This window comes from Capra hircus, chromosome 18 (assembly GCF_001704415.2).
Source record: "Capra hircus breed San Clemente chromosome 18, ASM170441v1, whole genome shotgun sequence".
NCBI classification, from domain to species: domain Eukaryota; kingdom Metazoa; phylum Chordata; class Mammalia; order Artiodactyla; family Bovidae; genus Capra; species Capra hircus.
In genome coordinates this window covers 66,190,902-66,261,878 of record NC_030825.1, presented here as the reverse complement: position 1 = coordinate 66,261,878, position 70,977 = coordinate 66,190,902, and the positions used below count along the sequence as shown (strand labels likewise).

General features: G+C 45.1%; 4 protein-coding genes across 6 annotated transcripts in view; 3 read left to right on the top strand and 1 right to left on the bottom strand.

Moving 5' to 3' along the window:
- The window catches only part of ZNF550 (zinc finger protein 550), an 11,602-nt gene extending 4,520 nt beyond the window's left edge, over positions 1 to 7,082 (top strand). The window contains exon 4 of the mRNA XM_018063467.1: positions 4,813 to 7,082. Within this exon, the coding sequence (XP_017918956.1) occupies positions 4,813 to 5,819 (1,007 nt within the window). The 3' untranslated portion in view covers positions 5,820 to 7,082. The remainder of the gene's footprint in view (positions 1 to 4,812) is intronic.
- LOC102191455 (zinc finger protein 17-like) lies at positions 29,636 to 34,352 on the top strand. Its single transcript, XM_018063468.1, has 2 exons — positions 29,636 to 29,762; positions 31,764 to 34,352. The coding sequence occupies exons 1-2, from the start codon at positions 29,729 to 29,731 to the stop codon at positions 32,966 to 32,968; spliced, it is 1,239 nt and encodes a 412-aa protein (XP_017918957.1). The 5' UTR covers positions 29,636 to 29,728; the 3' UTR covers positions 32,969 to 34,352.
- LOC108638102 (zinc finger protein 805-like) lies at positions 39,932 to 49,499 on the top strand. Its single transcript, XM_018063256.1, has 3 exons — positions 39,932 to 39,967; positions 43,263 to 43,389; positions 48,808 to 49,499. Exons 1-3 carry the CDS (start codon positions 39,932 to 39,934, stop codon positions 49,497 to 49,499), a joined length of 855 nt encoding a protein of 284 aa, XP_017918745.1.
- On the bottom strand, positions 62,502 to 69,688 carry LOC102175793 (zinc finger protein 773). Of its 3 annotated transcripts, XM_013971727.2 has the most exons (5): positions 69,394 to 69,688; positions 67,590 to 67,628; positions 65,694 to 65,820; positions 65,129 to 65,227; positions 62,502 to 64,243 (listed from the first exon to the last, which is right to left on the bottom strand). In XM_013971727.2, exons 1-5 carry the CDS (start codon positions 69,481 to 69,483, stop codon positions 63,132 to 63,134), a joined length of 1,467 nt encoding a protein of 488 aa, XP_013827181.2. In that variant the 5' UTR covers positions 69,484 to 69,688; the 3' UTR covers positions 62,502 to 63,131. The 3 variants fall into 3 exon arrangements, with proteins under 3 accessions (XP_013827181.2, XP_017918940.1, XP_017918941.1); XM_018063451.1 differs by lacking the exons at positions 65,694 to 65,820; positions 67,590 to 67,628 and having other exon boundaries at positions 69,394 to 69,472; XM_018063452.1 differs by lacking the exons at positions 65,694 to 65,820; positions 69,394 to 69,688.

The following is a 70,977-nucleotide window of genomic DNA, read 5'->3' as shown; positions in this document are numbered from 1 at the left end:
CCCCTCATCACTACCCCACTTGACAACAACAAGTCTGTTCTCCACGTCTGTGAATCTGTTTCTGTTTCATAGACAAGTTCTTTTGTGTCGTATAGTTAGATTTCACATATAAGTGAGACCATATGGCATTTGTTTTTCTCTGTCTGACTTATTTCACTAAAGCATAATATCTTCTAGTTCCATCTGTGTTGCTGCAAATGGCATAATTTCATCCTTTTTATGGCTGAGTAATATTCCGCTGTATATAAGCGCCACAGCTTCATCCATTCATCAGTCGATGGACATTTAAGTTGCTTCCATGTCTTGGCTATTGTGAACAGTGCTGCTGTGAACACAGGGGTGCGTGTGTCTGACAGCCTGTGGTGAACGATGTCAGATTCATGATCTCTAAAGATTTAGCTTCAGGACTAGGGACCAGGCTTGATCACTCAAAAGCTTTTGTGTAGCAGAGTTTTATTAAAATGAAAAATGGACAGAGAAAGCTTCTGACATAGAGACATGAGAAGTGGGACAGTGAGTACCCCTCTTGCTAGTCTTAGCAAGAGAGCTATATACTTTTTAATTGGTTATTACAGTGAATCAAAAGAATGTCTCACCTCATTGGTGGAGAAATCAAAAGCTTTTCAGACAAGCAAAAGTTACAATTCAGTGCCACCAAACCAGCTTTACAACAAATATTAAAGGGACTTATATAGTAAGAAATACAAGAGAAGAAAAAGATCTGCAAAAGAATGTCTCAAGGTTGTAAACATCTTACTAGACCTGCTCCCACAACTTGCATTTTAAGATGACAGGATTAGAACTGACAATAGGAAGATCTTGAGTTCAGTCGCTCAGGCGTGTCTGACTCTTTGCGACCCCATGAATCGCAGCATGCCAGGCCTCCCTGTCCATCACCAACTCCCGGAGTTCACTCAAACTCACGTCCATCGAGTCGGTGATGCCATCCAGCCATCTCATCCTCTGTCGTCCCCTTCTCCTGCCCCCAATCCCTCCCAGCATCAGAGTCTTTTCCAATGAGTCAACTCTTCACATGAGGTGTCCAAAGTACTGGAGCTTCAGCTTTAGCATCATTCCTTCCAAAGAAATCCCAGGGCTGATCTCCTTCAGAATGGACTGGTTGGATCTCCTTGCAGTCCAAGGGACTCCCAAGTCTTCTCCAACACCACAGTTCAAAAGCATCAATTCTTCGGCACTCAGCTTTATTCACAGTCCAACTCTCACATCCATACATGACCACTGGAAAAACCATAGCCTTGACTAGACGGACCTTAGTCTGCAAAGTAATGTCTCTGCTTTTGAATATACTATCTAGGTTGGTCATAACTTTCCTTCCAAGGAGTAAGCGTCTTTTAATTTCATGGCTGCAGTCACCATCTGCAGTGATTTTGGAGCCCCAAAAAATAAAGTCTGACACTGTTTCCACTGTTTCTCCATCTATTCGCCATGAAGTGATGGGACCAGATGCCATGATCTTCGTTTTCTGAATGTTGAGCTATAAGCCAACTTTTTCACTCTCCTCTTTGACTTTCATCAAGAGGCTTTTTAGTTCCTCTTCACTTTCTGCCATAACCCATAATATACATTTTAAGATAACAGGATTAGTCAGAAGGTTTTCAAGAAGAAGAAACTGTCCTCAAGCAGAATACATTGTTGTTATGCAATCCTTAGTACAGAGTTGAAGCTCAGTTGTTTAGTTGTGTTAAAGAAAAAAACGTTTTATGTGACTAAGACTAAGGAATGTGGAAAAGAAGAGTTTGTCCTTTTCTCCTCCTTGAGAACGCCACACCCGCTATCTCCTCCTCAGGGACCCCAGAGTTCTTATCAGCCTGAAATTGACTTTCTCATGTCTTTTCAAATTAGAGTTTTGTCTGGATATATGCCCAGGAGTGGGATTTCAGCTTCACTTTTTTTTTCAGCTTTAGTTTTTAATATACATATAAACTGAAGTATCCTTTACCCCACCTAAAATTTAGAATATTTCCAGGACTGTGGCAGGTTCTGGCGCCCCATCCTTGTCAGTAGCTGCTCTTATAGCGATCCCCACAGTTGACACTCTGTCATTGTGGATAGATTTTCTTTGTTTCTTTCTGAGGATGGGAGTGGGTGCCTTGAACAGCAGTTTCAGTTCTCAAGGCTGGTATCACCAAGGTTCGTTTCTTCTGAGGCCTCTTTCTTTGGCATGTAGAACAAGATGGCTTGTCCTGGATGGTGGAGTTGCTGTTATCCTAACTGCCCCCAAAGCAATGAGGATACTGACGTTAGACTGCTTCAGAGAATCTGAGCCAAAAGAGATATGTGTCCATTGAGATCTATTCTATTGATCTGGCTTTGTATGATTGTGAGAGCTAAGAGATTTTGAAATTTGCAGGGCAGGCCAGTAAGCTGGGAGAGTAGATGCTTGCAGCCTTGAGTCTGGAGGCAGAATTCCTTCCCTCCCAGGGCATCTCAGTCTTTTCTCTCTCTCTCTTTTTTAAATTTATGTATTTTTAATTGGAGGATAACTGCTTTACAATGTTGTGTTGGTTTCTGCCATACATTAACATGTATCAGCCATTGGCATACATACCTCTTCTCCCTCTTGGCCTTCCCTCCCAACCCTGTCTTTGCTCTTAAGGCTACTAATTGATTGGATTTGGCCCAACATATGAAGGGGAACCTGCTTTTCTCAAAGTCTGAGAATTTCACTGTCAGTAGTACCTAAAAAGTACCTTTACAGCAGCATGGCAAATGGTATTTGGACAAAGAGCTCGGCACAACCACCAAGCCAACTTGATGTACAAAATTAACCACCATAAACGCTCACACGGCGCCAAGAACTGTGCCAAGAGCTTTGCAAGCATTTTCTCATTTAACCCTCATGTCAGCTGGAGAAATAGTCTTCTTGTCTCTCAGGTGAGAAAATTATGACTTAGAGAAGAGAGAAGGGACTTCCCTGGCGGGCCAGTGGTGAGAGCTGCATGCTTCCACTGCAGGAGGCGAGGGTTTGATCCCTGGTCAGGGAACTAAGATCCCACAAACCACGCCTGGAACTGAGGCATTCTGACTCCAGAGCCCTTCCTGCTGACACCACATTAATGCCCCTCAGCAGTGGAAAACGTGGCCGGGCGTGGCCCTCCGCCCCTTCTCTTCTGAGATGTTCACTGTCTCCTCCCTATAACCGCCCTTGTAGTATTGCCGTCACCAGGCTTCTCGTGCTGTTCTCTTTCTCTAACTCTTTTTTTCCTTTTCGGCCACATCACAAAGGCTTGCGGGATCTCCAGAGACTGAGCCCAGTCCTCAGCAGTGAGGATATGGAGTCATAATCACTGGACTGCCAGGGAATTCTTTCTCTTCTTTTAAGGCACTATTTTCAGGGTTTTGTGTATCAACCACTTGTTTTAGTTTTTGTTAACTCAGTAAGTCATGTCTGACTCTTTGTAACCCCAGGGACCCCATAGCCTGCTGGGCTCCTCTGTCCATGGGATTCTCCAGGCAAGAATACTGGAGTGGGTTTCCATTTCCTTCTCCAGGGGATCTTCCTGACCCAGGGATCGAACCCATTTCTCTTTCTTTACCACTGAGCCAGCCGGGAAGCATCAACTACTTAGATAACACTTATTACCTCCCAGGTCATCTTCTAGGCACCTTTTTTTAAAAATTGGAGTAGAGTGGATTTACATTGTTGTGTTAGTTTCAGATGTATGGCAAAGTGATTCAATTGTACACACATGTATATATTCTTTTGCAGATTCTTTTCCTTTATTGGTTATTGCAAGATATTGAGTATAATCCCTGTGTTATACAGGAGGTCTTTGTCGTTCATCTATTTCATATATAATAGTGTGTATCAAGTAATCCGAAACTCCTATTTGTCTTTCCCTCCTCACCCTTTCCCCTTTGGTAACCATAAGTTTGTTTTCTGTCTGTGGGTCTGTTTCTGTTTTGTAAATAAGTTGAGTTTGTATCTTTGGGGGCTTTTAGGTCCCACATGTAAGTGATGATATTTATCTTTCGCTGTCTGACTCACTTCACTTAGTATGACCCTCTCTAGGTTCATCCGTGTTGCTGTAAATGCTTTTATTCTTTTTTCATGGCTGAGTAACAGTCCGTTTTCTTATAATTCTTAAGCAGTCTCTAGGGGTAAATCTACTCACTCACATTTCAACCCAGTACCCCATGCTTCTTTCTGGCAACTCCCGTGTCAGCATTAGGACCCAGCTTATGGGCTTCCCAGGTGGCACAGTGGTAAAGAATCTGCCTGCCAACATAGGAGACACAGGAGATGTAGGTTCGATCCCTGAGTCCGGAAGATCCCCTAGAGAAGGAAATGGCAACTCACTTCAGTATTCTTGCCTGGGAAATCCCATGGACAGAGGAGCTTGGCGGCTACAGTCCATGGGGGTCATAAAGAGTCAGCCATGACCAAGCACACACGCACGCGCGCACACGCACACACACACACACAACACATCTCGGGGAAGATGGGCTATTTTTTCCCAGTGTCGCAAGGTGGCATATTCCTGCACTCTTATAGAACCAAGGCATCACTCCTCGGGGCAAATGCTCTCCAGGCAGTGTTATTGGAACTGTCCTCCCTTCCTCGCTCCAGGTCCTCTTTCTCCCGCCCAGCTTGCCCTCGGCTCACCCCTTTCGTGCTGTCAGGGTACAAGGATCATGAAAAGTAACTGGAAATCTAGGTTATGTTGGTGCGAAGCTACAGCAGGTGTCAGAGGTGCTGCTCTCGTCCTCATTTGTCCACTGAAGTGTCGCTTTAGTTGCTTCCCTGTTGCATCACTAAAAACCCTCCTTCATGTATCGGCTTCTTTCCAGGTGACAGACCAAAATGTCAGACCAGAGAGTCAAGCAATTCTCAACCAGTTTTATCTGAGGAAGCCTTGCTCCAGGGAAGCCTGACTCTGGGATCTTCCTGGGACTCCAGGCTGGGGCGAGCCGGGGCTGTACAAGGGCTCTTGGAAATGTGGAGCGTTCCAGAGAAGCCAGAGGTGGACGCTGGAAAGGAGGCCCATCCGGGGAAGATGAGCCTTGAGGATGACGGTTTAGGGGCAGGTAATGGTCTGCACTCGGGAGCGTTCCAGAAGAGAGTCTCTCAGGAGGATGTTCTCCACGAACGTGACGCACAGCGACCTGGAAAAGGCTCCCCCATTCATCGCCTCTACAAGTGCAAGCAGTGCGGGAAGGCTTTCAACAGGAAATGGTACCTCGTGCGCCACCAGCGGATTCACACCGGCATGAAGCCCTACGAGTGCAACGCGTGTGGGAAAGCCTTTAGCCAGAGCTCCACGCTGATCCGCCACTACCTCATCCACACCGGGGAGAAGCCGTACAAGTGCGCTGAGTGCGGCAAGGCCTTCAAGCGCAGGTCCTACCTCCTGCAGCACCAGCCGGTGCACACCGGGGAGAAGCCCTACGAGTGCAGCCAGTGTCGCAAGGCCTTCACCCACCGCTCCACCTTCATCCGCCACCATCGGACCCACTCGGGCGAAAAACCCTTCGAATGCAAAGAGTGTGAGAAGTCGTTCAGCAACCGAGCGCACCTCATCCAGCACTACGTCATCCACACCGGGGAGAAGCCCTACGAGTGCGCGGAGTGTGCCAAGGCCTTCCGCTGCAGCTCGGAGCTGCTGCAGCACCAGCGGGTCCACACCGGCGAGAAGCCTTACACCTGCACCCAGTGCGGGAAGGCCTTCCACCGGAGCACCTACCTCCTGCAGCACTCGGTCATCCACACCGCGGAGACGCCGTTCAAGTGCTCCCAGTGCGGCAAGGCCTTCAAGCGCAGGTCACACCTCCTGCAGCACCAGCGGGTTCACACTTGAGAAGGCGGCCTTTACCCGCTGCTCGCCCTTGGTCTTTAAGGAGGAGATCCAGGCTGGAGGGGAAAAGTTCTTCCCAGCAAAGAACACTGGAGAAGGCTTTTTTGGTCCCCTCTTCAAACCCACAGGCGGTCACATGGGAGAGACGCCTGGGAATGCAGTAAATATCCGGAGCCTTCAGCTCCCCATCATGGGAGGATTCAGGCTGTAGAGAAACTCAGCCAGAAGGCTTGTCACCCGTGGGTCCACCTCTGTCAACTTCAGAGCACACACTGGGAAGAGACAGCCTGCAGATAACCTGAGCTAAAAGAGAAAGGTCTTCCTGCCACCTGAGATGGTGTAGTGAAGAGGAACCACCTAATTGTCGCCTTGAGAAAAGTTCTGTGGCAGGTCATCCACCACTTGTGACACTGGAGCCACATCAGAACCTCATGGAGCTCGGGCTTTTCCTGTGAGGAAGCACAGAGGGGACAAACTCAGGGGCGTTTGCACTTACAGCAACCTCCGGCCCTGGGGTTCCCTTGGGTTTGCACTTAAGAGGCCATCTCAGCATTATGTTGAAAAGGAAAATAACAAGGGAACTCCCATATGGTCCAGGGTTAGGATTCTGTGCTCTCACTGCTCAGGGCCTGGATTCAGTCCCTGGTCAGGGAACTAAGATCCTGCAAGCCCCACAGTGTGGCCAAAAAGAAAAATGGCAAGGAGGTGGAGGGGATGCAGAGGAAGATTATAAACATGAAAAGTGAAAGTGTTCATCACTTAGTCATGTCAGACTCTTTGTGACCTCCTGGGCCTTAGCCCGCCAGGCTTCCCTGTCCATAGAATTCTCCAGACAAGAATACTGGCGTAGATAGCCATGCCCTTCTCCAGGGGATCTTCCTGACCCAGGGCTTGAACCCAGATCTCCTGCATTGCAGGCAGATTCTTTCCCGTCTGAGCCACTAGGGAAGCACAAACAAACAACGGAAGTGCTTTTGCAAGCTCTTCTGGACTTTCCTGCCAAGGCTGCTGCTGTTTTTGATCAGTTCTATTTTTGAGGGGCAGTATTTGAGAGAGGAAAAGGGTGCAGCCCTTTATTTTTATATGTTCACTGCTGTCCCCAGCCATTAGGCGCTTAATTATTTGTGAGAAATATGAAGGCTTGAGTCATGAGTAACTTGAAGTACTAAGAAATTGGAATACTAAAAATATCATTCAGGTCAGTTCAATCTCTCAGTCGTGTCTGACTCTTTGCGACCCCATGAATTGCAGCACGTCAGACCTCCCTGTCCATCACCAACTCCCGGAGTTCACTCAAACTCACATCCATCGAGTCAGCAATGCCATCCGGCCATCTCATCCTCTGTCATCCCCTTCTCCTCCTGCCCCCAATCCCTCCCAGCATTGGAGTCGTTTCCAATGAGTCAACTCTTCACATGAGGTGGCCAGAGTACTGGAGTTTCAGCATTAGCATCATTCCTTCCAAAGAACACCAAGGACTGATCTCCTTTACAATGGACTAGTAGGATCTCCTTGTAGTCCCAGCGACTCACAAGAGTCTTATCCAACACCACAGTTCAAAACCATCAATTCTTTGGTGCTCAGCTTTCTTCACAGTCCAACTCTCACATGCATACATGACCATTGTAAAAACCATAGCCTTGACTAGGTGGACCTTTGTTGGCAAAGTAATGTCTCTGCTTTTCAATATGCTATCTAGTTTGGTCATAATTTTACATCCAAGGAGTAAGCATCTTTTAATTTCACAGCTGCAGTCACCATCTGCAGTGATTTTGGAGCCCCCCAAAATAAGACTGTTTCCACTGTTTCTCTAACTATTTGCCATGAAGTGATGGGACCAGATGCCATGATCTTCATTTTATGAATGTTCAGCTTTAAGCCAACTTTTTCACTCTCCTCTTTCACTTTCACAAGAGGCTTTTTAGTTCCTCTTCACTTTCTGCCATAAGGGTGGTGTCATCTGCATATCTGAGGTTATTGATATTTCTCCTGCCAATCTTGATTCCAGCTTGTGCTTCTTCCAGCCCAACGTTTCTCATGATGTACTCTGCATAGAAGTTAAATAAGCAGGGTGACAATATACAGCCTTGACGTACTCCTTTTCCTATTTGGAACCAGTCTGTTGTTCCATGTCCAGTTCTAACAGTTGCTTCCTGATCTGCATATAGGTTTCTCCAGAGGCAGGTCAGGTGGTCTGGTATTCCCATCTCTTTCAGAATTTTGCACAGTTTATTGTGATCCCCACAGTCAAAGGCTTTGGCATAGTCAATAAAGCAGAAATAGATGTTTTTCTGGAACTCTCTTGCTTTTTCCGTGATCCCCTGGATGTTGGCAATTTGATCTCTGATTCTTCTGCCTTTTCTAAAACCAGCTTAAACATCTGGAACTTCACGGTTCACGTATTGCTGAAGCCTGGCTTGGAGAATTTTGAGCATTACTTTACTAACCTGTGAGATGAGTGCAATTGTGTGGTAGTTTGAGCATTTTTTTGGCTTTACCTTTCTTTAGGATTGAAATGAAAACTGACCTTTTCCAGTCCTGTTGCCACTGCTGAGTTTTCCAAATTTGCTGGCATATTGAGTGCAGCGCTTTGACAGCATCATCTTTCAAGATTTGAAACAGCTCGACTGGAATGCCATCACCTCCACTAGCTTTGTTCATAGTGATGCTTTCTAAGGTCCACTTGACTTCACATTCCAGGATGTCTGGCTCTAAATGAGTGATCACACCATCGTAATTACCTGGGTCGTGAAGATCTTTTTTGTACAGTTCTGTGTATTCTTGCCACCTCTTCTTCAATATCTTCTGCTTCTGTTAGGTCCATACCGTTTCTGTCCTTTATCGAGCCCATCTTTGCATGAAATGTTCCCTTGGTATCTCTAATGTTCTTGAAGAGATCTCTAGTCTTTCCCATTCTGTTCTTTTCCTTTATTTCTTTGCATTGATTGCTGAAGAAGACTTTCTTATCTCTTCTTGCTATTCTTTGGAACTCTGCATTCAGATGCTTATATCTTTCCTTTTCTCCTTTGCTTTTTCCCTCTCTTCTTTTCAGAGCTATTTGTAAATCCTCCTCAGACAGCCATTTTGCTTTTTTGCATCTCTTTTCCATGGGGATGGTCTTGACCCCTGTCTCCTGTACAATGTCACGAACCTCATTCCATAGTTCATCAGGCACTCTATCTATCAGATCTAGACCCTTAAATCTATTTCTGATTTCCACTGTATAATCATAAGGGATTTGATTTAGGTCATACCTGAATGGTCTAGCGGTTTTCCCTACTTTCTTCAATTTGAGTCTGAATTTGGCAATAAGGAGTTCATGATCTGAGCCCCAGTCAGCTCCCGGTCTTGTTTTTGTTGACTGTTTAGAGCTTCTCCATCTTTGGCTGCGAAGAATATAATCAATCTGATTTCAGTGTTGACCATCTGGTGATGTCAGTGTTTATATTTAGGGAGAGAATGGTTCACATAAGGATCACCAAATTAAATATACACCCCAAAGGCTGTTGAAATTTTTTTTTTTAATAAGTAAACTTGTTTGTGTGGTTCTAAATGTTCAATACTCTCACTCTTCTTATGTTTTTAAGTTTAAAAAGAAGTACATGTATTAACATATGTACATATTTTGCAAAAATGGCAACAGTTAGTATATTTAGGAAAATTGACTCCAAAATTCATCAAACCTCAGTGAAAAGAAGTTCCATGCAAATCAATTACTCAAGGCTATTAATACACTGCATTTTCAGTCTTCACCAGGGTCTTTTTAAAGATATTTAGCAATGTGGAAGATAAATCGATCCACATCACTTAGGTGCTTTATTTTTATTGGAATATATTTGATTTTCAATGTTGTGTTTCAGATGTACAGCAAAGTGATTTAGTTATTCAGATACATACATTCATTCTTTTTCCGATTATTTTTCCTTGCAGGTTAATACGAAATATTGAGTATAGCTCCTTGTGCTATACAATAGGTTGTTCTTGGTGATCTATTTTATATATAGTAGTTTGTGTATCTTAATCCTAATCTCCCAATTTATTTCCCTCCCCCAACTCTCTTTTTTTAAAAAAAGATTGTATTTATTTATTTCTTTATTTTTAATTGGAGGATAATTGCTTTACAATATTGTGTTTGTTTCTGCCGTAGACCAGCATGAATTAGCCAGAGGTATACGTATGTCCCCTCCCTCTTGAACCTCTCTCCCACTTCCTGCTGCATCACTCTTTCTTGATTCCATTCTTAGGTGGGTTTTTTTTTTAATCATTCATTTTTCACTTAGATGCCTGAATCACTGTTCTGGGCACTTGAAAGTCAGCACTGAACAAAAAAAGTTGAAAAAAATAATCTTTCCCTGCAGAGTCAATATAAACAGCGTAATAAATAAACTATAAAAAACCAGATGATCATAAGTATTACTGAAGGAAAAACTGGAGCAGGGTAAGTTGAATCATACACACCAAGCTATGAGGGGATAAGGACAGGTCATAAGTATCAAATAAAGTTGGGACATCTTCAAGAAGGTGGCTTTTATACAGAGACTTGGAAGAGAAGGCACAGGCTCTGTGGGTATCAGGAGAAATTTTCTCCTCTTAGAGGGAATGTCCAGTTCAAGGGCTTTATGGCTGGAATATATCCTGGAATATTTGAGGCATATCAAGGAGGTCATAGAGCTGAATCGGTGATGAGGAGGGAATAACAGGAGATTATTTCAGAGAGGATTGGGGTTCTGTTTGCAGGCAAACACTGCATAACACTGTGAGGGTCTTAGCTTTGATCCTAAATGAAGCAGAGAGACGTTGCAGGATTCGAAACAGAAACGGCTTCATCTGCAGCGTTGAAGGGCCACACTGGCTGATGGAGTGAGTGTGGCTTGCCGGCGTGTTTGTTTTCTTTATTGTCTCTTGGCAGCAAGGTGATTGTCCTGTACACATGTGGCCTTGTGAGGTGAGTACGAGCTCTCTAATCCTGGGGACAGGGCCAGACATTTCCAAGACCCCTCTCTGCAGCTTTCTAGGAAAGAGTGAAAGAGTTAGCCTTGGTCGTGTCTGACTCTCTGCGACCGCATGGACTGTAGTCCATCAGACGCCTCTGTCCATGGGATTCTCCAGGCAAGAACACTGGAGTGGGTAGCCATTCCCTTTTCCAGGGGAATCTTCCTGACGCAGGGATCAAATCCAGGTCTCCCTGCACTGCAGGCAGATTCTATACCATCTGAGCCATTCAGTAAAATAAAACACATCTGAGTTAAGGTGACTGTAAAGGGGAAGGAGTCTCCTTGTCCAGTCTTGTTTGTGTGAAGTTTTTGTTTTCTTTTGTTTTTTAATAGAATACAGTGCCAAGGATGTTGGGTGAGTCCAGATGTAAACATGTAGGTTTGTTTATGTGGGTTTCACAGTTGCAAACATGGACTTACTTCTTTGCTCCGGCATTGGATGTGAGTGCTTAAAATTTGTCCTGAAGGTTTTTTCAGTCAGTACTAACTTTAAAAATGAGCCATACAGGGACTTCTTGGCAGTGCAGTGGTTAAGGTTCTGCACTTCTACTGCAGGGGCACAGACAGCTTCCAACATCCGTAGATTCTTCACATTAGGACTAAGATGGATGGTAACATTCCAGCACATATTTCAAGGTGAGAGAAGACAGTTTATGTCTTCCTTTCTAATGCAAATACGTATATGCATATATATTTTTTCCTCATATAGAATTAAGTAGTTTCCATGGAGTACTGCTGAAGGACAGAGAAGATACCAATTATATTTCTTTAGTCCCTGATCTTAAGAGAAATATAACATCACATCATATATATGGTATATGTTATAGAATTTTTTTATAGATTAGATATTTAAGGAAATCCAGTCTATGCTTTAAAAAAAAAGGATGAATTAGCATCAAGTTGGACTTTATGCATCTTTTGAATTGATTATATGATATTTTTGTGTTTTTAAATTTTTCATATAGCTTCAAACTTACAGGAAAGTTGAAAGAATAGCAAAAGGCATTCTTGCATAAATTTTACCCAGGTTAAACAATTGTCTGGCTTGCACTTTTTCTTGATCATTGTCTCCACATACATACTATTGTGTATTTCTGAGCAATTTGAGTTTAATCTGGAAGCATTTTGCCTCTGTACAAGTGAGTACTTCAATGTATGTTATACCTAAGGGCACATTTTATGTTAGAGTAGTATCATAATCAGGAAGTTCAATATTGGTAAAACACTAATTTTTTAATAAAAATTTTGGCCATGTGAAATGGCTTGTAGAATCCTAGTTACCCAGCCAGGGCTCAGACCTGTGTCCCCTGCAGTGGAGTCACAGAGTTCTAACCACTGGACCACCAGGGACTTCCAACACTATTATTTAATCCATAGTCCATATTCAAATGTTATCATTCATCCCAATATTGTCCCTTGGCATTTTTCCTGGTCGTTAACCAAATTCAAAATTGCATGTTATGTTTAGTTATCATTACCCTCTGCACTCCTTTAATGAAACAGTTCATCAGTGTTTCAGTGAGTTCCTTAGACTCGATTATCTGGAGAAATATAGGTCATTTATTTTGTAAACTTTCCTTTTATTTTTCTGATGTTCCCTAATGACTGTATTTCACTTCTGTATTATTTTACAGAGAAACCACAGGAGTGATATTTTATATTTCACAGTACTTCTTATCAGGAGGCATGTGATGTCCATGCTTCTCAATGTGTATATTCATTTTAGGCACTTATTTAAGTTTGTGTTCTTGACTTTAGAATTACTATTTTCCTTTCCAATAAATATTCAGAAGATATTTTGAAACTGTGTAAGTATACTGATCCATATCAATATTTCGTCCTTTAGTTTTAGCCACCACTGAGGATTTTCAGATTCCATCCATTTTCTTATTCATTTATTTGACTGCACTGGGTCTTAGTTGTGGCTTGCAGCATATGGAATCTAGTTCCTTGACCAGGGATTGAACCCAGGCACCCTGCATTGGGAGTGCAGAGTATTAGCCACTGGATCACCAGGGAAGTCTTCCTTCAATTTTCCATATTAGTTGGCATTCTACTTTGAAATTCAGCTTCCCAAGTGAGTTGCCCATTACTTTGTATCAATATCAGTGGATTTTTAAGTATTTAAGTCACTATTAAGCAGGTTAAAGTCCAGCACTGTCATTTGTTTAGAAACTCAAATTTTCCCAGAGTTAAGTCCACTGGGGCTTCCTTCATGCTGGCTGGTTTGTCCCATTTTCATGTCAATAACCTATTTTGTGCACTTAGCTGTGGTACAGAAGATATTAACGGTTTTATCCTGCAAGTTTCCTTTCCCTGCAAGGAATCTATTTATATAGATTTATATGGTCTGATGGTGATTGCAGCCATGAAATTAAAAGACGCTTACTCCTTGGAAGGAAAGTTATGACCAACCTAGATAGCATATTGAAAAGCAGAGACATTACTTTGCCGACTAAGGTCCGTCCAGTCAAGGCTATGGTTTTTCTAGTAGTCATGTATGGATGTGAGAGTTGGACTGTGAAGAATGCTGAGCGCCAAAGAATTGATGCTTTTGAACTGTGGTGTTGGGGAAGACTCTTGCAAATCTCCTGGACTGCAAGGAGATCCAACCAGTTCATTCTAAAGGAGATCAGCCCTGGGTGTTCTTTGGAAGGAATGATGCTAAAGCTGAAACTCCGGTACTTTGGCCACCTCATGCGAAAAGTTGACATTGGAAAAGACTCTGATGCTGGGAGGGATTAGGGGCAGGAGGAGAAGGAGATGACGGAGGATGAGATGGCTGGATGGCATCATGGACTCGATGGACGTGAGTCTGAGTGAGCTCCGGGAGTTGGTGATGGACAGGGAGGCCTGGCATGCTGCAGTTCATGGGGTCGCAAAGAGTCAGACAGACTGAGCAACTGAACTGAACTGATATGGTCTGAATTTTCAAACTTCAGTTTTACATTCAATTCTTGAAATTTTTCCTTCTTTGCTTCTTTTTTCATGCTTTTGACAGGTATAGCAATGCTACTTAGAAATATCTGACATGTTTTCTGATTGATAGACTGGTTTATGCGGTGCATATATCAATAGAAGTTTTTGCACAAAGGAACAAAAGTTTAAAGTAACTGTAGTGAAAGTGAAAGTCGCGTCTGACTCTTTGAGACCCCATGGACTATACAGTCCCTGAAGTTCTCCAGGTCAGAATACTGGAATGGGTAGCTATTCCCTTCTCCAGGGGATCTTCCCAACCCAGGGATCGAACTAGGTCTCCCGCATTGCGGATGGATTCTTTACTGGCTGAGCCACAAGGAAAGCCTAAGAATACTGGAGTGGATAGACTATCTTCTCCAGGGGATCTTCCTGACCCAGGAATCGAACCGGAGTCTCCTGTATTGTAGGCGGATTCTTTACCACCTGAGCTATGTAGTACTAAATGCTTTTTGCAAAATAATTTTAATAACCTAATGAAGGTTTCTGATATTTATTAATTTCTCTAGTATTACCGACATTAGATAAGATCAGACTGACTTAGCTCTCATCAATCTGATTGGTTGCCTTTTCCTTTTCCTAATGAAAAATAAAATAATTTTTTCAAATGTTCATGTGTGTTAAGGGACCAGACCTGAGCCATGACAGGCTCAACAAGCTATGCTAGGCCTAAGATTCAGATTCTTGTAAAACCTGAGTCATGATTCCGGGAAACCACACCCTGGGAAAGTCCCTGCTGGCGCCAAACCTGAGCCAATCCGGATAGGGATGCGGGATTTGAAAATCGCCTGCGCGTGTATGGCTCAGCCAATCATTACCCGCCAGCTGTACTAAGAACCGCCTGTATAAAAGCAGCTGTGATTCAGAGCTTGGGGCTCTCGTCAAGACTCCACTGTGCTGGATGAGACGGGAGCCCTAGCTCGAGCTAGCAATAAAACCCCTTTATGTTTTTGCATTGCTGTGGACGTCTTATTCTCTCAGTTTTGGGCACTCGGACTTTGGGCATAACAATGTGTTTTGTAATTCTGATCTCAAATGGCATACAAGAATTTTGCCTTTGAAGATTTTCAGTCTTTTCCTTGTTAATTTGTAGTACTTGTTGAATTTATTATTTATATATTAACTTAAAAAATGTATAGCTCAGTATCTTAAGTGTTTTCTTGTTTCAATTTTTGTGTTTTTTTTAAAGCCTGCTATTTTCATATAGTTTGTGTATATACGGTGAAAACATTTATATTTGCTTTGAAAACTGTAAGGCATGACAAATCAGTAATGTTTGGAAATGTGAAATAAAGTGGAATCATTTATGTCAAGGGGTTTTTAACCTGGAGTTAGGAGGCTTTTTGTTTTTTTTAGTTCTACCAGTTTATTGCTACCAACCCATCTCCCTCCATCCTCATGCGTGCGTTCTCAGTCATGTAACCCCATGAACTGCAGCCCGCCAGGCTCCTCTGTCCATGGACTTTTCCACGCAAGAATACTGGAGTGGGTTGCCATTTCCTTCTCCATAGGAGGCTTCTAATTGTGGGTCTCCTGTACCTCCCCATGTTGTGAAACCATGAACTTTTGATCTGGACCAACCTGCAAATATTCCAAGGACTCCAAGAATGTCTGCAACTTATCACACAGGTTACCTCCCTCTAGTGATAGCCATAGCACTCAATCCTTTTCTTCCAAGACTAGCTTTTGCCTCCAACTCCAATTAAAATCCATTGGAATGCGAACCTCTTTTTGTCTTTAAAAGCACCTTTTATTCCCGAGACAACATCTTTTTTTATTGCTATTGATACTTTAATGTGCCTGCATGCTCAGTCCCCTCCACTCTTTGGGACCCCAGGGACTGTAGCGCGCCAGGCTTCTTTTTCCGTGGGATTTCCCAGACGAGAACACTGGAGTGGGTGGCCATTTCCTCCTCCAGGGAATCTTCCTGATCCAGGGATCGAACCCGAGTCTCTTGAATCTCCTTCACTGGCAGACAGATTCTTTATCACTGCACACCTGGGAAGCCCTGATACTTTAATGTGCACCGAGTTGCAATTCTTTGATCACAAGTAAATGTGTTGTGGTTGGTTATTACCTCTTAGGTTTATTTAGGCAGACAGTATCCACTATAGAGTTCTGTTATCTAGTTTCATGTATTTTCTTTTTTAGACAATAATACAGAATTGCCTTTTTTATTCCAAAATCTTATTTCCTTACATACAGGCTTTGCTGGGTCTGTTTTGATGTGTTTTTGAGTGGTTCTTCCGGCGGACTTGGCCCATTAGTGCCCTGCAGGGAGGGGGAGGGTCTGGTCCACACAGCAATCCCTGGACGCGGGGGAACTACACTGTCCAGAAGTCTGTGCGCGGCCTGGTACTCAACTGGGGCTTTTCCAGGAAAGCGAAATAGGAGGCGGCGGGACCTCCGGCGTCTTTCTGATGGTCGGTTGACCGTTTTTGCTGCTGTCTGCAGGACCCAGGGCTCTAAATCACTGGGTGGAGCCGAGTTTAAAGAAACTGGAAAGATCCCGAGTGTCGCCGTCCACATTGCACAGGAGTGAGCGTGTTGCGGAACCGCTTTCGGGATTTTCGGCCCAGGTTTTCCCTGCTGCACCGAATGGGTCCTATGACAACCGACGCGCGGCAGGACCGGCCCAGGTGACTGTTCCTCCCCGGATCGTCAAGCCCCCATGAGGGTCACCTGCCCAGGGCGCCGCGGTTCAGCCCCCTGCGTGCAGAACTTTAGGCGTGCGTGTGTGGCGGTCCCATTTCTGACACGCTGTGTGCTGAAATGTGGTGTTAAAGGCCGTGGGCCCGGCACGTGCCGATCCTTGGAGGCGCACACGAACGAGAGCATTAGGGAAACGGGGTTGGAGTCCTGTCTGCAGGGACGGGACATTAAGGAGGAGTCAGCGGGTCAGCTGGGCCGACAGTCCGCATTCTGGGAACCACGGAGGGCTGTGAACAAGTCAGGAAGATGCTCCAGTTTTAAAGTATTTCAGAGGAGAACTGACTGGGGAGGGGGTGATGAGGTGGAGACTGGGAGAGGCTTCTGCGTTAGACTCCAGAGAGTCGAGTGGTTTCCGGACGACACTAGTGACTTTGGAAGTGGCCGACCTGAAACAATTCGACTGCCCTGATTTCTTTTGTAAAGATGTCTCCCACTCAGGAGCATCAGGGGTTTGCAGTTGGGGTGTGCAGCTATTACAGCAGGCAGGTCACTGGGTATGAGCAGAGAAATGGGGGCAGGGGCAGGGGATCCGAAGGCAGAGGAAAGCAGGAACCTCCAGACTGATAGGAAATCAGAGATCTTGGGTGGTAAGTGTCTGGGTAGCAGACAAAGAAAGGAGAAAGATGGGAATCTCCTGTGTCCAAAGGTAACTTTTGCTCATGATGTCCTCAATACAGTAAGATTAGCTGGACAGATTTAGAAGTACCCATCAGGCACGGACGTCATAACACTTCTGATCGAAGCTAAGCAAGGACAAAAATCCCTTCTCCCCTTGGAAAATAGAGCTGGATTAAAATCAAGGAATCTGACCCCCAGACTTCTCCTTCGTGAGCATTCCGCCTCTTCATTTCTATCCGTTCGTAACTGCCTTGCCTGAGAAACCTGGGACGCCAGGTTTTCAACTCTCTCTCCTCTCCCGCTGAGAGCATAACCTTGTTAAATAGACTCTCACTTCGCTTTCTTAACCTCTCCACTTTGTCTCCAAATTCTTTCGCAGTGAAGAAAGAACTTTAAATTCAAGGGCAATACAACCGTCCCGAGCTAACACTTTATGTAGATTAAAGAAAGAAGTTAGATGGGCTGTAGCCACCAGTGAGTCCATGGCTTTTCATTGTCTGAGACATTTTCAGGAAAGAAGAGACTCTTCTTTTGAATACCATTACTGTCTCAGGTCAGTAAGGGCTCCCACGTCCAGCTGGCCACCCCTAATTGAGGTTTGTGTTTATTAATTTTTTTTCAAACTTTTTATTTTGTATTGAGATATAAACAATTAACAATGTTGTATGTTTATTAATTTTTAATAAATTAATTAAATAAAAATAATATGAATGACATTAATTAAATATAAGCATTAATTATATTGTTTATATATTTATAAGGAACAACAGACTGGTTCAAAACAGGTAAAGCAGTACGTCAAGGCTGTATATTGTCACCCTGCTTATTTAACTTACATGCAGAGTACATCATGAGAAATCCTGGGCTGGAAGAAGCACAAGCTAGAGTCAAGACTGCCGGAAGAAATATCAATAACCTCAGATATGCAGATGACACCACCCTTATGGCAGAAAGTGAAGAGGAACTAAAAAGCCTCTTGATGGAAGTGAAAGAAGAGAGTGAAAAAACTTGGCTTAAAGCTCAACATTCAGAAAACGAAGATCATGGCATCTGGTCCCATCACTTCATGGGAAATAGATGGAGAAACAATGGAAACAGTGTCAGACTATTTTGGGGGGCTCCAAAATCACTGCAGATGGTGACTGCAGCCATGAAATTAAAAGATGCTTACTCCTTGGAAGTAAAGTTATGACCAACCTAGATAGTATATTGAAAAGCAGAGATATTACTTTGCCAACAAAGGTCCGTCTAGTCAAGGCTATGGTTTTTCCAGTAGTCATGTATGGATGTGAGAGTTGGACTGTGAAGAAGGCTGAGTGCCAAAGAATTGATGCTTTTGAACTGTGGTGTTGGAGAAGACTCTTGAGAGTCCCTTGGACTGCAGGGAGATCCAACCAGTCCATCCTAAAGAAGATCAGTCCTGGGTGTTCATTGGAAGGACTGATGCTGAAGCTGAAACTCCAATACTTTGGCCACCTCATGTGAAGAGTTGACTCACTGGAAAAGACCCTGATGCTGGGAGGGATTGGGTGCAGGAGGAAAAGGGGATGACAGAGGATGAGATGGCTGGATGGCATCACCTGCGGGGGACTGCCCGTGAAGGGTTAAGTCTTGGGAGCTGCTCGGCGTTATGCAGAGCCCTAGGACATGTGCCTAAGCTCCCTGTCCCGCCACCCTCAAGAATTTTTATAGCCCTTAAGGCTCCAAGATGTTTGGTTTCGGCAACATGTCATAGAAGATAGATTAGCTTATTGTGATCTGAATACAATGGTACGGGTCTGGTGATTGTATCTGGAGATGAAAAACAATCTTGTAAAGGTCAGAAATCACGTATTTTATCCTATATATGCTGCAGCACAATAAAGCAAGGTATCAGCCATTTTGGTCTGATCCTCTCAACCCCATCTTTTGTCTCTCTCTTATTTTCTTAGCGGGGACGCTCCGTTCTCTCCCTGTGCAGGTGCGACTCTTGCTTGTGCTGGCCGCGGCAGGTGGCGCCCAACGTGGGGCGGTTCGACAGTTTTCCTCGCCACTACTCTCATTAATTGAAAAGAGTGAGTATATAAGTATACAAGTGCATTAACATAGAGGAGGAGTAGTAAGGTATATAGTTGAGAGTATAAATATGGGACAGACGCATAGTCGTCAATTGTTTGTACATATGCTATCTGTAATGTTGAAACATCGGGGAATCACTGTTTCCAAACCTAAACTAATTAATTTTCTTTCATTTATTGAGGAGGTTTGCCCTTGGTTCCCCAGAGAAGGTACAGTAAATTTGGAGACATGGAAGAAGGTAGGGGAACAAATCCGGACTCATTATACTTTACATGGCCCTGAAAAAATCCCTGTTGAAACTTTATCCTTTTGGACACTAATTCGTGATTGTCTGGATTTTGATAATGATGAATTAAAACGTTTAGGAAATTTATTAAAACAGGAAGAAAATCCTCTCCATGTTCCTGATTCAGAACCCAGGTATGCTGTTCCCGAGGGAGTTGAAGGTGATCCTCCGCTTCCTAATTTATTGCGTCCTTCGGACAATGATGATTCACTTTCCTCCACAGATGAGGCAGAATTAGACGAAGAAGCTGCTAAATACCATCAAGAAGATTGGGGTTTTTTAGCACAAGAAAAGGGGGCGTCAACATCTAAAGATGAATTGGTTGAATGTTTAAAAAACCTCACTATTGCTTTACAGAACTCAGGAATCAAGCTTCCTAGTAACAATGCCAAATCTCCTTCTGCTCCGCCTCTTCCCCCTGCTTATGCTCCTTCTGTTGTGGCTGGTCTTGATCCCCCTCCAGGGCCCTCTCCACCGTCTGAAAACATGTCTCCGCTGCAGAAGGCATTGAGACAAGCACAGCGACTTGGTGAGGTTGTCTCTGATTTTTCTCTTGCTTTTCCTGTCTTTGAAAATAACAACCAGCGTTATTATGAATCACTGCCTTTTAAGCAACTAAAAGAGTTAAAGATTGCTTGTTCACAATACGGTCCTACCGCTCCATTCACCATTGCTATGATAGAAAATTTGGGTACTCAAGCTTTACCCCCAAATGATTGGAAACAAACAGCTAGGGCTTGTCTTTCAGGGGGAGATTATTTACTATGGAAATCTGAATTTTTTGAACAATGTGCTCGTATAGCTGATGTTAACCGACAGCAAAATATACAAACCTCCTATGAAATGTTGATTGGTGAAGGCCCTTACCAGGCTACTGATACTCAACTTAATTTCTTACCTGGTGCATATGCACAAATATCAAATGCAGCTCGGCAGGCATGGAAAAAACTTCCTAGCTCCAGTACTAAGACAGAAGATCTTTCAAAAGTCCGACAGGGACCTGATGAGCCTTACCAAGACTTCGTGGCACGGCTTTTAGATACTATAGGTAAGATAATGTCAGATGAACAGGCTGGGATGTTATTGGCAAAACAATTGGCTTTTGAAAACGCTAACTCTGCCTGTCAAGCTGCCTTAAGACCTTATCGTAAAAAGGGAGATCTGTCTGATTTTATTCGCATTTGTGCTGATATTGGACCCTCCTACATGCAAGGCATTGCTATGGCAGCAGCATTACAAGGAAAAAGCATAAAGGAGGTACTTTTTCAGCAGCAAGCCCGGAATAAGAAAGGACTTCAAAAGTCAGGTAATTCTGGTTGTTTTGTTTGTGGTCAACCTGGCCATCGGGCGGCAGTGTGCCCTCAAAAACAACAAAGCCCTGTTAACACTCCTAATTTGTGCCCACGATGTAAAAAAGGAAAACATTGGGCACGGGATTGCCGTTCTAAAACGGATATTCAAGGTAATCCTTTACCCCCGGTTTCGGGAAACTGGGTGAGGGGCCAGCCCCTGGCCCCGAAACAATGTTATGGGGCAACGCTGCAGGTTCCAAAAGAACCATTGCAGACCTCTGTCGAGCCACAAGAGGCAGCGCGGGATTGGACCTCTGTGCCACCTCCTACACAGTACTAACTCCCGAGATGGGGGTTCAAACCCTTGCCACAGGAGTGTTTGGGCCTTTACCTCCAGGGACAGCTGGATTGCTCTTGGGGCGCAGCAGTGCGTCTTTAAAAGGAATACTTATTCATCCTGGTGTGATTGACTCTGATTATACAGGAGAGATAAAAATATTAGCCTCCGCTCCTAATAAAATTATTGTAATCAATGCAGGACAACGTATAGCTCAACTCCTTTTAGTTCCATTAGTTATACAAGGAAAAACAATTAATAGAGACCGTCAAGATAAAGGTTTCGGGTCATCTGACGCCTATTGGGTGCAAAATGTTACCGAGGCACAACCAGAACTTGAGCTACGCATTAATGGTAAGCTTTTCCGTGGAGTGCTTGATACAGGGGCCGATATCAGTGTTATTTCTGATAAATACTGGCCTACTACATGGCCTAAACAGATGGCTATTTCCACTCTTCAAGGTATTGGCCAAACTACCAATCCAGAACAAAGCTCGTCCCTTCTTACTTGGACAGATAAAGACGGCCATACGGGTCAATTTAAGCCTTATATTCTGCCCCATCTTCCAGTTAATCTATGGGGGCGTGATATATTAAGCAAAATGGGTGTTTATTTATATAGTCCTTCACCCACCGTAACAGATTTGATGTTAGATCAGGGATTACTTCCAAATCAAGGTTTGGGTAAACAACATCAAGGCATCGTTTTACCCCTTGATTTAAAACCTAATCAAGAGCGAAAAGGCTTGGGGTGTTTTCCCTAGGGACCTCTGATTCTCCTGTGACACATGCCGATCCTATTGATTGGAAATCTGAGGAACCGGTATGGGTCGATCAGTGGCCCCTAACACAGGAAAAACTTTCTGCCGCACAACAGCTGGTGCAGGAACAGCTGAGGCTTGGACATATTGAACCCTCTACCTCTGCTTGGAATTCCCCAATTTTTGTTATTAAAAAGAAGTCTGGGAAATGGAGATTGCTACAAGACCTTCGTAAGGTAAATGAAACAATGATGCATATGGGAGCCCTACAACCTGGGTTACCCACTCCTTCTGCTATACCTGATAAATCCTATATCATTGTTATAGATTTAAAAGATTGTTTTTACACCATTCCTCTTGCACCTCAAGATTGTAAAAGATTTGCCTTCAGTTTACCCTCTGTTAATTTCAAAGAGCCTATGCAACGTTATCAATGGAGAGTCCTCCCGCAAGGAATGACTAATAGCCCTACGTTGTGTCAAAAATTTGTTGCTACAGCATTAGCTCCCGTTCGTCAACGCTTTCCTCAGCTATATTTAGTTCATTATATGGATGATATATTACTAGCTCATGCTGACGAACAGCTATTGTATCAAGCTTTTTCTATTCTAAAGAAACACTTAAACCTTAATGGTCTTGTTATTGCTGATGAAAAAATTCAAACTCATTTTCCTTATAATTATTTGGGTTTCTCCTTATATCCTCGCGTTTATAATACTCAATTAGTAAGATTACAGACTGACCATTTAAAAACTCTAAATGATTTTCAAAAACTTCTAGGAGACATTAACTGGATACGCCCTTATTTAAAACTACCCACTTATACCTTGCAGCCTTTGTTTGATATCCTTAAAGGTGATTCTGACCCTGCGTCACCCCGAACACTTTCTTCAGAAGGGCGATCAGCCTTACAATCAATAGAGGAAGCTATTAGACAACAACAGATTACTTATTGTGATTACCAACGATCATGGGGTTTATATATACTTCCTACCCCCCGAGCACCCACAGGGGTTCTCTATCAAGATAAACCTTTGCGATGGATATATCTGTCTGCTACTCCAACTAAACATCTGCTCCCTTACTATGAACTTGTTGCAAAAATTGTAGCAAAGGGACGTCACGAGGCCATCCAGTATTTTGGAATGGAACCCCCCTTCATTTGTGTTCCTTATGCTTTAGAACAACAAGATTGGCTTTTTCAATTTTCAGATAATTGGTCTATAGCTTTTGCAAATTACCCGGGACGGATTACTCATCATTACCCTTCTGATAAATTGTTACAATTTGCTAGCTCTCATGCCTTTATTTTTCCAAAAATAGTTCGCCGACAACCTATTCCCGAAGCGACACTTATATTTACAGATGGATCTTCTAATGGTACTGCAGCTTTAATTATTAACCATCAAACCTATTACGCACATACCAGCTTTTCTTCTGCTCAGGTTGTGGAATTATTTGCAGTCCACCAAGCATTACTAACTGTACCTACTTCCCTTAATTTATTTACAGACAGCTCCTATGTGGTCGGTGCCTTACAGATGATTGAAACTGTTCCAATTATCGGCACCACCTCTCCTGAAGTTCTTAACTTATTTACATTAATTCAACAGGTCCTCCACTGTCGCCAACACCCCTGTTTCTTTGGGCATATTCGTGCACACTCCACCCTTCCTGGTGCCCTCGTACAAGGCAATCACACTGCGGACGTTCTTACTAAACAAGTGTTTTTTCAATCAGCTATTGATGCAGCTCGAAAATCCCATAACTTACATCACCAAAATAGTCATTCTCTACGGTTGCAATTTAAAATTTCCCGTGAAGCTGCACGGCAAATTGTTAAATCTTGCTCTACTTGTCCTCAATTCTTTGTTCTCCCTCAATATGGTGTCAACCCTCGAGGTCTACGCCCTAATCACCTCTGGCAAACGGATGTTACTCACATTCCTCAATTTGGGCGTCTTAAATATGTTCATGTCTCTATTGACACTTTTTCCAATTTTCTCATGGCCTCTCTTCATACTGGAGAATCGACACGTCACTGTATTCAACATTTGCTGTTTTGCTTTTCTATTTCAGGAATCCCACAAACCCTTAAAACAGATAATGGACCTGGTTATACTAGCCGTTCTTTTCAACGTTTTTGTCTTTCTTTTCAAATTCATCATAAAACAGGAATTCCATATAACCCACAGGGCCAAGGTATTGTGGAACGAGCTCATCAGCGTCTCAAACATCAACTATTAAAACAGAAAAAGGGGAATGACTTGTATAGCCCCTCACCGCATAATGCCTTGAATCATGCTCTTTATGTTTTAAATTTTTTAACTTTAGACGCAGAAGGCAATTCAGCAGCCCAGCGTTTTTGGGGAGAACGATCCTCATGCAAAAAACCACTTGTACGATGGAAGGATCCACTTACCAATCTGTGGTATGGGCCAGACCCTGTACTAATATGGGGACGAGGGCATGTTTGTGTCTTTCCACAGGATGCCGAAGCACCGCGTTGGATACCGGAAAGGCTGGTACGCGCGGCAGAGGAACTCCCTGACACATCAGATGCGTCGCATGACACTGAGCGAGCCCACGAGTGAGCTGCCTACCCAGAGGCAGATTGAGGCGTTGATGCGACATGCTTGGAATGAGGCTCATGTACAACCTCCAGTGACACCTATTAATATACTGATCATGTTATTATTATTGTTACAGCGGATACAAAACGGGGAGGCTGCGGCTTTTTGGGCATACATTCCCGATCCACCCATGATTCAATCCTTAGGATGGGATAAAGAAATAGTACCTGTATATGTCAATGATACAAGTCTTTTAGGAGGAAAATCAGATATTCACATTTCTCCTCAGCAAGCCAATATTTCCTTTTATGGTCTTACTACACAATATCCTATGTGCTTTTCTTATCAATCACAACATCCTCACTGTATACAGGTGTCAGCTGATATATCCTATCCTCGAGTGACTATTTCTGGCATTGATGAAAAAACCGGAAAAAGATCATACCGTAACGGGACTGGACCTCTCGACATTCCGTTTTGCGGCAGACGTCTAAGCATCGGCATAGGAATAGACATTCCTTGGACTTTATGTCGAGCACGGGTCGCATCAGTGTACAACATCAACAATGCCAATGCCATCCTTTTATGGGACTGGGCACCTGGGGGAAAACCTGATTTCCCCGAATATCGAGGACAGCATCCACCCATTCTCTCTGTAAACACTGCTCCTATATTTCAAACTGAACTGTGGAAACTTTTGGCTGCTTTTGGTCATGGCAATAGTCTATATTTACAACCCAATATTAGTGGGAGTAAATATGGAAATGTAGGAGTTACGGGGTTTTTATATCCTCGAGCTTGTGTCCCTTACCCGTTTATGTTGATACAAGGCCATATAGAAATAACACTGTCATTGAATATTTATCATTTAAATTGTTCTAATTGCATACTTACTAATTGCATAAGAGGTGTTGCTAAAGGAGAACAAGTTATAATAGTAAAACAACCTGCTTTTGTAATGTTACCTGTTGAAATAACTGAAGAATGGTATGATGAGACTGCTTTAGAATTGCTACAACGCATTAACACGGCTCTTAGCCGCAAGGAAAGAAGTGTGAGCCTGATTATTCTGGGTATAGTATCTTTAATCACCCTTATAGCAACTGCTGTTACTGCTTCTGTATCCTTAGCACAATCCATTCAAGCTGCTCATACTGTAGATTCCTTGTCATATAATGTTACTAAAGTAATGGGAACTCAAGAAGATATAGATAAAAAGATAGAAGATAGATTATCAGCTTTATATGATGTAGTTAGAGTTCTAGGAGACCAAGTTCAGAGTATTAATTTTCGCATGAAAATTCAATGCCATGCTAATTATAAATGGATTTGTGTTACAAAAAAGCCTTACAATACATCTGATTTTCCGTGGGATAAGGTGAAAAAACATCTACAAGGAATTTGGTTTAATACTAATGTTTCTTTAGATCTTTTACAATTGCATAATGAAATTCTTGACATCGAAAATGCTCCAAAAGCTACTTTGAATATAGCTGAAACTGTCGATAATTTTTTACAAAATTTATTTTCTAACTTTCCTAGCCTTCATTCACTATGGCGAAGTATAATTGCCGTGGGCACGGTTCTGACTGTTGTGCTTATCATAATCTGTCTAACTCCTTGTCTTATTCGTAGTATTGTTAAAGAATTTCTACAGATGAGAGTTTTAATACATAAAAACATGTTGCAACACCGACATCTTATGGAGCTTTTAAAAAATAAAGAGAGGGGAGCTGCGGGGGACTGCCCGTGAAGGGTTAAGTCTTGGGAGCTGCTCGGCGTTATGCAGAGCCCTAGGACATGTGCCTAAGCTCCCTGTCCCGCCACCCTCAAGAATTTTTATAGCCCTTAAGGCTCCAAGATGTTTGGTTTCGGCAACATGTCATAGAAGATAGATTAGCTTATTGTGATCTGAATACAATGGTACGGGTCTGGTGATTGTATCTGGAGATGAAAAACAATCTTGTAAAGGTCAGAAATCACGTATTTTATCCTATATATGCTGCAGCACAATAAAGCAAGGTATCAGCCATTTTGGTCTGATCCTCTCAACCCCATCTTTTGTCTCTCTCTTATTTTCTTAGCGGGGACGCTCCGTTCTCTCCCTGTGCAGGTGCGACTCTTGCTTGTGCTGGCCGCGGCAATCACCAACTCAATGGACATGAGTTTGAGTGAACTCCGGGAGTTGGTGATGGACAGGGAGGCCTGGTGTGCTGTGGTTCATGGGGTTGCAAAGAGTCTGACACGACTGAGTGACTGAACTGAACTGAACTGAAGGAATATAAATAATTGTATATTATAAAACCTTAAAGATAATTGGCAGGATTTCCTGGTGCAGTAAGTGTGGCTCTGAGTAAAGGGCAGCAAAGGTTCTCTTTTGGCTGAGCATCTGTAAGACGTGAGACCACACTGATGTGAGAAGCTGGCTTTAGGGGGATAGTAACAGTTGAATTCGGGATGTGCTGTTTCTTAGATTCCAAAGCTGAGGTAACATAGGGGTTGCTGAAGTTTGTAGTTTAGAATGGAGGGAGGAGGTCCCTGGCTGAAGGATGTCCAGGTAGTGACGGCCTAAGTGCTGGACTCCAGCCGTGTCTGGATCTCACATTTAGGAGGGAAAGTCTTGTCACTTTTCAATGCAAGGGGACCTGAGATGAAAGAGAGAGTGGGGCTTCCTGAGGCTGCCGGATGGGAGGGTCCTGTGGCTCCAGCACCTTCTAGGGGAAGCAGGGTGTAAGCAGTAAGGAACCTTGACTGGGGTCTAGATGGAGAAGGAGCAGGGTGGTCATGTACACTGACTGCTGGGAACACTCAGCCAACTGTCTGTTCCTTGTGGTGCCAGAAAAATTGGACCATACTGACTAGTGAGTCAAGCTCGGGCTCAGTCAAAGCACAGATGCCTCAGGTCTTCCAGGAAACCACAAGGTTAAAAATGTATAGATTTAACAAGTTAATCTTGTATAAGCAAATAATAACTGCTGAAAATGACAATCTATGTCTGTGTATAATCTTACATATATATTTAATGTCGTTTTTGTCTTGGGCTCTTCACATAGGTCTCTGAAGCCCTTGGAATTTCCTAGGAGTTTAGGACTTTTTTTGTTATTCACAAGTAGCCCCCTTTTCACACAGGAGTTTTTATGATGAGATGACTTAGGGTGGGTCTCCTAGGCAGCCTCAGCATGGTACCAGTCACCAGAAAAACCAAGCAATTAGTGTAAACCCCCACCCCCACCCCCACCCTGGGGCCTCGCAAGGATCAGAAGGAAACTAGATTAGGTATAAAAACTGCTGAAGAATGAAATGAAGTTTCCTTTAGATTGGTGAATGCATTGAAATGATGGAGGTCCTAGGATGGCGGCATGTACTGAAAGGACCTGGAAACCCCCTGCTTCCCTTCACACCCTGCCCCCCACCCGCCTTCCCCACCTAGCCTTTCTTCCATTGTGCTGTTTCTAAGTTGTATCCATTACAATGAACCAGAAGAAAGGAAAGTGATTTCTTTACTTTCGTGGGTCATTTTATCAAATTATCAAAACTGAGGAGGGGTTCACGGGAATCCCTGAATTTGTAGGCAAGTGGGACAGAAGTATTGGTAGCGTGGGAACCAGAGATCAGAACTGGCCTCTCTAAAAAGGGATAGTCCAGTGAGACTGAGCCCTTAAACCTTTACATTTTGTCCCTAACCTCTGGATGCCAGAATACGGTTAATGTAGGGCACCCAGTTGGTATCATGGAATCTGATCATTGGTGGTAGAAAAGATATCATATAGTTGGTGTCAGATAGGAAATCATAGAAGGAATCACAGAAACTTCAAGGTGTTGATTAAATGTCACATTTATATACTGACTTAAAAGACATGTAAGAAGTATCAAATTTTCAAAAACATTTGTGGATGTGTTAATCCTGTGTTCTGTTATGGCTCAGTGATAGCCCCAGACATACAGTAATAATGCATTTGATGCCTACAGTAATATCATGAGATGGGCACCATAAATGTTGCCATTTTACACATGAAGACACTGAAACTGAAGGAAGTTGAATCTTTGTCGAAGGCTATCTGAGTTGTCAGGTTATTGCTCTGAAGCCTGAGGGTGTAGGATCAGAGGTTAGCCTGAAGTGACTCATCTCCAGGAAAGGAAAGGGAGGACACGGCTCCGCCTTTCCATCCTCACCAAGATGACCCTGATCTCAGATCCTCCCTCTTTTCACAGGTTCCCAGGTAGCAGCAACTTTATGGTCGCTGGACAGGTAAGTGGAAGAAGCCGCAGTACCTTCCTAGACATCATCCCACCCCTGGTCCTGACACACAGATACAGGAGACACAGTTGTCCTGGGGTTGTTGGGCCTTAGTTCTGGCCCTGGGTCACCTCAGGCACAGGACCCTCTTTAGACAGGCCAGTTCTGATCTCTGGTTCCCAGGCTACCAGTACTTCTGTCCCACTTGCCTACAAATTCAGGGATTCCCATGAACCCCCTCCTCAGTTTTGATAGTTGTACTGAGGTAGTCTCCTGTGTCCAGTGGAGAGGATGAGATGGTGAGATGTTCCTGGGACAGGAGCCAGCCTGTCCATGTGCCTGGAGGTGAGACCAAGTGGGGCGTGTCCAGCAAACTGCAGGACCCAGGACGTGGGTGGATGAAGACAGAGCAGAGCCTTTCCTGGGGTGGCAGCCTGAGGAGCTGGATGATTTTCTGCTGTGCAGGGTGAGAGACAGTCGTCTGACGTGACACCACGACGTCTGCCTTCAGGTGAGAGTAGGGACACTGTGTCTGAGACGGGAAGTGAGAAGTGGGAGTGACGGGACTTCCTTGGTGGTCCAGGGGCCAAGACTCTGTGCTCCCAATGTAGGGGGCCCAGGGTTCGATCCCTGGTCAGGGAACTAGATCCCACATGCCATGAATAAGAGCTGGTGCAGCCAACAAAAAGTAGGAGTGATAAGCAGGAGGATTGTCCAGAATTTCGTATCCTCGTGCTGAGTCTGAGATATGGCAGGGGTGTCTCACGGGAGGTGTCAGGTATACAACTAGACACACATCTGGAGACCAGGTGGGGGCGGGGTCCAGGTGTGAAGATACTCCTGAGCAGGTGGACAGCAGGTGGACCATGTCAGATTCAGGTCCTCAGATCACGGTGTTGGTGCCATGAAGGCTGGAGGGTGGGGAGGGTGTTTTGGTTACAGAGGCCGCTGTGAACTCATGTGTCCCCCTCCTGACAGGGCCATGTGACCTTTGAGGACGTGGCGGTGTCCTCCCAGGAGGAGTGGGGGCTCCTCAGTGAGGCTCAGAGACTCCTATACTATGACGTCATGCTGGAAAACCTGTCCCTGATAGCCTCCCTGGGTAAGAACTGCGTCCGCACACACCGCTCATGCTGGGCTCGGCCCTTCTGTCTGCTTGGCTCACTCCAGCCTTCCCAGCCTGGGCCATGGACACTGCTTCCTTCCCTGGCTTCCTGGCATTTGAGCTGTGCCCCCCTCCTCATAGATGTTCAGTCTGTGTCACGTGCCCTGAAGCCTTTCACAGAAGGGTTTGTTCTTGGAGGCTTGTTCCTGCTTGTCCACTTCTCCTTTGCTTTGCCATTACTTGGTGCATTGACTGTTGTGCTGGGTGGAAGAGCTGTGTCACAGGTTCTAACCTATTTTTGTGCCGCACCTGCCTCAGTGATAACAGACACTTACGTGGTCAGCATTTGTGGTCAACACTAGGTTTTTTTTTTCAAGACTCTCCTCGAGGTTCTCCTAATAATAAGTATTTTTCCTGAAGTCTGTCTTTGTTTGGGTCACTCTGGGCTGGTGTCTTTGACTGCCCAGTTTGGTCTGGTAGGTTAATCAGGCCTTTGATCTGGTAGGTTCCACCCTCACCCATCCTGAGCTGAGGGGCAGAGGCAGCCCTGGGTGCCTGACAAAGTAGACATCTGTCTGGTCATAGGAAGAAGGTTGACAGGATCCAGGGCCTGGCGAGCAGGAGCTGTAGGAAGGCATGATGTCGCTGATGAGTTCTAATCCTGCAGGGACAGGGCTTTCCTCCACGACTGTGTTAGCTTTCAGCTTATCCTGGCTGAACCTCACTTCTGTCTTCCCCGTTTTGACGCTTCCCCCTTTTGTCTATTTCTACTGCGAGCTCATACCCCTGTCCTTTTCTGCCCCAGTGTCGCCTGCATCTCTCCTTTCCCTCTCTCCCTGCAATCTTCACCAATGGAAGTCTGTTCTTTTTTGCTAGTTTTTTTGTTTGTTCACTTGTGGTTACCACACTGGTGGCATGTGGGATCTTAGTTCCCCAACCAGAGATAGAATCCCCTCCCACCCCAGCATTGGATGGTGGATTCTTTACCACCGAATCATTGGGGAAGTCCTAGTAGTTGATTCTTTTTTAATTTTAATTGGAAGATATTACTTTACAATATTGTGATGCCTCCACCATACATCAACATGAGTCGGCAATAGGCACGCATACGTCCCCTCCTTCTTGAACACCCCCTCCCACCTTCGTCCCCACGCCATCCCTCCAGGTTGTCGCAGAACACCGGCTTTGGGTTCCCTGTGTTATACAGCAAACTTCCATTGGCTATCTGTTTTACATATGGTAATGTATATGTTTCCATGCTATTCTCTCACGTCATCCGACTCTCTCCTTCTTCCACTGTTTCCAAATGTCTGCTGTTTATGTCTCTGTCTATTTTGCTACCCTGCACTGTTTACAATAGCTAGCATGTGGGACAACCTAGATGCCCATTGGCAGATGAATGGATAAGGAAGTTGTGGTACATACATACAATGGAGTACCACTCACCTATAAAAAGGAACATACTTGAATTAGTTCTAATGAGGTGGATGAACCTGGAGCCTATTACACAGAGTGAAATAAGTCAGAAAGAGAAAAACAAATGTCATATTAATGTGTGTGTGTATGTATATATATATTTGAAATCTAGAAAGACAGTACCAGTAATCCATTCTTAATGTATCTTGGGAGGTGCACATTCGTATATACTCCTCGAACACTGAGTAGTCAGGTGTGAATGCATTTTCCGGAAGTGGGGCACATTCTGCCTAGCACACTTGTCACCACCCCAAAATCCTGCTGAACACCTGCAGAAGAGTGGGTAGTTCCAGGCCTCTCCTCTTAGCACAGCACCATATCCCGGCATCCTGTCTTTTTCCCTGTTCTCTGATCACAGAGGCCTAGTATTCACAGTAGCCCCTTCTGCCACCTGTCTGCCTCCCTTGTTTGAATCATTTGCCATGGGCTTACTCTCTGATATGTCATAAAGAAATCTGTAATGGGTTTGTGTCCGACAAAAGTCTCCACACACTTTATCAGTACTTTTTGTTTTCCTTTCAGGTTGTTGGCAGGGAGGAGAAGCTGAGGAAGCCATTTCTAAACAGTGTGTTTCTGTAGAGCAAGTGACACGAGACAGGAATCCACAGCCAGACCCTTCTATCTTGAAGACTCTCGCTTCCAGTATGTGTGCCCTGGTAGAGAAAGATATTCTGTACCTGGCTGACACTGTGTTCAGGTGCAGAGAGATTGAGAAGACTTTCCTTGGCAGCCTGAGCTTTCTCCAGTACCATTCTTCCCATGATGGAGAGCATCCATGCAGAAGCAGGCAGAGGAGAGAGGTCTCTCACTCTGGGCAAGGACATTACAAGTGCAGCGAATGTGGCAAAGCCTTCAGTAAGAAGTACACATTCACGGAGCCCTGGAGAGTTCACACTGGAGAAAAACCTTATTTGTGCAATGACTGCGGGAAGTTCTTTAGACAGAGCTCCAGTCTTATTCACCATCGGAAAGTTCACACAGGAGAAAGGCCTTATGAGTGCTGTAACTGTGGGAAAGTCTTTGTCCACAAATATAAACTTTTTGAACACCAGAGAACTCACACTGGAAAAAGACCCTATGAGTGTAATGAATGTGGGAAAGCCTTCATTCGCAAGGATTCACTTGTCCAGCATCAAAAAATCCACACTGGAGAGAATCCTCATAAGTGCAGTGAGTGTGGGAAGTGCTTCCTGTACAGAAATAACCTTCTTGCTCACCAAAGGATCCATACTGGAGAAAAGCCTTATGTGTGTAGCAAATGTGGTAAGTCTTTCATCTTCAAAATAAGGCTGCTTTATCACCAGCGAGTCCACACTGGAGAAAAACCTTTTATGTGCAGTGAATGTGGGAAAGCCTATGTCTACAAAGGAAGTCTTGTTGTGCATAAGAGAATTCACACTTTGGAGAAGGCTTATGGATGTAACAAATGTGGGAAATTGTTTACAACCAGCTTCGCCCTCAACAGACATGAGAATATTCACATGGCACGAAGGCATTACCAGTGCACTGAATATGGGAAAGCTCTCAATGGCAAAGTTAAACTTGATGAGCCCCAGAGAACCCACACTGGAGAAAGACCCTATAAGTGTAACAAATGTGAGAAAGCCTTCATGCGCAAGGCTACACTTGTTTATCACCAAAAAGTCCACACCGTGTGCAGTGAATGTGGGAAGCCCTTCACTTACAAAACAAGTCTTGTTATCCACCAGAGAATTCATACTAGATGAAAGCCTCATGAGCATAGTTCTTTGTAGGCAGCTCCAAGTTCATAAAAAACAGGAAAGTTCCCACTTGGGAAGTGCCCTTCTGAACTTAGGCTTGCCTTCATTCGAGTTAACATCTGGTAGCACAGCTTCTGTGTTGTAGAGTAGGTGGATGTGCAACTTTTGTGGAGTCACTCAACCTTTTCTAAAGTGGTTAAATCTTTTTACAGTCTCACTGGAAGCACTAAAATCCGAGTTTCTGTTCTTTCCATTCTTGGCAACACTTGGTGTGTTTGGGCTTTCTCATTTCTGTGATGTCATAGCTGTATCCAGTGATTTGAAGTAGCATTTTCCTAATGACATGATGCTGAGTCATTTTCCATGTGTTAATTTCCACCCATATATCATTGGAAATTGCTGTTCATATGATTTACCCTCTTAATTACTGACTTGATGTTTCTTCATGGATTATTGATTAAGATACTCTGCTGGAAATATTTACCAGTATTCCTCCAGAGACTTGGTCATCTCAGTTCAGTCACATTTCCAGAGAAAGAGTTTTGTTTTGTTTTGTTTTGTTTATTTATTTGCCCATGCTGCTGGACATGAGGGATCTTAGTTCCCCAACCAAGGATCAAACCTGTGCCTCCAGCAATGGGAGCATAGAGTGCTAACCACTGTACCACCTGAGAATTCCCAAGATGCTTTAATTTTAGTGTAGTTTAATTTGTCCATTTATTCATTTACTGATTATTCCTTTGGTGTTATAAATAAGAAATATTTCCCAAATTTAAAGACAGAATTTTTCCTATATTTCCTTCTGTAACTTTTAAATTTAGGTTTCTTAATGATATTAATAAGCCATCCTCAGTTGATTTGGAAAGTTATTTTTTAAAAAAATATGGATACCCAATTGCTGCAGTGATATTGATTTAAAATAGTATAGCTTATTTCTTGAATTGCTTTAGTATCTTCATGGAAGGTCAATCATGTCTATATATGTCTATTTCTGGACTTTCTCTTCAGTTGCATTTATCTACTTTATTTGTGCCAATACTTTCATGTGTTAAATAATTTATTTTTAACAATAATATGTCTTGATCTCAAGGTTGTGTACTCCTTGGACTTTCTTTATCCAAGTTATTATGGCCATTCTTGGTCCTTTGCCTTTCCATAGGAAGTTTGTTTGGCTGCTCAGCATATGGGATCTTAGTTCTCTGAGGAGGAATTGAACCTGTACCCTTGGCAGTGAAAGTGCAGAGTTCTAACCACTGCATCACCAGGGAATTCCCCCATATAATGTTTAGAATCCACTTTTCAATTTGTGCATAACAAAAATTCCTGCTAGAGTTTTGATTGGAATTGCATTTAATCTTCAGTATGGTGGAAGTGAAAGAGGAGAGTGAAAAAGTTGGCTTAAAGCTCAACATTCAGAAAACTAAGATCGTGGCTTCTGGTCCCATCACTTCATGGCAAATAGATGGGGTAACAGTGGAAACCATGTCAGACTTTATTTTTGGAGGCTCCAAAATCACTGCAGATGTTGATTACAGCCATGAAATTAAAAGACACTCCTTGGAAGGAAAGTTACGACCAACCTAGATAGAATATTGAAAAGCAGAGACATTACTTTGCCAACAAAGGTCCATCTAATCAAGGCTATGGTTTTTCCAGTAGTCATGTATGGATGTGAGAGTTGGACTGTGAAGAAAGCTGAGTGCCAAAGAATGGATGCTTTTGAACCGGGGTGTTGGAGAAGACTCTTTCGAGTCCCTTGGACTGCAAGGATGTCCAATCAGTCCATTCTAAAGGAGATCAGTCCTGGGTGTTCTTTGGAAAGACTGATGCTAAAGCTGAAACTCCAATACTTTGGCCATCTTGTGCAAAGAGTTGACTCATTGGAAAAGACTTTGATGCTGGGAGGGATTGGGGGCAGGAGGAGAAGGGGACGACAGAGGATGAGATGGTTGGATGGCATCACTGACTCGATGGACATGAGTTTGGGTGAACTCTGGGAGTTGGTGATGGACAGGGAGGCCTGGTGTGCTGCAACTCTTGGGGTCACAAGGAGTTGGACATTACTGAGCGACTGAACTGAACTGATGGTGGTGCAGTGGTAAAGAATCTGCCCGCCAATGCAGGGGACCTAAGAGACTTGGGTTCCATCCCTGGGTTGGGAATATCCCCTGGAGTAGGAAATTGCAACCCTCTCCACTATTCTTGCCTGGGAAATCCCATGGACAGAGGAGCATTTTGCGCTACAGTACATGGGGTCACAAAGAGTCAAACATAACTGAGCAACTAAGCACACACATACACAGAAGAAAGACTGTGTCCCAATCTATAAACATAACTTTTTATTCAGATCTTTAATTTTGTTAGCAGTGTTTTTTAGTTTTCCCTTTGTAGATCTTAAACATTTCCAGGTATTTTCTACCTGTGATGATATTGAATGGAAAAATCTTCAATTTGTGGATTGTTCATATCTATTACACATAGATATCAAAGTAATGATAGAAGTGATCCTTCTTGTTTTTGTGTTTTGTTTTTTTTCCTTGGTTTCTCTCTCTCTCTCTCTCTCTTTTTTCTTTTTTCGGACAGCTTGTGAAATCTCAGTTCCCCAACCAGGGATTGAACCCAGCCCACAGCAGTGAAAGTGCTAACCATTAGGCCACCAGGGACCTCCCTAGTAGTGATCTTTCTTAATCTTGTAAATAAAGAACATCTACATAAAGCTATTAGAAAGACTACCTTTGAATCATTGTTAAAATATCCGCATTAGAATAAAAGGAGGACAGTGGGTTCTAGTGTCATCCTGGAGTTCTGGTTTCATTCAATAGGCAAAATAGTGACTGCAGCAATAGGAAAGGATGAAATAAACCACCTCAAATATGCCCTCAGTTTCCATCTTCACTAGAAGTCCCAATATGGACACTCAGTTTAGTGCCTCAACCCATCATAAACGCCTAATTTTTTCATCACCCATTTTCTGCCCTTCTTAACTTCCTTAGGACCCATCACCATCCATTATACTATGCAACTTAATGTCGTAGATGAGCTGCTGATTGTATTTTCTAACAAATACAGAGAAAGTTCCAGTAGGAAAATGTGTGTTTACATGTTGTATACTAATGCATTCCATATTCCTAGATATATGTCTGAAACACCAACACATATTGATGTCTTGAAATAGATAAGATGAAAACACACATTTCATGTTCATTTGCACAACTGTGGATATATTTGCTAACTCTCACCCTGCTTTTTCCTGTATGTTTCTAGAAACTTGTCCATTTCTTCTAGGTTGTTGAATTTATTGGCTTATGACTGTTCATAGTATTTTCTTAGGAGTTTTTGTTTGTTTTTCTATAGTATCAGTTGTTACTTCTCCTCTTTGATTTATTTTGTTTATCTGGGTTGTCTCCCTTTTCTTTTTGGTGAGCCTGACTAGAGATTTTTTTGTTTACCTTTTCAAAAAATTATCTCCCGGTCTTACGAATCTTGTCTTTGAAAAAAAAAAAAAAACACCTGCTTTATTTCTTTCTTTTACATTTATAATTTTATTCCTTCTGCTGACTTTGGGTTTTGCTCTGGTTTTTTTTTTTCCTAACTGTTTTAGGCGGTTGGTTAGGTTGATCTTTTGAGATTTTGTTTGTTTCTGGAGGAAGGCCCATCTCACTATGAGCTTCCCTCTTAGAACTGCTTTTGCTGCATCCAATAGACTTTTATAAGGCTGTGTTTTCATTGTCATTTTTCTTGAGGTATTTTCTGATTCCCTGCCTGATTTCATCATTGACCCATAGGTTTTTTAGTAGCATTTTGCTTAGTCTCCATGTAATTGGGTTTTTGTTTTTCCTCATGTTTATTTCTGTGATTGATTTTCTGAGTTTATATTACCATGCTCTGAAAAGATGCTTTAACTTTCTGTCCTCTCAAATTTATCAAGGCTTGTTTTGTGAGGTTGTGTGTAGTCTATACTAGAGAATGTTCCATGCACACTTGATAGGAATATATATTCTGGTTCTTAAAAAAAAAAAAAAAATCCCAGGAAACGAAAGTCCAGGGCTGGACTGCTTCACAGAGGAGTTTTACTAAATATATAAAGAGCTAATACGACTTCTCAAACTGTTCCAAAAAACTAAAGAGGATGAAACACACTTAAATTTATTCTACAGTGTCATTCATTATTGCCCTGATACCAAAACCAGTCAAAGACACTATAAAAATGAAAAAGAAAATTAAAAGTAGGGACGGGGGATGAATTCTGATCCTGAGTGGTGTTTGAGGTTGAAACCCTAGTGCATGGTTCGACTGCATGACTTGTGGTTTTGTTCTGTCTTTGAAAAACAACTCAGTTTCTTGTTAGAAACAGGCTACGGCCAGATTTAGTCTGATTCTGCAGTTATACATTTCAGGCAGTTTTCCTGGCCTTTGCTTATATTCTTATGGGAAGAGAAACCTAATATCACTGACATGATTCACATGATTGATATCTTAGGTTTTGACCAAACATATTCTGCCTAAGGTTGGGTTTTGCAGAAGCAGAACCTGACACAGAGTTCAACGACATATGATTTATCTAGGGGAAATTAATATGAGAAGTTTAATGACTGAGTGCAAGCAAAGGAAAAGAGCTAGCAAATCAGGTGCAGCCTGATTTGAAATCTCTTATCTGAAATCTACCTTTTGGAGATCAGGAATGTGAATGGTAAGTACCACATGTTTATTCCACCTTAAGAAAAAGGAGCATCTTTTTGTAGCTCCAGACAATCCTTTAATATTTCCCAGATATCCTGCTGTTTATTTTTTCTAAAACATTAGATTTACGTGTAACTGTAAGAATCCAGGTATGCGACATTTTACTTGGCATTATTTCTGTACATTAATTTCTTCTCTTGGGGAGTCTGGATTGCAGAGCTCTGATCATTCTTTAAAAATCAGCCCATCAAAGAATAAAACATCTCACTTGTTTTGCCAAAAGAAAAGTCAGGGCTTCCCTGGAGGCTCTGGAGTGGTAAAAATCCACCTGCCAAAAAATAAAAAAGAATCCGCCTGCCAGTGAAGGAGACATGGGTTTGATCCCTAACCTGGGAATACTCCACATGCCCATGGAGCAACTAAGCCCGTACACCACAACTGTTGGGCCTATGCTCCCCAAGAGAAACCACAGCAATGAGAAGCCTGCACACCTCAACTAGAGAGTAGCCCCTACTCATCAAAACTAGAGAAAAGCCCACACAGCAGTGAAGACCTAGCACAGCCAAAAAGAAGTAAATAAATAAAGTCATTTTAAAAAATCAGAGTATCAGAGTCCTACATTCAAATGCCTACAGCCTGTCTCACTTGGGTGTTTGATAGATTCTAAGATAAAATATGTTCAAAAGCAAATTTTAAATATTTCCTTCTAACCGCCTCCATCTATACCACCACCACCCTTCCCATCTCAATGACTGATAAATCTATCCTTCCAGCTTAGATAGAAACCTTGAGTCATCTTTTTTATTGTAGTGTGAGGCTGACTAGGAGATGGAGAAGCCATGTTTTGATCTGATGACATGAAGCTGTGTAAGCACAGCCATGTGCAGATCTTCAGTGATAAAGACACTATATAATGAAAACATGTGGCATCTTAGAGTGAATTTTCATTGAATAAGGACGAACGTACAGAATGAAGTGATTGTGCCTAATCTTGCTATCAGACGGAAACTGGTGAGGAATCACCTTTCACAATCTTCTCAGAAATAATTTCAAATCCTCTGGCAGATAGTATTGCCATTACACCAGATTGAAATAAAAAAACATTATGTTTATCTGAGTTCAGGAGGCCACTTTGGACACATTTCTACCACTGCAGGAAATGTCTTGCAGAAAATGCAATTTGGTAAATTTGCTTTTCAAATAGATCTCAGGTGTCATCACCACTAAAAGAAATAAACTTGCCTTGTAATGTGCAGTGAGAAATGCTATATTGATATAACAGGTGGGCTGGATAGGAATACAATCGGTGAGTATAGAGGCAGGGAAAATGTGTTTTTTGAGGGAAAGGGAGACAGCATCTTGGCCACATAATTCAAGGCTACCTGATATCTCTGCCTTCCTGTCTATGAAGTCTTTTCCCTGTGGTCCATCACTGGTGTTGGAGTTCACAGAATGACCTTCAGGCTTCTGTCTCCTTGTGTTGAAGAGCAGCAAGATAATGTTTATCAGGTCCAATCTTTGAATGGATGCACTTTTTTTTCCTCTCTCTCTTTTCTGCTGCACCACACGTGGAATCTTAGTTCCCTGATCAGGGATACACCCGAGCCCTTTGCACTGGGAGCACAGTGGCTCAGTATTTTGGACCACCAGGGAAATCCCTGAATTTGCTTCCACTCTGCGTATCATGGTCCAGCGTATCCCTCTGAGACTTTAGCCTTATGGCACATGAAATAACACGTTTAAGAATTTTCCTTAGCTGCGGAAGATACTACACGGAAACGGGGTGGTGGCCATTTAAGAAGACACCAAGAGCCGCTTCTTCCCGCCCCCCACCCTTCTCCTCCCCGCCCCCCGCCCCCCGGAGCCCGAGGATGTCATTTTCCAGAGCCCTTTACGCGGGTACTTAGAATCCTCGGCAGAAATTCCCGGAACCGCGCCCTTCGAAGTACCAGGACGGGTGGCGGCAGCCGTGTTACCCAGGAGGCTCCGCGGCAAGAGGCGGTTGCTCTGGACCAATGATTGTGCAGGACCGGGATCCCGCGTTGCACGAGACTTCCGGTGGCGTCCTCGCTGGGGTCTCGTTGGCTCCACCTGAGGCGTGCTTAGCTTCGCAGGCACGTCGGAGCCTGTCAGCCTACTCGAGGCTGGAGCAGAGCGAGTGGGGAAGAGCCTTCCTCCCCGCGCTGCCCGGGAGTCGAGTCGAGGGTGGGCGTGGTGGGGGTGGTGCGGCCGTCGGAACCCTCCGTGGTTCCCCACCTTGCGTGGCCTGGGGGCCCTGCGCAGGGCACCATGGCGGCCCTGGCGGCACAGACCTACCCGGCACCGGTGAGTGGGTGGCCCCTCAGGCCCTTTGAACCCCCCGCCACGTCGTCCCAGTGCCTCCACAGAGAGGAAAGTGTTGCCCAGGGTCTCTGCTTCCCCTAACTCTGGGGACTGTGGAGGCGGGTCAGTCAGTCCCAGCCGAGTGTCCTAAATCCAGGCCGGGGTTGATATGGACGGGTTCCCAGTGCAGTTGATCTGTGCAGGGGTGTCCCAAGCACATGAACCGCTAGATGAAAATGCTGGAGGTGAGGCTGAGCAGTATTAAGTTGTGACTCACATAGCCTGTTGGAAACCGTGGAGAAAGGTCTGGAGTGGCGGACTGAAGAAAGGGTCCACTTGTTAGGTTGGTGGGCACCATGGAGGATTTGGAGGCAAGGAGGGAAGGAAGCTGATCCAGACTTTAATAGGTTTCCTCTACATGTCGAGTGGAGTCGCCAGTGAAGGAGAGGGCTCCCTGTAACCCCCACACATACGTGGAGCCCTCTGTGCCATCCTCCATATGTGTATTGCAGGTGTGCAGAACGAACTTTAGAGCCCGTATCCTGGCTTCAGCTCCAGGGTCTGTCCCTGCCCACTAATGGGGAGTGTTGCTAGGTCCTGACTCTGCGCAGTTTCCTGTGCTGTGAAATGGGGTTAATCCCAGCATATTCTTCCTGGGTTCTGGTGAGAGACGAGTAGGGCAGGGTGTGAAAAGCAGTGACGGCAGCACAGTGCACTCAGAGACGCCCAGGAAGTGCTAGCTGTGGCTCTTCCGTCACTCTGATTTCTAGGGTCGAAGGAGGTCTTCTCCCCTAGGCTTGTCCTAACGGCAGTGCTGAAGAGATGGGGTCTCAGACCTTCTCTGTCCCTGGACACCTGAATGGAGCGCTTTCAGGAAAGCGCTCAAGCAGCAGGATGGAGACTTCAGTGTGTGTTGTGTCCGTGCCCTTCCCAGGGCTGTGACCTTGAGCAGGTCTCATCACTGCCCTTGTCTCCCATACCTTGGGGTTAATGAGGGTATTAACATTTCCTTCTCCTGGCTTACGGTGATCAGAGAGGGTGTTCCCCAGGATCCAGCCAGGTAGCATCGCTCCATACACTTCAGGAGCAGAGCCCCTGTCCTGAGATGATCTTAGGGACACCCCCCCCCCGGGGAATCAGGTCTTGGGGTTCCCCTGGTCTCAGGCCTGTGTCCAGGTGAGGCCTGCAGGAAGGAGAGCCTGGGGACAGATGCACAGTGTGTGAGAGTCAGGATGCTCAGTCATGTCAGACCTCGTTCACTCCTGTGTCCCCATGGACTGCAGGCCGCCAGACACCTCTGTCCATGGCATTCTCCAGGCAAGAATACTAGAATGGGGTGCCATTTCCCACCCCAGGGGATCTTCTCGACCCAGGGTTTGAACTCGCATCTTGCATCTCCTGCATTGGCAGGCAGGTTCTTTACCACTAGCACCACCTCACTGCTCCTCTGCCAGGAGGACCCTGGGGTGGGCTGAGAGCCAGGAAGGTCACTGGATTCATCTTGGCAGTTGCCATCTGTTTATGCAAAACTAGATTGCCATTTTCAGCAGCAAATTCATCCTTCTATTAAAGACATTTCCTTTTATGTGAAAAGTGAGTTGATTAAAGATAGGGTGATGGTGCCTTGTGGGAGCCTTTGAATGTCAACACACAGCAGGCCCCAGAATTCTCTCCAGCGTGTGACACTGTTTGCTCTAGTCACAGCCCCAGTCACCACCAGGAATTGTCTTGTGTATTTGCTTTTTGTTTGTGTGGCCCCCTCATCAGAGAGGGCTTTTCACATTTGCTCCCAATCTGTGTGCATCCTTGATCCCTGATAGGTCAGTTGGTAAAGAATCCGCCTGCGATGCAGGAGACCTGGGTTCGATCTCTGGGTTGGGAAGATCCCCTGGAGAAGGGAAAGGCTACCCACTCCAGTATTCTGGCCTGGAGAATTCCATGGACTGTATAGTCCAAGGGGTTGCAAAGAGTCAGACATGACTGAGCGACTTTCACTTTCTCTAATCTTCCCACTCTGTTTTCTTTTTCTTTTTAATAATTTTATTTATTTATTTATTTATTTATTTATTTATTTATGGCTGTTCTGGGCCTTTGTTGCTGCACAGGCTCTTTCTGCTTGCGGTGAGCCGGGGCTACTCCTTTTTGTGGTGTGCGGGCTTCTTATTGCAAATGCTTCTTTTGTTGCAGAGTCCGGGCTCCAAGCACTGGGACTTCTGTAGTTTAAGGACATGAGCTCAGTAGTTGTAACTCCTGGGCTCTAGAGCACAGAATGAGTGTGACGCCTGGGCTTAGTTGTTCTGAGGCATGTGGGATCCTCTTAGACCAGGGATCAAACGGGTGTCTCCCGCATTGGCAGGCGGATTTTTTACCACTGAACCATGAGGGAAGCCACCCCTCTGTCCCCCACTCTGTTTTCTCATCACCAGAATCCTTAGAGCCAGCTGATGTTGTCTTGCTCATTCATTCAGTTGCTTATTGAGGATCCGTGAACCCCTGTTTGCTGCTTTATCCCTGGGCCTAGAACAGGGCCGGCCCTATATGTAACGGGCTCACTAGCTGCTTGTGAGCTAGTGGGCGCTCATGACACTTGGAATCAGTTCAGACCCCAGCACGGCCCCCTGCAGCTGTCCCTCTGACTCCCTCTGTGTGGACTGTGTATCCCCTTCCCCTCCCACCCTTCCCCAGCTCACTGCCCTCCAGCTGCACCATCCTCCACTTGCCAAACTCTTACCGACTTCCCAGCCTTTGCCCTTGCAGTCCTCCCCACTCAGAATGGTCTCCAGTTCATCCCTGTGCATTGTTCAGATCTTTGCTCAAATACCACCTCTTCTTTGAAGCAGTTCCTGATAAGTACCACCTGCACCCATTTGCTTGGGATCTGGCTTTTTTGTGCAGAGCTGTGTGCTGGTTGAGATTTTCCAGGGCCTTAGAGGGGCAAAGAGGAGAAATAATCGTAAAAAGCAATGGTCATAGCGGGCTTTTATGGGGCCCTTGGTTTGCTCTGAGGGACCTTTGTTACCTTTCGTCTCCTTCAATCCCCACCTCTTCAAAATTAGGTTCTGTTATTTTACAGAATGCTTTATAGAAGAGAAACTTGAGGCTCAGAAATGTTGTTACCTGCACCAGGTTACACAGTTCTCAAGTTAGCTGAAACTCAAACCTTGTCCCTCCGCCACCAGAACCTGTGTTCCCAACTACAGCAGGCTGGAAAGGTCTGAGGCAGACACCTGAAATAAACAGGCTCTGATCCCATCCAACAGCCCCAAAGCACATGATGCTACTCTGTTTGACTTGCCAGGCACCAGTGACCCTCAAGGATGTGGTTGTGACCTTCACCCGACAGGAGTGGAAATTACTGGACCCGACTCAGAGAACCCTGTACCAGGAGGTGGTGCAGGAGACCTCCGGGCTCCTGGCCTCACTGGGTAAGTTTCTCCTCACCTCCATAGTGGCAGGGGTGGGAGTTCTGCAGCCTCCTTCTGGGTTCCATCCTCTCAAGGCCTGGATGGTGGAGCCACCCGCCCCCCTCGTCCCCCAGCCCATCTTCCTCGCCATGTTCTGGGCTCGCTTCCTCCCACCTGCTCTCCCTTTGTCTCCAACATGGATGGTTGAGCAAGAAGCCTGGTCCTCCTGGCGGGAGGAAGTGGGGCTCCTGGGAGCAGGGTGTCCTGAGGACCTGTCCCCAGGACCTGGGAGAATCCGCAGGCAGATGCGCACCCTGGCTCTGGGTCTCACCCTGGCTTCTCTCCGTGAGTCTGCTTGGGTCACTGTCTTTTCACAACAGCTTTGGGTAGGAATGGCCACCTCAGTCCTTCTCTCTGAGACCCTCAGACTTCTTATCTCTACATTTTCCAGCATTTCTATGTCATACCCTTTCTGTGAAGGTGTTTTTGTGATAGGAAGTGACCTCTTGCCCCAGCACTCAGCAGGGGCTCAGCCTGAGGCCCCTGTAAAAGATTCCCCTGATAGGGATCTGACTGACCCAACTTGGCTGGGTCAGGTGACCCCAGGCCTGATCCCAGAGACCTGATTTGAACTGGCCTGTGGTGAGAATCTGGCATCACCTGGTGAGACACATGAACTTAGATTAATCAGAGAACATCTGTGGGGAAAGTGGGTGTCTTTTCCAGGGGTCCCGTGGCTGCATGTGAGCAGGTTTTGGATTCTGTAGGATGGAGGCTGTTGTGTAGACATTGCCCGAGGCTGGTGTTTGTGCCTTGGTTTCAGGACCCAGGGCAGCATTTTTTTTTCGTGCATGGGAGCACTATAATTCTGAAATCTTCCTTGTCCTAAAAATCACACTCTGTAGAGAGAGTCTTCATAGTCTTTACAAAACACCTTTGTTCTGTATGTCCACAAACAGGGTATCCCATTTCCAAACCAGAACTGACCTGCCTGTTGCATCCTGGACGAGAGCTACGGATGGTGAAGAGAGCTCTTTCCCCAAGCACTTCCTCAGGTGGATTGCCAAGATCCAGGCAGTGGTGGTCACTGCAGACTGGGAGGGACTGTTGCCTCTGAAATTCTGGGGAAGCTTCTTATTGAGACCTCTCTGGGGACACAAGTTACACCCAAGTTGAAAAGGCCAGAACCAGCTTTGAACAATCATTAGATCCCTTGTGCAGCCATACCCAGGTCCTGTTCATTATATGTGAACAGTCATTAGGTCCCTCACCCAGCCGTGCCTAGTTCCTATCCCTCATATACCCCACATCATTCCGGACTGCATCGCCTTCCTGAACTTCACCCCTGTCCACCTCTCTCACCATCTCTTGTCTGCATGATACTGCACGCCCGTGATCTCTGCACTTCTGCTGTGTCTCCACACCAGCTCCCCCAGCCACTCACCTCGCCTCAAACCCTCACCACTCTCCACCTGCTGAAACCTCAGCCTGTGAGAAAATTCATGTCGGAAAGAAAGACTGCTTGCCTCTCTTTCCCTCTACTCAATCCTTTCAGACTCATCTGCATCTGATTGCCACTTGAAGCCTTTCTTCTCACCTCCCTCTGTCCCTCCCATGACAAATTCCTGCATTAGAAACATCTCCCACCTTGGGGGTTCCTATCATCTCTTATTCCCAATCCCTGAGACCCCCAATCCCTGAGCTCTAGAATGGCCTCTGATCAGTGTGACTGTCTGTACAACCAGCTTCTCAGAGGCTGTTTGTAGAAGAAAGGTCTACACTAGACTTCCATTCATCCCCCTTATTCTTTTTGTTTTTTTTTTTTTAAACTGAAGTGTAATTTACACATATCAGTGTTCATGACTCTTAAGGGCTTAGCTTGATGAATTTTGACACATGAATAAATCCAAATAACTACCATCAGGTCAAGATCCTGACCTTAGGAGGCTCCTGCAAGCCTTCTTAGTCCATACAACTTCTTACAAACATAACCACCAGTACAAGGAATTTTTACTATTCACAAGTGGGTAAAACAGAACTTCCTAGTGTGTTTTCTGCTTATCTCCTATTGATCATCAGGATGTTTCTGAGATTCATTGAGTTCAGTTCAGTCACTTAGTCATGTCTTGACTCTTTGGAACCCCATGGACTGCAGCATGCCAGGCCTCCCTGTCCATCACCAATGCCCAGAGTTTACTCAAACTCATGTCCATCGAGTTGATGATAGCATCCAACCATCTCATCCTCTGTCATCCCCTTCTCCTCCCGCCTTCAATCTTTCCCAGCATCAGGGTCTTTTCAAATCAGTCAATTCCTCACATCAGGTGGCCGAAGTATTAGAGTTTCAGCTTCAGCATCAGTTCTTCCAATGAATATTCAGGACTGATTTCCTTTAGGATGACTGGTTAGATCTCCTTGCAGTCCAAGGGACTCTCAAGAGTCTTCTCCAATACCACAATTCAAAAGCATCAATTTTTGGTGCTAAGCTTTCTTTATAGTCCAACTCTCACATGCATACATGACCACTGGAAAACCATAGCCTTGGCTAGATGGACCTTTGTTGGCAAAGTAATGTCTCTGCTTTTTAATATGCTGTCTAGATTGGTCATAACTTCTTCCAGGGAGCAAGCATCTTCTAATTTCATGGCTGCAGTCACTGTCTGCGGTGGTTTTGGAGCCCCAGAAATAAAGTCTGACACTGTTTCCACTGTTCCCCCATCTATTTCCCATGAAGTGATGGGACCAGGTGCCATGATTGTAGTTTTCTGAATGTTGAGCTTTAAGCCAACTTTTTCACTCTCCTCTTTCACTTTTATCAAGAGGATAATTCTCTTTAATTCTTTTTCACTTTCTGCCATAAGTGTAGTGTCGTCTGCATATCTGAGGTTATTGATATTTCTCCCAGCAATCTTGATTCCATCTTGTGCTTCTTCCAGTCCAGCGTTTCTCATGATGTACTCTGCATATACGTTAAATAAGCAGGGTGACAATATGTTAGGTCCACCTACTCCTTTCCCAGTTTGGAACCAGTCTGTTGTTCTATGTCCAGTTCTAACTGTTGCTTCCTGACCTACATACAGATTTCTCAAGAGGCCAGTCAGATGGCCTGGTATTCCCATCCCTTTAAGAATTTTCCAGAGTTTGTTGTGATCCACACAGTCAAAGGCTTTGGCATAGTCAATAAAGCAGAAATAGATTTTTTTTGGAACTCTCTTGATTTTTTGATGATCCAGCAGATGTTGGCAATTTGATCTCTGGTTCCTCTGCCTTTTCTAAAACCAGCTTGAACATCTGGAAGTTCACGGGTTCACGTACTGTTGAAGCCTGGCTTGGAGAACTTTGAGCATTACTTTACTAGCGTGTGAAATGAGTACAATTATGGAGTCGTTTGAGCATTCTTTGGCATTGCCTTTCTTTGGGACTGGAATGAAAACTGACCTTTTCCAGTCCTGTGGCCACTGCTGAGTTTTCCAAATGTGCTGGCATATTGAGTGCAGCACTTTCACATCATCATCTTTTAGGATTTGAAATAGCTCAACTGGAATTTCATCACCTCCACTAGCTTTGTTTGTAGTGATGCTTCCTAAGGCCCACTTGACTTCAGGTTTCAGGATGTCTGGCTCTAGGTGAGTGATCATACCATCGTGATTATCTGGGTCATGAAGATCTTTTTGTATAGTTCTTCTGTGTATTCTTGCCACCTCTTCCTAATATCTTCTGCTTCTGTTAGGTCCATAACAATTCTGTCCTTTATTGTGCCTATCTTCCCTGGTGGCTCAGACGGTAAAAGCGTCTGCCTGCAATGTGGGAGACCTGGGTTCAATCCCTGGGTCGGGAAAATCCCCTGGAGAAGGAAATGGCAACCCACTCCAGTATTATTGCCTGGAGAATCCCATGGACGGAGGAGCCTGATGGGTTACAGTCCACGGTGTTGCAGAGAGTTGGACACAACTGAGCAACTTCACTTTTTCTTTCTTTGCATGAAATGTTCCCTCAGTAGCTAATTTTCTTGAAGAGATTGCTAGTCTTTCCCATTCTATTGTTTTCATCTATTTCTTTGCACTGATCACTGAGGAAGGCTTTCTTATCTCTCCTTGCTGTTCTTTGGAACTCTGCATTCAAATGGGTATATTTTTCCTTTTCTCCTTTGCCTTTAGCTTCTCTTCTTGTCACAGCTATTTCTAAGCCCTCCTCAGACAGCCATTTTGCTTTTTTGCATTTCTTTTTCTTGGGGATGATCTTGATCCCTGTCTCCTGTACAATGTCACAAACCTCCGTCCGTAGTTCATCAGGCACTCTATCAGATCTAATCCCTTGAATCTATTTGTCACTTCCACTGTATAATCGTAAGGGATTTGATTTAGGTTAAATCATAGTCATTCATGTGGTTGCACTTGCTTGGAGTGTGATGCTTTCATACTGTATAATATCTCATTGTAGCAATATGTTGCTATTCATCCTCCTGTTGATGAACATCAGTAGTTGTCGTTCAGTCGCTCAGTCGTGTCTGACCCTTTGAAACCCCATGGACTGCAGCACACCAGGCTCCTCTGTCCTTCAGTGTCTCCCGGAGCTTGTTCAGATTCATGTCCGTTGAAGCGGTGGTGCTGTCTAAGCATCTCATCCTCTGCCGCCCCATTCTCCCATTGCCTTCAATCTTTCCCAATAGCAGGGTCTTTTTCAGTGAGTTGGCTCTTCGCATCAGGTGACCAAAGCATTTTTTTGGACATTAGAAACATAACCACTGTGAGCAGTTATGTTGGGCATATACCCAGAATTGGATTGACTCAGACAAGGGATAGGTGTATATTTAACTTGAAGAAAAAGCACCCAACAGTTTCCAGTGTGGTTGACCTTCTGGCACTCCTGGCAGCCGCATGTGAGTCCCACTGCTCCCCGCTCTGTCAGTGCTTGCTGTTCTCTCATCACTCTGCGGCACTTCAGATGAGATTCTCAAGACCACATACCTCCAGCCAAACCACAGCAGGGTATCAGGGGTCCACATTTCCGTCTTCCTTTTCCTGCTTGCTTGGTGATTTTGTTTCTTCTGTGTTGGCATTACTGATAGGCCTCATTTGTATATTGGAATCCCTTCAGGTGACAAAGCAAAAACCAAGACCACAGAGACTACTGCTTCTCAGCAAGCCTTGTTCAAGGGACGCTTACTTCAGAGGTCACTGACTCAGGAAGGCTGCAGTGTTTCTCCGTTGGGGCAAGCTCAGGAACCGGAAGGAGCGTCAGAAAAGCAGGGAGGGCATTTGAAGATGGCAACAGTCCTCCGCAAGGAAACCCTCCCTGGAAACAGAATCCCTGAATGTGGTTTTCTGGGAAGAGGCAACAGTCTGGGCTCAAAAGATTTACAAGATCAAGTCTCCTCAGGAGATGCTCCTCATGCACGTGAGTCACATGGATCAAGAGCAGACCCACTGTTTCACGGAGGAAAGAATTCCTACAAATGCAAGGAATGTGGGAAAGGGTTTGTCAAGAATCGCTTTCTTCTTCGACATCAGCGGATTCACACTAGAGTAAAACTCTATAAATGCAGAAAATGTAGCAAGACATTTCTCAAGAAAGCAGACCTCACTCTACACTACAGCATTCACACTAGGGAGAAACTCTACGAGTGCAGTGAGTGTGGGAGAGCCTTCAGCCGCAAGTCTCACCTCACAGAGCACCAGCGGATTCACACTGGAGAGAAGCCTTTCGTGTGCGCTGAGTGTGGCAAAGCCTTCAGCCGCAGGTCACACCTCACGGGGCACCAGCGGAGTCACACTGGAGAGAAGCCGTATGTGTGCAGTGAGTGTGGAAAGGCCTTCGCCCACCACTCTGACTTCATTCGGCATAATAGAACCCACACTGGGGAGAAACCGTTTGAGTGCAAAGAGTGTGGGAAAGCCTTTAGTGACAGCTTTTCTGTAACTCGCCACATGAGATGTCACTCTAGGGAGAAGCCCTATGAGTGCAGTGAGTGTGGAAAAACCTACAGCTACAGCTCAACCCTCACCACCCATCAAAAGATTCATAGTGGAGTGAAATCCTACACATGTCTGAGATGTGGCAAAGCCTTTTACAAGAAGGCTGGGCTCAATCAGCATCAGAGAACTCATATCGGGAAGACTTCTTTAAAGTAACTATTGTGGTGAATAGTTTGGCCAGAGGAAAAGTGTTCTTTGGCATCTGAGACTATGTACCCAAGTAATACCCTATGTCCCCTCATGTGCTCAGTTTTGCTGTGATTGTGTGTTACCTTTAGCTGTAGCTGAGCCCTTTCACTGAGGAGACCATGTCCCAAGACATGATGTGGTTCTCAGCAGAAGGAGTTTCTTTCTACACCTCAAAGTTCCTTGTTACATGGCCCATGAAGAGACCTGGAACTCAGTTTGTCCCAACACAGGAGTACGTGCATCCCCATGGATGAAGGACCCCTTTCCCTAATGGCCTGTGTCACCCCATCTAATTTTCTGTGTATAGAGGGGTCCACTGTGCTCTTGCTGGTTTGATGGGCAGGAGTCGTGAGAACCCCATCTTTCATCCCTGTTGCTCCACGCAGTGTCCTGGGTTATGGAGATACATGGGTGACTGTGACATGAGTCTTGTGACTCATGTCTAGAATGGGAAACCGACATAACACACAGGTGAGGTGCGCCAGTGTTGTTGCTGTGATAGTAACATGCCTGCAATCCCCATTCAGCATAATGAGGAACAAGGTCAAAACTTTGGCGTGGAGGCCAGATGTGATCAGGAGGAGTGGTCCAGTGGCTGCGAGCTTGGACTCTGGGGACAGTTGGGATGCCAATGTTCCTGAGCTGTGCCTATCACCATCTGGATGACCTTAGTGATGTCACTTCCCCACAAGTCTGTCTGCATGTCTGTGAAAGTAGAAAGATGGCTGTTAAACTAATGCGTGGGAAAAGGAACAGAAGGTATACAGGACTGTGAGGGACAGAAGAGCCCCAGCCATGTTTGAAGATGGAGAAGAGCACTCCTTGCAAAGGGAACAGCATGTGCCAAGATCCTGAGGCAGGCCAGAGCTGGGACTGTCAGAGGAAACAGCTGAAGACCAGAGGAAGCAGGTGATGGGCAGTGAGACGGAGGGGCAGGGCATCATGAGAAATGTGGGTTGTATTGCAACTGCTCTGGGAGCTGAGGAAGGGACTCACAGGACAGCAGGATGATGTCATTTGTCTCTAAGCCTCCCTTTGGCTGCTGTGTGGAGCACAGACTGAGGAGGACAAAGAACTGATGTTGGAGAGAGGGAGGAGGCCACTACAGTCCAGGAGGATGTTGACAGTGGACTGGCCCAGGATGGTGGCTTAAGAGATGACCTGGGACATATTCGGAGGCAGAGTTGATGGGACATGTGCGTAGTTTGGATGTTGGGGTGAGTCTCCGGGAATGACTCTGCCCCTTCAGCCCTGACAGAGCCCTCTGCATCCATAGGAAACATGGCCCATGGCTTGACAGTGTGTCCAGTTTCTCGGTCACAAGTGTCACAGTTCCCAGTTTTAACGACTGTGGTGAGTGAGGCTTAAGGTCCTTTTCTGGGACACACACAAGTCAGAAAGACTTCTTATAGATCATCCTGGTAGTTTGGGCAGTTGAATTTTCCATGAGCTTATTTCTCTGACCCAGGAAGGGTCCTGGCCCTGCCCAGATTATATGACTTCAGGCAGGAGGGTAAGGAGAGCAGTGATGAGATCTCCGTCACTTGGGCCACCGTTCTCAGCTGTGCTACTCAGCGGTGCCCATAACTCAGACCAGCTCAGGAAACTTCTGGGTTCTTGGTTTTCTCCCTTGTAAACTTGGAGTTGGATTAACCATTGGAACCTTCATTATTTATGAAACAAGTGTGTTGACCAGCATGCCTCACCGGGTTGTTGTGCAGGTTAAAGGATAGTGTTGTAAAGAGCCTGTCATGTGGCTGGGTATGTGGATGTGCTTAAAAGTTGGCTGTTGTTACTCACAAGTTACCGCTCCATGCCATTCTCTCCTTTCCTCACCAGGAGCTGTGCTGCTGGTAATTTCCTGATGGCTTCTCAGCAGATTTTATTCCTTAAGAAGCTTAATCATGGGCTCTAGTGACATTCAGCATAAGGTCTTGGTTCTCCATCAGCCAAATTTCTGTTTCTCTGAATAGAAATTCAAAACCTCCCTTTAAAAATCTCTTGTGAAAAAAAAAAAAAAAAAAAAATCTCTTGTGAAGGGAATTTTGAGCTGTCCGAAAGTACTGACTGCTAATTTAACTTATCCCATATTTATTTAATGTTATAGTTGATATACATAATTTGAGTTTAAATATGCACTCTTATTTTTTGGATTTTTTTGCATCACTTGTTCTTTTTCTCCCCTCCTCCCCTTTAAGTTTTCTATTAATTACTTCTAGGTTTTCTTTATTCTAGTTTGGAAAGCATATTCTCTAATTGTGTTTGTTATTGTTTAAGATTTATAAGCACTTATTAAAAACAGTAGAGCACAGAATTATAAGTACTTTTTCTTCTTCGCTACTATGTAAGAGACTTACCAGTATATCTGTATCTCAGTCTATGTGTTGAGACCCTGTATGTTAATTCCATCATTCTAACTCCACAAGGAAACATCATTCATGTTTAATACAAATTATGAGCTGTTGTATCCATCTACGCAGGCATTTACCCTCTTGGACCCTCATTGTTTCTATTATTGCAGGTCTTCCATCTGAGATCGGTTTCCAAATCCTTAAATATAAACTTTAGGATTTCATTTCGTGTGCGTTAATTTTCTATTAAATTTCTCATATGGAGTTCAAAACAGTCACACTCTTCTTTTTTTGGCTACGTCCTGTGGCACATGGGATCTTAGTTCCCCGACCAGCATTCAAACCTGTGCTCCCTGCATTGGGAGCAAGGACTCAAGCACTGGAGCACCAGGGAAGTGCCTACTCGTACTTTTTCTTAAAAGGCAACTTTGCTGTGTGTATAGAAATCTGGATTGGCAGCCTGTCTCTTCAGCAGGTCCTTCAGTAGTTCCTGCCACTGTATTCCAGAACCATAATAATACTGGGAATGAGTGCCAAATTATTTTGTGTATTGCCTTGTTGTCTTAGTTTAGGTTAAGAACAGAGGAATGGGGTTTGAGATTTTCAACTGAAAAGCAATAAATAGTGCTGAATATGTAGGAGGGATAATGAAATCCATTATCCCAGTGACTGAACTGATGGATTGTACTAGATACTGCATACATGGTCTCCTATCCGATTATTTCTTTATCAACACACAGCTTCTCTTCCATGGACCACGTCAATGAGTTTCAGACAATGGCATATGGGCAGAAGCGATTGTGAAATTGTGTCTTTATGGCATCGTCTCATTTTTGCTTCTCTGCTGGGATGTCCCCGTGGGTGTGTGATTGCTGTTCTCACATGCCCCAGGATTTAGTGCTGTCTTGGGAGCTGCAGGTTCAGGCTATCCATGGACTGACCATGTACGGGCAGTTTTAGCAAAGTCCTTGGTGATGCTGATGTTACCGGCTTGGGAACCACTGAGTAAAATCATCATTTGATGTTAGCTCACAAAGACAGTGTAAGCAACTTATCTTTCTAGTACCATTTTTGGGTTGGTTTGTTTGTTTTTCGTTTTTTTGCTTTGTTGGATACTTGTCAGCCATGAACCAACCGTTCACTCTCAGAAACAGACACTGACAGAATACCAAAGTATCAGCTGCTCCCTTACCTCATACACTAGACATTGTGTGTGCCTGCTCAGTCATGGCCAACTTTTTGCAACCCCATGGACTGTTAACCTACCAAGCTCCTCTGATCATGGGATTTTCCAAATGAGAACTAGAGTGGGTTGCCATTTCCTCCTCCAGGGGTTCCTCGCAACCCAAGGATCAAACCTGTCTCCTGCACTGCAAGCGGATTCTTCACTGCTGCGCCATAGTTGCGTGCCTACATTTAAATCCCCAAGTGGGAATGGAACCCGGGTCTAAGCAGTGAGAGCACCAAGTCTTAAACACAAGACCACCGGGGAGTACCCTTCCTCATGATTTTTAGTGGCATATTTTTCCTGAGGGTGTGAGAGACTTAAGAAGCTTGCCAAGGGCTTCACAGGCAGGGGTGGATGGCTTTGCCCAACATGGCCACAGAAATCTAGCGTGGTCATCTTTGGAACAGCACAGCATTGTCTTCCAGGGTCTCGAAGGTTGTTTGGCCTTCCCTATGGAGAATGGGAAGGGTGGGATGCAAGACAAAAACTACATTACCCAACGGCCTGTGCTTGTGTGTGGGCGGCAGACACTCGTCCAGTGACGACCCAGGACAGAGCTGGAACCTCCCGCGGAGGTGGAGGCCGGACTTCCGGTGACGTGACAGAGGCTGATGGGGGTCAGTGTCTCTCTTTGGTGGAGACCTGAGTCCAGACCTGGGGGTATTTCCGGGGTAGCTATTAGGGATCAAATAAGGAAGCAAGGGAAAGAGAATTGGACCCTTCTCTGCGCCTTTGTGCAAGCCCTCCGCCTGGCTGTGCATTCTTCGGGCTCTGCACCAGCCCTCCTTCCTTCTGGTTCCCGGAGTTGGCGTACTTGTCCTTGTGTGCCTTTTACACGTGAGGAGCTGAGGCTGCTAGTGCGGGCCAGCCAAGGTCACGCCTGACCAGTGCCAGATAACTAGGGAATCCACTCAGCTAGAAGGACCCGCCGGGCTCCCTGCTCAGTTCATGGGGTCCACTGGCGACAGTCAGCTGGGCCGGACACAGGTGAGTCGGTGGCCTTTAGGCCACCAGCCCCTGGAACCGTGGTCCTGTTAGCCTCGGGACATGACATAGAGGATGCTGTTGTCCTAGGACTTTCCCCTTCCGCTCTCTCTGCCCTGTTTGGGGTACCCAGAGGTGAGTCATTCTTGGCCCATGGTTCTTAATTGAGTAGGGGATTGTGTGAAACATGTCCATTTGGGGAACCTGGTAGGATGAGGTAAGGGTTTCAAGAACTAGCATGTTCGTATGCTTCGATGTGGCACTGGACTGGGGATGTTCTTGAAACCGTAAGTGTACTTTATGTTTTTTGGGACCTGAGACCAGGTAGGCAGAAATCAGCCACGGAATGGCAAATGAGGAGCTGGGCCTTGTGAGGGCTGTAGGAGCCATAGACGGTTAGAGCTGAGAGAGGTGCCCTAACTCAGCTCTTAATAGTGATTCCTAAAGCTCAGCTTTTCTGTTCACCTGTGTGAATCGAATCGCACAGAAAGAATTTTGAAGTAGAAGGAGGACACAGCATGTTCCCTCTAAACTGTGTGTCCCCACTTGGAGAAGATAGTTGAAAATTTTGTAGTAATTGTTCAAAGAGGGCGTGATCAGCATCAAACATTCTTCTGAATGGTTGATGGTGAGGTAAGTAGGAGTCTGCATCATCAACCTTCAGGTCCAGCTGGTCTGGGGTCTACATGCTTGTGGGCAGCATACCTTCTTAATCATTAATTTCTCCCACCTGGAGGGGGTTTCAGTATCTACAAATAGCTCAAAGATATTGTTATATGTATCCCTTGGTGGGGAAACTGGACCGTCCCCCAAGGCTGCTCTTGACTGCTTGTTTCTCCCTGGTCTCACATCCCCTCCTTCCCTAATTAACAACTGCTTGGAATTGTTACCTGCCCCTTGGAGCTCAGGTAAGGTCGTGGAGGCTGAATGAAGGCTATTTCCTGTAACCAAAGAAATGAGGGACACTGAAAGACTCTGTGCCCAGGAGCCCCACAGGGCCCTGCTTTTATCAACAGGCTCGCTCTGGTCACTGAACAGGCGAGGGATGAGGGCCAATTGTTTCCCTAGTGTTCAGTCAGCCATATTTTCCTCTGGTAAAATCCAGTGATGCATATTTACTTTCTTATGGATTTAATTTGCTGTATATTTTTTCACCTCTATTAATTAGGACTGTGGTCGTGGTGGTGGTTTAATCGCTAAGTCGTGTCCGACTCTTTGTGACCCCATGAACTGTAGCCCACTAGGCTCCTCTGTCCATGGGATTTCCCAGGCAAGAATACTGGAGTGGGTTGCCATACCCTTCTCCAGGGGATCTTCCCGAACCAGAGACCAAACCCAGGTCTCCTTCATTGCAAGCAGTCTCTTTACTGACTGAGCCACCAGGAAATAGTTCTGTAGTTATTTTGTGTGCTTGTTACATTTTTGTATCAGATAGGCTCATCTCTTAAAATGAGTTGAGAAGCATTCCTTCCTCTTATTTTCTGAAAAGACGTGTTATTGTGGTATTATTTATCCTTTAAATGTTTTGTATAATTTGCCAGTGAAACTATTTAGGTCCTTAATATTTCTCAGTGGTGTATGATGATTTTTTAATAGTTTTTGAACATATTTTTATTCAGTTTATTTCTAAATACATCATATTTTGATGTTATTATAAAAGATATCATTTTTTTTTCAATTTCCAAACAGTCATTGCTAGTATCAGAAACAAGTCATTTTTGTATATTGGCCTTTTATCCTGTGACCTCACTAAACTCAATCATTCTCAATCATTTGATCTAGTAGCTTTCTAGTGAATGAGTTGTAATTTTCAACATAATCATGTCTTACTTGAATAGAAGTTTTTGTTCTACCTTTACAATCTTTTTTAAAAAATATTTTTTATTTGGCTCCGCCCATTCTTAGTTGCAGCATGTGAACTATTAGTTGTGGCATGTAGGATCTAGTTCTCTGACCAGGGATTGAACCCTGGCCCCCTGCTTTGGGAGCAGAGTCTTAGCCACTGGACCACAAAGGAAGTCCCTACCTTTACAATCTTTAGACCTTTTTTTTTTCCCCCCTTCATGTTACAAACACAGTTCTTTAGTACCAATACAATGTTAAATAAAGTGATGAGCATAGACACATTTGCATTATTCCCAATATCAGGGCAAAAGCATTAGGCTTTCAACATCAAATGTGTTATCAGGAAGTTCCCATCTAATCCTAATTTGCTGAGAATTTCTATCATTCACTGGTTTCGATTCTGAGAAATGCTCCCACTACATCTTTGAGATTAGTTTTTAGTCTATTAAGACAGATAACAGGTTCAATTGTTGAATCATCTTTGCATTCTTGATAAACAGCACTAGGTTATGATTTATGTGTTCACATATGTATATGGCTGGATTCAGTTTGCTATGTTCATGTGGGTGCTAGTCCCTTTTTTTTTTAACTTTTTATTTTATATTGAAGTATTAGTTGATGATTGAAGTATTGGCTTCCCAGGTGGCGCTAATGGTAAAGAACCTGCCTGCCAATGCAGGAGACGTAAGAGAAATGGGTTCAATCTCTGAGTCAAGAAGATCCCCTGAAGGAGGAAATGGCAACACACTCTAGTATCTTTGCCTGGAGAATCTTGTGGACAGAGAAGCCTAGAGAGCTACAGTCCATGGGATAGTACTGAGTCAGACACAACTGAAGCCACTTAGCACACACATTAGCTGCTCAACAGTTGTAACAGTCACTTAACTATTAATAGTTGGGAAGTGTTTGAATCTTCTTTTAGAAGAATTTCTATACAGTTGGTACTGTTTCATCTTTAAGAAAACAAGAATATCAGTCCCACAACCACAAATGTGTTCCACTGGAGAAGGGAATGGCAAACCACTTCAGTATTCTTGCCTTGAGAACCCCATGAACAGTATGAAAAGGTAAAAAGACAGGACACTGAAAGATGAACTCCCCAAGTTGGTAGGTGCCAGTTATGCTACTGGAGATCAGTGGAGAAATAACTCCAGAAAGAACGAAGGGATGGAGCCAAAGCAAAAACAACACCCAGTGGTGGATGTGGCTGGTGATAGAAGCAAAGTCCACTGCTATAAAGAGCAATATTGCATAGGAACCTGGAATGTTAGGTCCATGAATCAAGGCAAATTGGAAGTGGTCAAACAGGAGATGGCAAGAGTGAACATCGACATTCTAGGAATCAGCGAACTAAAATGGACTAGAATGGGTAAATTTAACTCAGCTGACCATCATATATGCTATGGTGGGCAAGAATCCCTTAGAAGAAATGGAGTAGCCATCATAGTCAACAAGAGTCTGAAATGCAGTACTTGGATGCAATCTCAAAAACAACAAAATGATCTCTGTTTTCATTTCCAAGGCAAACCACTCAATAGCACAGTAATCCAAGTCTATGCCCCAACCAGTAATGCTGAAGAAGCTGAAGTTGACAGGTTATATGAAGACCTACAAGACCTTTTAGAACTAACACCCAAAAAAGATGTCCTTTTCATTATAGGGGACTGAAATGCAAAAGTAGGAAGGCAAGAAACACCTGGAGTAACAGGCAAATTTAGCCTTGGAGTACAGAATGAAGCAGAGCAAAGTCTAATAGAGTTTTGTCAAGAGAATGCACAGGTCATAGCAAACACCCTCTTCCAATAACACAAGAGAAGACTCTATACATGGACATCATCAGATGGTCAATAGTGTAATCAGATTGATTATATTCTCTGCAGCCAAAGATGGAGAAACTCTATACAATCAGCAAAAACAAGACTGGAAGCTGACTGTGGATCAGATCAAGAACTCCTTATTGCCAAATTCAAACTTAAATTGAAGAAAGTAGGGAAAACCACGAGGTCATTCAGGTATGATCTAAATTAAATCCCTTAGGATTATACAGTGGAAGTGACAAATAGATTCAAGGGATTAGATTTGATAGAGTGCATGAAGAGCTATGGACAGAAGTTCGTGACATTGTACAGGAGACAGGAATCAAGAACATCCCCAAGAAAAAGAAATGCAAAAAAAGCAAAATTATTGTCTGAGGATGCCTTACAAATAGCTGTGAAAAAAAGAGAAGCGAAAAGCAAAGTAGAAAAGGAAAGATATACCCATTTGAATGCAGAATTCCAGAGAATAGCAAGGAGACATAAAGCCTTCTTCAGTGATGAGTGTAAAGAAATAGAGGAAAACAATAGAATGGGAAAGACTAGAGATCTCTTCAAGAAAACTAGAGATACCAAGGGAACATTTCATGCAAAGATGGGCTCAATAAAAGACAGAAATTGTATAGACAGAAGATATTAACAGAAACAGAAGATATTAAGAAAGAGGTGGCAAGAATACACAGAAGAACTATACAAAAAAGATCTTCACAACCCAGCTAATCACGATGGTATGATCACTCACCTAGAGCCAGACATCCTGGAAAGTGAAGTCAAATGGGCCTTAGAAAGCATCACTACAAACAAAGCTAGTGGAGGTGATGGAATTCCAGTTGAGGTATTTCAAATCCTAAAAGATGATGCTGTGAAAGTGCTGCACTCAATATGCCAGCACATTTGGAAAACTCAGCAGTGGCCACAGGACTGGAAAAGGTCAGTTTTGATTCCAAACCCAAAGAAAGGCAATGCCAAAGAATGCTCAAACTACCACACAATTGCACTCTTCTCACACACTAGTAAAGTAATGCTCAAAATTCTCCAAGCCAAGCTTCAACAGTATATGAACTGTGAACTTCTAGATGTTGAAGCTGGATTTAGAAAAGGCAGAGGAACCAGTGATCAAATTGCCAACATTTGTTGGATCATTGAAAAAGCAAGAGAGTTCCAGAAAAACATCTACTTCTTTATTGCTTACGCCAAAGCCTTTGACTGTGTGGGCCACAATAAACTCCGGGAAATTCTTAAAGAGATGGGATTACCAGACCACCTGACCTGCCTCTTGAGAAATCTGTATGTGGTCAGGAAGCAACAGTTAGAACTGGACATGGAACAACAGACTGGTTCCAAATAGGAAAAGGAGTGTCAAGGCTGTATATTGTCACCCTGCTTATTTAACGTATATGCAGAGTACATCATGAGAAACACTGGGCTGGGTGAAGCACAAGCTGGAATCATGATTGCTGAGAGAAATATCAATAACCTCAGATATGCAGATGACACCACCCTTATGGCAGAAAGCGAAGAAGATCTAAAGAGCCTCTTGATGAAAGAGGAGAGTGAAGAAGTTGGCTTAAAACTCAACATTCAGAAAACTAAGATCATGGCCTCTAGTCCCAGCACTTCATGGCAAATAGATGGGGAAACAGTAGAAACAAACTTTATTGTTTTGGGCTCCAAAACCACTGCAGATGGTGACTGCAGCCTTGAAATTAAAAGACGTTTGCTCTTTGGAAGTGAAAGGTTGTTGCTGAATGAAAAGACGCTGGGATTATTGGCCTCTGTGGGAGAAGAATTCAATCCGGGGCCAGAGATGAGGCTTGATCGCTCAGAGCTTTTGTGTAATAAAGATTTATTAAAGTATAAAGGAGATAGAGAAAGCTTCAGACATAGGCATCAGAAGGGGGCAGAAAGAGTGCCCCCCTGCCAGTCTTCAGCTGGATGTTATATAGTCACTAGCAGTCTGTTCATGAAAGAAAGGAATGCCTTAAAACTCAGAATGGCTCCAGGCCCCCCACCCATAAGATGCATTTTGGGATAATCTTGGCACCAGATGATTCATCTCAGGCCATAAAATGATTGACTTGAATCTTGTAGAAGGGCAGATTACCATACAAATAGTTTCATTTACATAGATTAGGGGGACAATATCTGAGTATAATATACTGGCTTGTCAAGTAGATTCTGAGCCATTAGGCACAACCACTTGAAGACAGAGTCTGGGGTAAATGCATAGTACATTAACATAGCTTAAGACAAACATTTCCATAAGAAAAATGCATTGGTTAACTTGAGGTTTGAGAATAGTTAACTTCAGGTGAAACCTGTCATTATGGCAACACAGTATTTTAAGAGAAACCTCCTTTTAAATTTGTATAGAGAAGGAAAAAAATATCGCTAGTTTGTTTCCTCCTGCCGCTTAAGACAGATAAAAATGTCTGACACTTGCAGCCTATTTCCTCCATTTGGAGACCCCTGACCTTCCTGCCTGTTACCCTCTCAGAAGGAAAGTTATGACCAACCTGGTAGTTCAGAGGCTAAATTAAAGCGTCTGCCTGCAATGCGGGAGACCTGGGTTCGATCCTTGGGTTGGGAAGATTCCCCTGGAGAAGGAAATGGCAACCCACTCCAGTATTCTTGCCTGGAGAATCCCATGGATGGAGGAGCCTGGTGGGCTACAGTCCACGGGGTTGCAGAGTCGGACATGACTGAGCAACTTGACTTTCACTTTCAGACAGCATATAAGGAGCAGAGACATTACTTTGCCAACAAAGGTCCGTCAAGTTAAAGCTATGGGTTTTCCAGTAGTTATGTATGGATGTGAGAATTGGACTATAAAGAAAGCTGAGCGCTTAAGAATTGATGCTTTTGAACTGTGGTGTTGGAGAAGACTTTTTAGAGTCTCTTGGACTGCAAGGAGATCCAACCAGTTCATCCTAAAGGAAATCAGTCCTGAATATTCACTGGAAGGACTAATGCTGAAGCTGAAACTCCAATACTTTGGCCACCTGATGTGAAGAATTTACTCATTGGAAAAGACCCTGATGCTGGGAATGATTGAGGGCAGGAGGAGAAGGGGACAACAGAGGATGAGATGGCTGGATGGCATCACTGACTCGATGGACGTGATGTTGAGTAAACTCCAGGAGCTGGTGATGGACAGGGAGGCCTGGTGTGCTGCAGTCCATGGGGTCACAAAGAGTCAAACATGACTGAGTGACTGAACTGAACTGAACTGAACCACAAATAACTGAAATTGTCCAACAACTCAAATGAGCAGAAAACAGAATTTTCTTTAAACACTCAGGAAAAAAAAAACCCACACACACAACTTTGGCAACAACTTGAGTTTAGCCCAGTCGGACCCATCCGTGTCTTACTGGACATACGATATACAGAACCATAGTATAATAAATTGGTGTTGTTTAAGCCATTGGTTCGGAGAAGACAATGGCAACCCACTACAGTACTCTTGCCTGGAAAATCCCATGGAGGAGCCTAGTAGGCTGCAGTCCCTGGGGTCGCTAGGAGTTGGACACGACTGAGCAACTTCACTTTCACTTTTCACTTTCATGCATTGGAGAAGGAAATGGCAACCCACTCCAATGTTCTTGCCTGGAGAATCCCAGGGACGGGGGAGCCTGGTGGGCTGCCGTCTCTGGGGTCGCACAGAGTCGGACACGACTGAAGCACCTTAGCAGCAGCAGCAGCAAGCCATTGGTTTGTGGTTATCTGTCAGTACAGTAATAGAAAGCTGCCGCATCATTATTCTTTGATTACTTCTTTACTTTTCTTTTGGCTGTGCTGCACAGCACGTAGGAGTCCTAGTTCCCCAAGCAAGGATCAAACCCTGTCGCATGCATTGGGAGTGCAGAGTCTTAGCCACTGTGAAGGAGTCTTTGGGGCCTAGAAAACAGTAGTCTCAAAGGCCCTTGCTGAACCATCTAACTTCGGAGAAAACAATACTTAACTTTAGGTCCCACCCTGATGCTCCAGGCTGGTTGCATCTATCTGGGTCTTATCACCCCCTGTCCAGAAACCTTCCTCCCCCTACACCTGCCCAGAAGACTTATCACCCCCTGCCCAACTACAAATACCATCTCAGCTAAAGCATACCCCAAACATCCTGCCTGATTAACGTTTCCCTTATCGCTTCCACAAACCTCCCTATAAATATGGAGCCTCCCTGATCCCTCTCAGCGCTCAGCTGGTCGTTAGGCCGACTGTCACCCCTCCTTGCCTGAATAAAGGTAACCTACTTCTGTTGAGGTCGTCTTTCTTTTTTTTGGCCTCTGCTCGAACTATACCTTACACACTGGACCACAAGGGAAGTCCCAAGTACTTCTTTATTTTCTAAGGCAAGGATATTTCCTTGGCTTATGTTAAACTTTTCCAGCTCTAACCTAGAAGTAGCCTCTTATCTAAGGAGTTCTGATTCTTTTTACTGAAATACTGTATTCATAAGCCAATAATTGGACATTAAATATGTTCACAGCTGCTGGAATATGTCTGCATTCTAGGCTGTCACTGAATAGATAGGGGGTATGTTCATATGTAAACATTTCTACATACACTGAACTTCTTTGTCTGTATTTAAACTAACAAAGATTTCACAAAATTAGATATTTAAAAGGGCTCTTAGGGTTCCAATAGCATACCCAAGAAAGGTTTTTTTTTGTTTTGTTTTGCTTTTTTACAGGCAGTGATAAAGTACCATAAGAGAAAAAGAGCAAAATACGAAAAGTACAACCAATAAAAGAACAAATGGATAAGTTGTATTTCATGAAAGTTAAGAAATTCTACTCTAGGGAAGATACTGTTAAGGAAACCAAAGCCACAGACTTAGAGGAAATATTGGTAAAGTATATATCAAATGAGTCATTTGCATCCAGAATATATTAAGAAATTGCAAGACAGTTCTTTTAATAGTAGGCAAAAAACTTTGATCAGATAATTCACTAAAGAAATGATGGCAAATACACAGGGAGAAATACTGAACACCAAGTCACTAGGGAAATGCAAATTTAAATCACAGTGAAATACTTCTAGACATTCCCTAGAATTGCTAAAAACATATGGCCAATATTTTACATACAAAACTCAGCAAAGATATGAAGAAACTGGAAAACAAACACACTCCAGGAAATGTGAAATGGTATAACCATTTAGAATACAAGGTGGCAAATTCTTAAAAAAATTAAATATTTGCATCAGTTTCCAGCATGACAGTGTGAGGAGCTTTGCAGGCCTGCTTCCCAGGGAAATGGGTGAAAATTATAAAGACATCATTTAAAGCCGCTGAAAGTGATCTGAAGGATATACAGCAAATGAAGAAACATTTACTTAAGAAAATCTAATACTCAGGTAGAAAAGCAAGGGTCCGTCACATTTGAACCTTGCAAGACTTTTCTCCACTGTGAACTTTCTGGTGCTGTACAAGGTTGAAACGCTGGCTAAATGATTTCCCACAACTGCTGCACTCATAAGGCATTTCTCCAGTGTGAATCCTCCGATGCTTAACAAGGCTGGAGCTGTGGCGGAAAAATTTCCCACATTCTCTGCACCCATAAGGTCTTGCTCCAGTGTGAACTCTCTGGTGTTTAACAAGGCTAGAATTCTCACTAAAGAATCTTCCACATTCATTGCACTTAAAAGGCTTTTCTCCAGTGTGAACTTTTCGGTGTTGCACAAGGCTAGAGCTTTGGCTAAAAAATTTCCCACATTCGCTGCATTCATAAGGCCTTTCTCCAGTGTGAACTCTCCAGTGATTAATGAGGCTTGACTTGTGGCTATAGAATTTCCCACATTCACTGCACTTATAAGGTCTTTCTCCAGTGTGAACTCTCTGATGCTTCATGAGGCTTGAGTTAAAGCTAAAGAACTTCCCACATTCACTGCACTCATAAGGCCTTACTCCAGTGTGGATTCTGTGATGCTGAACAAGTGTGGAATTGTGCCTGAAAGCTTTTCCACATTCGCTGCATTTAAAAGGCTTTTCTCCAGTGTGGACTCTCCGGTGTTGAATGAGGTCAGCATTGCGGCTAAAGGATTTTCCACATTCACTACACCCGTAAGGCCTTTCACCAGTGTGAACTATTTGGTGTATAAAAAGGTTGGATTTATGGCTGAATAATTTCCCACATTCACTGCATTCATAAGGCTTTTCTCCCGTGTGTAGTCTCTGGTGCTGAACAAGTAAGTATTTCTGACCAAAGGCTTTCCCACACTCACTACACCTGTAATGCCTTTTCCCAGGGGGAACGCCCTCCCCGCTTTTCGTGCTCCTACACGGCTCGCCTCCCCTAGGAGCCGCCTGAGGTTTGGGAAGACCAGAGCTTCCTGGGAAGACCTTCCCATTCTCCTCATGCTCTTCTCTTGTTGAGGATTTCTCTCCAGAGTTCAGGCTCTGGTGTTGGTGAAGGTTTGCTCTGTCCACTTCTACACAACCACTCTGCTCAGAAGGTGCCTCGTCAGCCTCTGCTCCACACCAACAACCTGCAAGTGCAGAAATGCTGATGAAGTGTCTGTGAGTACATAGACTTTGGCAGGACAGCACAGCACCCTCACACGTGTCTGACACAGGCACTAAGGGGTTCCTGGGACCCTTCTTAGTTGTCACCTTTGTTGCAACGTGCCTCTAGTGGCAAAACCCAAATCTCCCAGTGACCTTTAGCATCGCCACAACTTAGGTGGCAAGTGTCACCCATCACAGTGAGCATTGCTAAGGATGTTGAGATACCGCAGCATCAGCTGTACTGTAACCTGTGAAGCTCCCTATTTCCAGCTGTGTCAGCATCCCAACACACAGGCTGGAGCACCCTGCCCAGGTGCACTGGTGTAAGGAGGCTGGTCCCCTGCACAAGCAGCCCTTCTTGTCCTCCCCTGAGTGTGACCTAATTATGTTCAAATACACCCATAAAATGCCATTGTGCCTTTTCTTGTACTTTCCCCACCAACAAAGGCACCTGCTAACAGGTCCTCACCCTCTGCTTCTTCCTGCTTGTTGGAGCCCACTCCGTCCAGTGTGACCCCCGCTTCCCCTCTCGACAGGTAGGGACTACCTCTTTGGACCTGTGAGCACAATCAACTGTTTGTTTCTTTGTTTTTTCTTAGGCTCTCCTGTGTTTCCTCTCATGGCACAGCTGACTAGCCAGGTCATAGAACAGTAGAAAATGAGGCCACTGTCAGTGAGCACTGCAGAGTGGAAGAGAGGGTAGGTGACAGCCCTGGCAGCTGAGAAGTGGTCAGCTGACGGAAAAAAGATGGAAATCAGCCTTGGCCCCTTGTCTGATACCAAAGCATAAGGGCCTCCTGGGGAGACTCCTGGTGTGAACTCATCCCTGGGTTCACCCCCACGCTCCGCCACCTCCCTCCAAGTACCTGCTGCTGTGGCTGTGGTTGAGACTCCCCCGGTAGGCACACAGGGCTCCCCACGCTGCTCCAGCTGAGCCATGTCATGGTTCCTGGACGATGTGAGTCCTACAGAAGGAACAACGCAGGAGGGTCAAAGTGACCCACTCCTCAGTAGCCCACAGGAACTCAGGCTGAGTGTAACCAACAAGAAGGTTGGAAAAAGATGCTGTAGAAACATCCCGGTCAAGCAGTGGCCAGGTCAGCGCCTCAGTTCCTGACACAGGCATATCCCCTATCAGCCAAAAGAGGAGGGCCAAAGTGGGGGTGTTGGACTGCCATGGATCTCTTTGGCATCACCAGGCCAGGGAGAGTCCAGTAGCGTAGGATCCATCTGATCGCAACACTTGAGATCCCCAAACCCATTCCTGCACAACCATGGAGCAGCTTGGGGACAGAAGTGGGTGGTGCACCCAGGCTTGGCTGTTATACCTACTCTAGGACCCAAGAAAGGATGCAGTGCCCACAGACCAGCTTTGGGAAGGATGGACCTGCCCTTGGAGAGGGGAGGAGCTATAGGGTGCAAGGACCTTACCGAGAGAGGCCATCAGTGAGAAGGTCTCCAGCATCACCCCATGGTACAAGAGCCTCTGGGCCTCATCAAGGAGCCCCCACTCCTCCCAGGAGAAGTAGACAGCCACGTCCTCAAAGGTCACTTGGCCCTGCCATGATGGGGATGGTTCAGTTTACATGCAGCCTTCTTTCCTGGGACTCTAACCCTCCTCCCGAGCTCCCCACCTCAGTGGAGATACCAGACCCTGGGGCTGCTGATGCCCGCCCTCCTGGCCACCCCAGCGATCACCATGTTCTGTTCTCAGCAACAACAGGTGGGGGACAGGTGTCGTCTGAGCTCTGGTGTTGACCTACAGAGCCTCACCCTTCTGCAAGACAATTCACCCAAGATCCTTTAGACTGTGGTGAACCACCAAAATTCAGTCCCCTTCTCCTTTCACCCCAGTACAAGGGCCTGGGGCCACTGGCTGGCACTCTCTCCCAACATGCATATTGTTCTTCACACCACACCTCCCTCATGGCCCTGACCCTACTTGGCCCTTACCCTGGCTTCATCCTCAGCATCTTGAAACCTGGAGTAGATCTCAGGTACACTCAGCCCTCTTCCATTCTGTGTTACAAAGCAGTCTCCTGACCAGTCTCAGCATCCTCTGACACTTGTTCAAAGCCCAGGTCTACTTGTCTCACATCATGCCCACCAACAGTCCCAGGGGACCCCGTGTGACTTTGTGCTGACTTCCAGGTCCTCGCAGCCATAAGAACAAGAGCCTGGGGAACCTACAGCTGGATGAATCAGCAGTAGCACCAGCTTTGCTCTCATCTCCCTGCCTGGTCTCCACTTACATCTCATGTCCACTCCCCATGGAAATCTGGCTTCCAGCCAGATCCTCCTGATCCCTACAATGTCTCCCCACCATGACCACTACACTCCCCTCATGTGTTTCTATGAAACCCAGCACCCCATCCAGCAAGAGACCCAGTCATCAGCCCCACACTCCCCTCCCTTGTTACCTAATGCACTGCCACAGGACCTGAAGGTGCCCCCTGCCAAACCTGATCACAGCTCCATCCTGGCCCATTCACCATCCACACTGTGGGTGAATCCAATCTGAACCCTTCACCTGAACTCCAGCCTGTGTGTCCAGGTGCCCAGGGGAGGAATCCACTCGAGGATTTCTGGGTTCAACAGCCAGAACCTAACTCCCTATTCCCAGTGATAATTCCTCTTGCCACCAACTTGGACGTGGTGGCACTTCCCTCCTTCTGGCTAGTGAGGCCAAACATCTCAGGACCACCTGACGCTTCCTCTTTTCTCTCCCAACCTTCCACATCAGAGAGCCTGCTCAGACCTACTTGAAAGAACAAACTCACACTCCCAACATGTTGCCCACCTCCACTGCCACCACTCTGGCCCATCTTCCACCACCCTCACCTGGGCTATTGTAGTAGCCTCCTCCCTGGGCGCCCTACCACTCAACTGACTGCTTATTATGCCTGGCTCTGATCAGTTCCTTCTTCTGCTCTAAACCTCCTGTGGCTCCCACCACCCTCTGAATTGAGGCACACCTCTGCAGACCACCATTCCAGGTCTAACTTCTGCTGCTTGCTGTTTCCTCCACAAATGAGGGGGGCCTAAGTTTGCTGGGCATTCCCAGCTCAACCTCACCTCTAATATTTTCTAACAATCACCGTAAATGGACTCTTCTAGGCTTCATGCCACTGGCTGCCAGAAATGGGAACCAAACCATATGATTCCTGGTCTGCACTCAGGGACCTGATCCTGGATGACCACCTTTCAGGGATCTTAGATGGCACGGTGAGGAGCATAGCAGGTAAAACAAGTCCCAGAACGCTACAATGCTGGAACCCAGGCACGTGGGAGGTGAAAAGGTAAGGATCCAGGACACCTATCATTTACCTCTTCATGGTCTGGAAGCCACTCCGCAGCCACAGCAACCTGTGGAAAAGCCAGGCCATGAGAAGAAGGCAATAATATCGGGCCCCAACAGCTCAACCAAGCTACCTCAGTCCTCGGTGATGCATGCCTCTTAACAGCTGTGTAATCTTGGACAAATACTCGACCTCCCTGTGAAGTGTTGTGATCTGTCAAATGTGGATAATAATGATGTCCACCCAAGAGGACTATTGTTTGCTCATTTCTATGCATCAAGTTCTAACTATCGACTCTCACTGTCCTCATAAGTGATGCTTCTGTCAGTATTTCCTGGTTGGTATTAAAAATGTACTTTTTCAACATGCCTTTTAACTAAGAAAATACAATACTGAAGATGTTTGATTTAATCAAATGCTTATCAGGATATTGATATTTCAACTAATTATTATATGTTAGCTTGTTAAAGCTGCATTGTCTTAACTGCCTATGTGTGCATGCATATACATACATATTTATGTACATATGTATATATGTATTTTCACCAGTTAAGTGTTAAATGAGTATTTATTCATAAACTCACAAGATAAGAAACTAGGGGATTAGGCTTGAGAAAACTGAGTAGCTACTAGTCCAACTGGCAACTGGCTGCCTGGTATACACCCTCCTGGAGGGAAGCCTGCTAGAGGCCTTTCCACTGGAGCAGCTACTCATGCCTCCTGTCCTAAAAGCTGGGGGAACTTAGGCATCAAAGGAGATGCCCTACTAGCCTATCTGAGTGTTCTTTTTCTCCACAAGGGGGACAGAGGGCCTGCTGAGCCTGGAGTGGCAAATCTACACCACTGACCATCTCAGTCTCCAGCCCAGACCTGGGTCTGCTAACCATTCCTCCATACCAGCCAGAAACACTTTGGAGCACAGGAATCCACCCCTCTGGAGGCGGCCCACCCTCCAGGCTCATCTGAAATAAAAACCTGAACATTCTTCCTTCTAAATATAAGCCCCAGTCCATGCCACGGACCAGGCCACCCCCCACCATCCCTTGGATATCTCCAGCCCAGATCCCTCCCTGGAACCCCGGAATCCCTCAAGTGAGCGAGCAAGTTGCCCATGCGACACCTCCACTGTGGGAAACCTCAGGGTTACCACGTCCAAAATCCAACTCCCAATCTTTTCCCTGAAACCTGCTCCCTGCAAACCAAAAAACAGGTTCGTCCTTCCTTCCCTACATTTTCACAGCCACAGCCGGTGCGGCAGGAAATCCTGTCTGTCCCGCTTTTAAAGCCTGTGAGAGACCTGATCATTTCTCCCCACTCTGGCCACCAGCGGCTACAGTCCAGAGCCCACCAGCACTCCACGGTATTTACTTCGTCACAGGTCTTCCAGTCTCCACTCACACTCTCATCACCCCTACCCCTGTCGCTTTTTCCCTGCGAAGACTTTGGACAATTCTGACACACAGATTGAGCCTCTCCTCTTCACAACCCTCCCTGGCCACTGGCGGCCGCACAATGAAGGCCCAGCTGCTGCGGCTGCCTTGTCCCATTCGACTCATCCTCTCATGCGGTTGCGTGCAGACTCCAGACAAATCTCAAGTTTAACACTCTCAGTTCAGTTACTGTTTCAAGGCTTTGATCGTGCCGGTCCCGAGGCCTGTAACCCTCTCCCACGTCCCATCATACTGGCTGACAGAAATACTGCCTCTCACCCACGATCTCCTTACAGACCTGGACCCAGGGGCCTGAGCAGGGGACGATCAAGGGCGGGGGGTGGGGAGCCTTTATCGTCTAGCCGGGCGACGGCGGTGAGAGACCGGAGAACGAACATTTACCTCAGGCGGGACTTTCAGAGCGGCCGCTGCCATCGGACTCTGTGGGCGGAGCAGGGCCAGGAGCTGTGGACCAGGTCGGGCCCCACGCATCCCTGTCACGGAATCGGAATCGGGTGATTCCCGGGGCCGCTGCTGAACGTCAGACCCGCATTAGTGCCGAGAAGAGAACGTCAGCCTCCTCTCGCCCCTTCCCGCTCCCGTCACCCCAGTTCAACACCAGCTTTCCGGAGCCTCTCATCAAGCACACAGACCCTAGAGACCCCCAAAAGGACAGCCCCAACCCCGAAGGCGGAAGTCCCGCCCCGCGGGTTCCAACGGGGAACTATCTGGGCTGTCGGCTGAGCACCGCCCCCGCAGGAAGCAGCGCCTGCTGGGTAATGTAGTCCACTCGCCGCCAAACCTGCAGGAAGTGGACCGGTAATAGGGCGGGGCTGGCGCAGCCGTTTGCTCGGGCCGGTTACCGCATAGCCCTTACCTCATAACCGTTACCGCGAGACAGCTGTGGGGACTGTTAGCTCCAAACGTAGGTATGGCGGTTAGAGGTCCTGCTGGGCCAACCGGCCAGGTGCTGGTCCACTGGTGGAGAGTGTGGCAGAGGGTGGCTTTCTCCTGGGGACGCTCCAGGACTCATGGCCTTTTGGCTGCGGGTGAGCTGAGGGGCACTGTTGAGGGGAGGCAGGGGCTGTGTTCTGCGGAGCTCCAGAGCCCTTGCCGCCGTGGCCCACTGGTGGGACCTAGGTCTTCAAGCAACGAGGAACCTCTCTGGCATCCCTGCCTCCGTGACCTGGTGGCAGCAGCAGTGTGCATGGGTTGCAGTCCTCAGGACCTGGGACGCACGTACACTCCACTCCCGTTGGGGCATCTGAGGAGCCTGAGAGCTAGTTGGGTCCTGGGCACCTGGCTCCCTCAGTGATGATAGCTGTGCTGAGTCTGCGGTCTTGACCTTGAGTGCACTGCCTGCTAAAGCCTGCCTCTTTTGCCCAGCCTGGACACTGGCAGGAGGACCCAGATTGGGCGCTGGATGAAAGTTCCCTGACAGGATTATGGGCCCAAGCAGGAACTCTCCGCTCATCAGCGAGGACCTAGACCTTGGAGGGTGAAAGTTGTGCCCTGGCCTCTTGCCCTTTCTTGTCCTAACAGAGAATTTATTCATCTGATATAGGTTTATAGAAACATCATTTGACCATGCCTTCATCTCAAGAACAAGTGATCTGAAACCAAAAGTTTGCAACAACTGTCAGGCTGGTTTATTTCTCTTCCTCAATTCTTGTCTTGTCACAACAAGAATTTGGAGCAATGGACCAAAAGGTGTAGAACAGGCAAGTTACAGCCTGGTTCAGGCTCAGAGAGATTTTTTATTAGTTTCACACTCCCAAAGGAGTCCTCCTCATCCTTCCAGTCAAGCCCTCTTGGCTTTCCCCTTTTATACTTCCAGTCTTCTCCTTTTTAGGCATCAGCTAACTATCAGATAGCTAAAATGGACTGGAATGGACAAATTTAATTCAAATGACCATTATATCTACTGCTGTGGGCAAGAAGCCCTTAAAAGAAATGGAGCAGCCCTTATAGTCAACAAAAGAGTCT

Coding starts and splice junctions, on each gene's coding strand:
- LOC102191455 (XM_018063468.1), top strand. CDS start 29,729: ATGCTGGAAAACCTGTCCCTGATAGCCTCCCTGG. Junction 29,763..31,763: donor GTCCCTGATAGCCTCCCTGG/GTAAGAACTGCG, acceptor TTTTCCTTTCAG/GTTGTTGGCAGGGAGGAGAA.
- LOC102175793 (XM_013971727.2), bottom strand. CDS start 69,483: ATGCGTGGGGCCCGACCTGGTCCACAGCTCCTGGCCCTGCTCCGCCCA. Junction 67,629..69,393: donor CTCTGAAAGTCCCGCCTGAG/GTAAATGTTCGT, acceptor GCTTTTCCACAG/GTTGCTGTGGCTGCGGAGTG. Junction 65,228..65,693: donor CTCACTGATGGCCTCTCTCG/GTAAGGTCCTTG, acceptor TTCCTTCTGTAG/GACTCACATCGTCCAGGAAC.
- LOC108638102 (XM_018063256.1), top strand. CDS start 39,932: ATGGCGGCCCTGGCGGCACAGACCTACCCGGCACCG. Junction 39,968..43,262: donor CACAGACCTACCCGGCACCG/GTGAGTGGGTGG, acceptor TTGACTTGCCAG/GCACCAGTGACCCTCAAGGA. Junction 43,390..48,807: donor CGGGCTCCTGGCCTCACTGG/GTAAGTTTCTCC, acceptor TGTTTCACGGAG/GAAAGAATTCCTACAAATGC.